This window comes from Labeo rohita, unplaced genomic scaffold, assembly GCF_022985175.1.
Source record: "Labeo rohita strain BAU-BD-2019 unplaced genomic scaffold, IGBB_LRoh.1.0 scaffold_121, whole genome shotgun sequence".
Classification (NCBI taxonomy): Eukaryota; Metazoa; Chordata; class Actinopteri; order Cypriniformes; family Cyprinidae; genus Labeo; species Labeo rohita.
This window is the reverse complement of record NW_026127351.1, coordinates 4,594-76,682: the sequence shown is the minus strand read 5'-3', so window position 1 is coordinate 76,682 and position 72,089 is coordinate 4,594. Positions and strand designations below refer to the sequence as shown.

The 72,089-nt window shown below is 40.3% G+C and overlaps 1 protein-coding gene across 1 annotated transcript; it reads left to right on the top strand.

Annotated features, from left to right (window-relative positions):
- The first annotated feature begins 24,592 nt into the window (after window positions 1–24,592).
- Window positions 24,593–62,770, top strand: LOC127157821 (GTPase IMAP family member 8). Its single transcript, XM_051101033.1, has 3 exons — window positions 24,593–24,625; window positions 30,841–31,422; window positions 60,685–62,770. The coding sequence occupies exons 2-3, from the start codon at window positions 30,861–30,863 to the stop codon at window positions 61,782–61,784; spliced, it is 1,662 nt and encodes a 553-aa protein (XP_050956990.1). The 5' UTR covers window positions 24,593–24,625; window positions 30,841–30,860; the 3' UTR covers window positions 61,785–62,770.
- Window positions 62,771–72,089: the final 9,319 nt, after the last annotated feature.

The window sequence follows — 72,089 nt, the reverse complement described above, 5'->3', positions numbered from 1 at the left end:
AAGAGCGCTGGGACAGTGGCTGTTCCCCCGAGGGGGGGGAAGGACACTACTGACCTAATGTAACGAGGGACGCTGAGGCAGAGGTAGAATCCAAAAGCATTTGTTTATTACAGGAAGCAGATTACAAAAAGCAGGCTGAGGGTCAATACCGGAAGACAGTCCAATAGCATACACAACATGAAACGTAATCCAAGCAGCAGAGAGTATGAACAGGCAGTGGGTCAGATACCGAGCAGACAGTCCAATAAAGCTACCGTAACAACAGGGGTGATCCAGAGAGCGATAGTCAAATGGCAGATAGGGGTCAAACCTTGAAAACAGTCCACACAGGCAAACAATCCAACAGGGATAATCCATAAATACGATAATCCAGAGACAGAGCAAGACAGTAACAGGTGATCAAACAGAGTAATAGTAAACGCTCAATAAGGCAGGTGAAACTGGCAATACTTCGCAAAGTATTGAGCACATGGTCAGTCCTTAAATAGTCCCAAACAGGAAGTGACAGTAGAAGCAGCAGAGGGAGCGTGCAGGCAGTACTAGGGTGAGGGCTCCCTCTGCTGGCTTGGTGTTACACCTAAGGATTCACAGAGGGAATTTAGGGTATCAGAGTGAATCAGACAAATTGAAGATTCAATCAGAACATTGTTAAATCCAAAGAGCCAAATTCCACAAAGAGGCCCAGGCTAACTAGATAACGTCATAAATCCGTCAATGATACCCTGGCGCCAGCCAGCCTGAAGTAAGCCTAACCAACCAGCTCTTCACAGCTTTGAACAACTGTTAATAAAACATTCAAGTCTCCCAGTCATTGACTTTTACTAAAATTGTATGATTTACAATCCCCTAGTGTTAAAAACTGTTTAGCTAAAACCAGATCAAAAAACGGGTCAAATTTACCTACTATATAATGCCTGTATTTTCGCGCTGTCATTTTCGCGCCGCCTGTGTTTTAACATTGCACGTAACTAGGCAACGTCTTTCACTCACTGGATTAGCCGTTATCAGTCTCCGTCACAATCACAATCACAATGAATAAAAGGCAGCGATTCATGGGTGCCGAAGAGGTATTACAAGCGCTAAATGACATGAGTGATGGAGAGTCTGATGGTGGGGAGATCAGTGATGCGTCCTGGGTCGGCTCAGCTGATGACTCGTCTGACAGCGATCCAGAGCCTCCGAGAAAAATGAGATTGACTGAGTCTATTCTTCAGGACAGGACTACAGAGGGTGAGCATCAATAAACTTTGGACGTAAATTTATTATTTTGTCATTAGTCATCTCCCACATTATTATTGCGGAGAGGCAGAGGCTATTTACACTAATTAGTAAAAGAAGAAAAAAAAATCATACAGTGGATAAGATGTGTAGGATGAACATCTGTCCACTTTGCGTTGCACCCGCATTTTCATTGGTTTGTTGTTGTTTTTCATTCATGATGGAAATGGTCGAGGGCACACGGAAAATCACGATATTTTCTATTCATTTTAACCAATTTAAAAAAATCAATGCAGCTTTCAGATCGGAATTTCTTCTTATTTTATTAGTTGGTTTGAGGTGGTTTCTATGGCGTTATTGTAATGACAAATATCTAGAGCGTATTATTGTAATGCGTGGGCATCAAAACGCGCAAACACAAATCTCTTTTCTCGCAAATCACTTTTTCTTCACTCAAAAGGACGCGCTTTCTCTCGCCTGCATGTGTGCGCTCCGAACAGTTCGTTTGACAACGGATGTATTCAGTATTTGCATAGCATAACAGTAGAAAATGTATCTATCTCACACGTGTCCTGCAAAATCACATGTCCCCCATACTGTTTTAAAATGTTCTCCACTATCTAACACTATTTCCACTATATAAATAGCATCCTACTGCAATTTAGATGCAAAATTATTTTTATAAAATATAAATAGAATCTATGGATATTTTCACTTAGTGTACTGTAAATAGTATTTTGCTAAAATACTCCTATTTCACTTAGTGCAAATAGCCACTGCTTTGTTTTATGCCTTTTGGCCTGTAACTTTTCTGACTACCACAGGTGGTCTCATAGTTTCATAACAGCTATGAACAGCTTTTTTGTGCCTGTGTGATAGAGTGATGTTGCAGCACATCCAAGAGTCCACAGTGGCTGAAGCCCGCAGAGCCACTGATGACACAGCCTGGGATATGTCACTTGCTGAGCTGAAGGCATTCATTGCACTTTATGTCAGGGGTGCATACTGTGGGAAAAACTTTGACATTGGAAGTTTCTGGTCTGAGGAATGGGGCAACACGTTCTTCATTTCCACAATGTCAAAGAACCGGTTTAGGGAAATTATGCGCTTCCTGCTCTTTGATAGGAAGGAAACCCGGCGCTGCCGTTTGACCACTGACAAATTCGCGCTCATGGCTGAGGTGTGGCAGAGATTCACACAGAATTGCACTGCATGCTACCGACCAGGGCCAGCCATCACTGTAGATGAGCAACTGTTCCCCACAAAGGCAAGATGCAGATTCACGCAGTACATGCCCAACAAGCCAGATAAGTTCGGGATCAAATTTTGGCTGGCAGCAGATGTCAACACCAAATACATGTTAAATGGCTTTCCTTTCTTGGGCAAAGATGACAGCAGACCAGCTACACAATGCCTTGGCGAGAGTGTGGTGCTGAAGCTGGTGGAGCCATTCATTGGTAAGGGAAGGAATGTCACCACTGATAATTTCTTCACCTCCATCCCACTAGCCAACAAGCTTCTCCACAAAAATACAAGCATGGTGGGGACCATTAACAAGAATAAGAGGGGGCTCCCACCTTCTGTGCAAGGGAGAGGGGAGCTGTTCAGTACCAAGGTACTGAAAAGTGATAAAATCACACTGACTGTCTATCAGTGCAAGCTTCGAAGAAATGTCACCATCTTGAGCACTCAACACCAGCATGTAGCCATCTCCACAGACAACAAGAGGAAACCAGAAACGGTGACCTACTACAATAGAACGAAACCTGGTGTTGATGTACTCGACCAGATGGCTCGTCAATACTCAGTCAAAGGTTATTATTATTATTATTATTATTATTATTATTATTATTTCATTTGCCATACATTGATTTATGATATAACATCAAAACTGACCGTGCCAAAAGGTGTTGACTTTGTTGAATAAACATCTTCTTCAGAAAATCTTCGATGGCATTTCATTTTATTCCTACGTATAATGCCCGATAAAGTAGAATTTGTGAGTGCAGCGCTGCCTTGATTACAGCCGTTACCAGGAAACCGCTATAATGCCACAATGTTCTCTTCGTTCCTCTCTGTCACTTTCTTTGTCTGTCTCAAGGTGGCACCCGTAGGTGGCCCGTTGCGGTATTTTACAACTTGCTGGATCTTGCTGCTATCAATGCCTGTGTGCTTTACCGGAGCTGAGAACAGCATCCCCAGAAGGGACTTCATGCTTCAGCTGGCCCAGGAGCTGCGCGCTGAGTGGATGGCATCCAAAGTGGCACTACGCGTGGATGTGCCACTGGACGGTGCAGATTAGCCGAGGAGAATGACGTGCATGGTGAAGGCACAATGCAAACAGAATAAAACGTTTGTCAAGTGTCTGAAGTGTCGGAATGCTGTCTGTGGGAAATGCACAGTCAAAGTGATGAATGTTTGCCCAAATTGCATTTGAGCAATGTGTAGAACTAGGCGACTGTAAGTAGTCACACAACACACATTCATATTTAGACGATATAGACTAACCATAAATGTTCAAACTTTGGATTAATTAATTATTATTTATTTATTTATTTGTTTGTTTGTTTGTTTGTTTGTTTGTTTGTTCAATTTTAATTTAATTGTTTTGCCATTTTGTCGTTTATTGGTCGCTACTGTGTGGCTTTTTATTCTAGCCTGCCGTTTCCAGAAAAGAAAAATAATACTAAAATCTGATCTACGATGTAATGAATAAAGGTGAGTAATTTTTCGATTACCTCAAGTTTCTTGGTGTTGTTCTCTTATTCAAATTATAAATGATAGAACTAAGCAAATTAATAATTAATTAGTTAAGGCTGTGCGCTTGAATTTGTTATCGCGTCATACATGCACTGTGGCAAATCATTATTGCTCGATGTCTATAGGCTATTGTAGTAATTTAAATAGCATAGTAATATTGATTAATGACATTAAACTATAATATTGGCCCACCCAATATATATTTAATTCCTTTTAATTCTAGTTGTCAGTGCAGGCTTGTTTATCTTAAATTGCACGTTTTGAAAACAAAGAAAGGGGGGAAAAAAACGGACAAAAATATAGCTGATAACTATAAAGTCATGACTATTTCATTACTCTAGACAATTCTTTGTGACGACAGTGGCATAATACAGTGAAATAAAATGCTCTTTAGCCATATTATAAGACTATTCATGTGCGTGGGTAAAATTTACCCGCATGGCGGTTTTAGGTATAGAGCGACCCCCGGCGGTTCTAGTGTTAACTGTGATAATGTAATGAAAAATGGAAAGATAGACATTATTTTTATTATTATTATACTATAGTATAACCTATATATTTTAATTCATTGTAAAATAAATACCTTTCATTTATGCAAAAGAAAAAGTAACTTCTGTAATTAAAGATGTCATCAAATCACAAGTCTGTTTCAGCATTTCGACATCAAAAACAAGATACACTTCAATAATGTAATTGAAGTTATTTAGAAAAATTACTTTGTTTTTTAGTTAGTGCATTTAAGACTGTTATGCAGCGCAAAAATATAAGTGTAATAGCCAATGAAATGAGCTTGTGATCGAGTGACGTCACTTAAGCCGGCTTCACACTACAGGATTTTTAAAATCCTAACTGATTATGAAATCTGGTTGCAGCGCACACATAAGGAGAATCGTTGCAGATTATCTTCCCTGAAATCTTAAACATGCACACACTACAAGATTTGAAAATTGTGGCACATCACACATTACAAGATATTATTAAGATTATCATGACGGAGGGAGCGCCTCATGTGATCTTGCGCAACAGATTGCCATTTCTGCAACTAATGTTTACAAATGTGTTTATTTATTTATTTATTTTTTTATTTTTAAATGTTAGTTAACTGTTATAAGCTTTAACTGTTTTATATCTTTTTTATATATATATATATATATATATATATATATATATAGATATAAATATATATAGATATATATAAATATATATATATATAGATATATATATATATATATAGATTTTGCTTTAGGCAGGTTGTGATTTGAGAAGGCAAAACTGATTAAACATATGAAGTCACTGTCTGCAGCTTACCGCTTGGTCGTTAATTAATATATATATATATATATATTTAACGAAGAAAAATGCTCTAAATGTTTTCTAAATTAACTTAATAAAAAAACGAAGCGAAATATAATCGCTTTGCCATTACATACAAAACTGAACTATTTTAATTGCTAAAACAGTAGTATAAGCTGTTTTAAGAGAAGGGGGAAAAAGATGGGCTCGGATCAGACTCGGGCCGCATGGAGCATTGCTTTCCTTGGTCCATGCGGTTGTGGTATGTTTTCAACATATTATAAAGACAGTGTTACTACAAAAATATGAGAGGCCCTTTAAGACATTATTCAAACTATATTCGCCCACACACTATCAAACTCTCTCTCATACACTACTATAACTTCTCTCACACACTATCAAAGCTTTCATGCACACTATTAAACTCTCTTCCATATACTACTATACTGTCTCTCACACACAAGCAACGCTTTCATGCAAACTATCAAACTCTCTCTCACACACTATCAAACTCTCTCGCGTGCACTAACAAACTCGGTCCGTGTACGTTTTGATCCTTTTTTTTTTTTCAATCTGAAATGAAATAAGCAGAAACGTGAAAACGGCTCCTTTATTGATTTTTTCGTTTAAATTCAGAAAAATTAGATTTCGGCTCAAATTTTTGTTTTTTGTTTCACTGGTAGAAAACGGATAAACGACTTCAAAATTCGTTTTCCACATGTGGGCGGTCACGAGACGCCCCTTTCCGCCAAATGGTCAAGCGAATCTGAACTAGTGACGTCATACGTTGTTTCTCTGTTCCGTTCAACAAAATAAAAGTCTTTTATTTATTTCATTCTTTTTTAATTGCACTCTTTAGAACAACGAACAAGGACAATAACATAAATCACAATAAAATATAGACTAATAAACAAAGACAAAAAATAAAAATAAAAAATAAAAGGATTTTTTCCTCTGACTGGGCTTTTTTGTGTGCAACCTAACGCATTTCATATAATTATTAATATCAGAAATATTAATATGCACGGTTTTATTTTGCTGTATGGATTTAAATCCTAATGGTAAAGCTGCGCTACCCACTAGACAGCGCAAATAAAAACAGATCCATAGTCAATTATAGATACACAGTCATAATTTTAGACGTTATGCTCAGTTTTGGACAAACGATAGTCAGTGCAAATACTGTAATTCAAATTGGCTGAAGGTACCGAGGATGGAGAATTAAATTTTTACTGTACTGTATATCATAGCAACGGGAACGTTTCATTTTGGCAGAATTTAAGTTATATGTGTGCACAGCCACTTAAGTAAAATGTTGATAAATAACTAGATAACGCTTAGGCTTGTGAAAAAAATCGATATCAATGTAGTTCATCTGGACAGCAGACAATCGTCCGCATCATACAGCAGGAGCAACAGCGGACGAGTCATCTGTCTTAATCATTTTGTTGAAAAACGTTTGTTTAAAATAAGCGAGTTTTTTGTGCTATTTTTTTTTTTATTGTTGTTGTGTTTTCATTAAATTAATAATGATCCAAAAACTAAGTAGGCCTATTCGTTTGAAAGTAAAGGGGAAAATCAATGGTCTTTCATTTAGGCTATGTGTGTTACATGTCGTCATATTCGTTTAGTTAATATAAGTTTCGATCAAACAATGGGGGAAGATGTAAAGATTAAACATTATCAAAATAATGATGAAAATATTGCTAATACACAGTGTTTAAATATAATTCAATTTAACGCTAATATTTTTTTTCCCGGTCCACCCAGTATAACCAATCGGTGGATGGCCGAACACAGTAAAACCAGTATATTTTACAGTCTATGAGTAAAACACTGACTTTTCAAAAGCCTTGCGTTATAGCTATTTATCAACATTTTATATAAGTGTCTAGGTCTAGGCTGTGCACACTTATAACTTAAATCCTGGCAAAATGAAACGTTCCCATGGCTATGATACAGTACAGTAAAAATTTAATTCTTCATCCTTGGTACCTTCAGCCGATTTGCATTACAGTTTTTGCACTGACCATCGCTTGTCCAAAACTGAGCATATGGAAAGTTTTGCGATGTAGTGGGTAGCGCAGCTTCACCACATGAATTTAAATCCATACAGCAAAATAAAACTTTCTGAAATAAATATTTCTGTGAAATGCGTTAGGTTGCACAGAAGAAAGCCCAGTCAGAGGACTATCATTTTGTAGGGGAAAAAAATTAAAATAGGTATAGAAATAGGTCACTATCGTACGTTAAAAGAAACAAGAGATACCAACGCGACAAAAGCTGTAAAGCATTTTAAAGCCTTAGATCTATTGTTTGAATAATTGTAATTATTTGTACTTGTTATGGACATATGATTTTCTTGTGGCTTTTCCTATTTTATTATTATTTTACTAATAAAATAGGAAAATCATATACTATATATATTATTAACGGAGCCGTTTTCTCGTTTCTGCTTATATAATTTCAGATTGAAAAACAAATGATCAAAACGTACACGGACCGAGTTTGATAGTGTGCGCGAGAGAGTTTGATGGTGTGTGAGAGAGAGTTTGATAGTGTGCGCGAGAGAGTTTGATAGTGTGCGAGAGAGAGTTTGATAGTGTGCGCGAGACAGTTTGATAGTGTGTGAGAGAGAGTTTGATAGTGTGCGAGAGAGAGTTTGATAGTGTGCGAGAGAGAGTTTGATAGTGTGCGAGAGAGAGTTTGATAGTGTGCGCGAGACAGTTTGATAGTGTGTGAGAGAGAGTTTGATAGTGTGCGCGAGAGAGTTTGATAGTGTGCGAGAGAGAGTTTGATAGTGTGCGCGAGACAGTTTGATAGTGTGTGAGAGAGAGTTTGATAGTGTGCGAGAGAGAGTTTGATAGTGTGCGAGAGAGAGTTTGATAGTGTGCGAGAGAGAGTTTGATAGTGTGCGCGAGAGTTTGATAGTGTGTGAGAGAGAGTTTGATAGTGTGTGAGAGAGAGTTTGATAGTGTGTGAGAGAGAGTTTGATAGTGTGCGAGAGAGAGTTTGATAGTGTGCGCGAGACAGTTTGATAGTGTGTGAGAGAGAGTTTGATAGTGTGCGAGAGAGAGTTTGATAGTGTGCGAGAGAGTTTGATAGTGTGCGAGAGAGAGTTTGATAGTGTGCGAGAGAGAGTTTGATAGTGTGCGAGAGAGAGTTTGATAGTGTGCGAGAGAGAGTTTGATAGTGTGCGAGAGAGTTTGATTGTGATAGTGTGTGAGAGTTTGATAGTGTGCGCGAGACAGTTTGATAGTGTGTGAGAGAGAGTTTGATAGTGTGCGCGAGAGTTTGATAGTGTGTGAGAGAGTTTGATAGTGTGCGCGAGAGAGTTTGATAGTGCGCGCGAGAGTTTGATAGTGTGTGAGAGAGAGTTTGATAGTGTGCGCGAGACAGTTTGATAGTGTGTGAGAGAGAGTTTGATAGTGTGCGCGAGAGAGTTTGATAGTGTGCGCGAGTGAGTTTGATAGTTTGCGCGAGAGAGTTTGATAGTGTGCGTGAGGGAGTTTGATAGTTTGCGCGAGAGAGTTTGATAGTGTGCGTGAGTGAGTTTGATAGTTTGCGCGAGAGAGTTTGATAGTGTGCGTGAGGGAGTTTGATAGTTTGCGCGAGAGAGTTTGATAGTGTGCGTGAGGGAGTTTGATAGTTTGTGCGAGAGAGTTTGATAGTTTGCGCGAGAGAGTTTGATAGCGCGTGTGAAAGATTTGCTAGTGTGTGAGAGACAGTATAGTAGTGTATGGAAGAGAGTTTAATAGTGTGCATGAAAGCTTTGATAGTGTGAGAGACGTTATAGTAGTGTATGAGAGAGTTCAGTAGTGTGTGCGCGAATATAGTTTGAATAATGTCTTAAAGGGCCTCTCATACAAAAACATAAGAAGCAGTTTCCTCCATCTCCACTATCCAATGGACCATACAGCAGCTGTTTTGCGGTTGCGCATTGGCTGTTGTGAAAGTACTGACGTAATATCATAGCCGTGATCATCCCAATTTAAAATCCTGAATATCAAACATATTTGATATGATCGGGGCAGCCCCGATTTGTGTGAGAGCAGATTGGGAGGTATAAGATTCGATCTGCGAACATCTCACATTACCAGATAATCCGTGCCGAACATTGGGACCGATCGAGGTGCTCGACAAGATATTTGCTCCGATTCTCGGCAGGGGAAAATCGGGGCAAAATCGGGCTAAAAATCCTGTAGTGTGAGGCCGGCTTTAGGGTATGAGCATGTATCCATGGCAATGCTGAGCTGCTGAGTGACAGTTAACGGTCACGGTGATTTCCTCAGACACGGCCTTGAGTTTTCGCTTTTGTCCGGTCGAAATAGTATTTATACTTTTATACTTGTAGACATCAGGTACCGTAACAACTGTGTATCTCGTAATACTTACATTTTATAAAAAGTTTACCTTTTAGAACATTTGCTGAGGCTGTCCGTCGTGTAAGGCTGCTGGCCGTTAGCCTAAACACTTTCGATGCTAACGTTAGCATGTAAAGCTGAAACGATTAAACGTATAGAATATTGACAGATATTCAACTTGAATATTGAACAAACAGCGATATGCTGGCACTTTTGTGTAAGGTGCATTTTTGATAAACGCACATAGAAAATGAACAATGGCCTAAAAATCATAAGAGGTTGGCTATCAATCGGAAATTCTACGCAGGTGTCATTCGCACAGATAATGAGTAGTCAGTTGATTCAGTTTGATAGAATATTATGTCATTATGTGAAAATGAAGTCAAGGTTTAAAACCATTGCTGATTTTTGTTAATTTATATTGTTTTAGGTTTCGAACATAAGGGTGGAATCAGACCTGGATAACGCCCAACATCTGGAACACAAGACAGACGACAGACAGACACGCACACACAAACCAAAAAACAAAAAAAAAAAAAACATATTTTAACAAATAAAAAAAGTATTGTTAACATACTACTGCTTGTGTGTTTATTCCTTGGGTAATTCAGTTATGTCTGATCTGACTAATGGCATGTTTACATATTAAAATGACCTGTAGCGAAAGTTCGCTATAGGTCCCCACAATGTTTCATGAATGTCCCGCGAACGTCCCCGGTACGTTCCACGAACTAACTCGCGACGTCCTCATGACGTCTAAAGAACCCAACACGATGACGTCCAGGGGACGTTCACAGATGCCATTCAGGGGACGTTGTGGCGACCTTTTTTTGTTAGCTGGGTTGTCCATTTTGGGGCAAGAAACCCAAGATTAATGGTCATAGATACTGCACATCAGGACCATCACATGAGGAAACTTTGTTGGGTGGTGCTCCCCCACCCAAGACAAAAACCAGACTGAAATTCCTTCATAATTTTTTCGTTTCTCAGAACAAGCCCTTAGTTCACAGAATGACAGAGAGACTGTCCTTTTTACCCAAATATGCACCAAAATGTTGCTTAAAAGGACTTGATGAATGAACATCAGACCATTGCATAACTCCCTACTATGTATGTTACCCACACATTTGTCTATTATGTTCAAATCACTCGTTGTGTGTCCTTTCAATAACTATCGAATAGCTTAAGGGTTTATATTTGTATTTGGTATGTATGAGTTTGAAAATTCATGTTTTGAACGTTTCCACCGATCAATTCTCTGTCAAATGCATTATACTCATGTTATAGAAATCATGGCCAAATTATATTCTGCAAGAGCGGGAAAATTCTGACCATGTGACTGATGAGATAACGTGCTGATTAATGTTTTGGGAGGAGAAACATAGCAATATCCCGAGTTAAGACAACATCTAATTGGTCAAGCTGCTGCTCTTTGCGTTCTTTAAAAGCTTCCTGGCTTGCACGCCAGACACTCCTCTAAAACGAAAACAAGAGGAGATCGTCACATTTCTTTCTTTTACTTTAATCTATTTCTTTCCGTTGAGAGAGTTTTGTGTTCTAAGTTAAGTTTTGCCGCTAAGCCATGTCTCAGAATTCGTGCCCACCTCAAAACTTCAACCAGCGTACACGACTCCACAGAGATGGGCATAAATACATAGAACTGTATTTAAAATAAAAATACAAAAAAACTGAGTGGAAATATATTTAAATACAAATACAAAACACTGTGTAAAAATGTATTTAAATACAAATACAGTATTTTGTATTTTTAAAATACACAAAATACATGTGAAATTGGCCATCAAGTGCAGTAATCTCTATTAGGCTGAAATATATCTGGACATATTCTGAATGCAAAACAAAAACATTTAGATGTGTACTACTGATTAGAAATGATCTTACCTTCCCCTGCCCTGTGGGAAAAACAAGACTAATTTTTTTTTTCCCCAAACACTGCAAGGATTTATTTGCTCTAAATGACCTAGGCCTATGTAAATGATTTTGAAAAGTTTAATCGATTCACAATTTATATCATCGCTGCCTAAGATATATAAAGTTCTGTCATATCACCCAGCCCTAACATGCAGTAATGTTTTAAACACATTTGACTAGCTAGTTGATAGTTTAAAAAAAAAAAACTATCAAAACTGATTGGCTAACAGGCAGCTAACGCTATTTTTCTCCTACACGTGTCGGTGCTTTTTTATTCTTTCATGTTTACTGAAGGCAAATCTGAATGATGCACCATTTTAACTTTAATCAACAAGGAATTGATCATGATGACACCCTTACCTCAATGCAGAAAACTGAGAAAAGTCGCTGATCCAATGCTGACTCTGCTGCAGGCAGCTCACGTGCATGAGTGTTAAGGTTGGGGGAGGGGTGTGTCTGAACTAAATCAGCACCCTGATAAAGAGGTTGATTGGCACAAAGTATTTTATGTATTTTGAAAATACAAAATACTCATCTTAAATGTATTTAAATACAAATTACATTAGATTTTTCCCAAAGGCTTTACAATACAAAATACAAAATAGTATTTTGTATTTCAAATACGTATTTTAAATACATTTATCTAAAATACTGCCCATCCCTGCGACTCCATCCTCCAGCTGATGCCCAAGACATCATTTCGAAGGACCACTAACTTCCAGCCAATCAGCAACCTTGGGGAACCCCTTTCTGCAACTACATCATCAAAGGAAACCCCTTAACATAAAGGCAACTCAAGTACATCCTCCAGATTCTAGCTGAACTGGTGCATTTGATATAAAGTTTAATAACCTCATTGAGAAACACAACGCGAGGGTTAATTAAATGATTGATGGTTGTTCAGGTCTAAGCAATTGCATATACATATGCTATAAACTTGGGATTTCATATTTTCACTCTTCTAAACTCATTCTTCCCTCACCTACTCTCTTTCTGCAACTTGTATGAATGTGTGAATGCGCGTCTATGTGTTAGATTAGTTTATATGTCTTAGGTTTTCCAATAAATTCCTATTCATATTGAAAAGAGAAGTATCTTGTGTTTTGTGCTTATAAATTAATGTCTTAAACAGCTAACCCTGTTACCGTGCTAATAAATAGTGTTTTCACTATATTTTGGATATTAGTATCCATTGCGGAGTTGGTGTTATATGGCTCGCTTAATGAATCGCTGGCCGATTCATTGATCCGCCATAAAAAGGAGATTCTGTTCAAATTCCCTATAAAATCTTAAATGATTCCTTTTCAGCTGAATTGACCTGTGTTTAATCCCTTACAGAATACTACATAGGGAGGATTCCGAGGTGGGCTCCATGTAAGGAGAGACTACCGGAACTCAGGACCTAGAGAAAGAGCCAACTTTATATATGTCACATATATTAAAAACCTATACTTATCTGTGTTCGACTTGAAGCACGGCTACAGATGGCAATCAACAAGATTAGCCAAGAGCAGTCGGGGGCAGAGTTGAAAACGGAGACGCCAAGTCGGACACTTTCTGCTCTTGTTAGTGAAGCTATCGCAGTGTTCGCATGCTCTATCACTGATGAAGTGAATTAAATGCAATATTTGTCAAATAGACGTTTCAAGCATTTTCATGAGCAACAGAAACATGTTTCATATACTGCTTAATACAGCACCATCTGAACAAGAATAATGTTCAACATAAACATATACTATTTAAATACTAATAAAGTGGGGTTATATATGCTTTAATCAATGTTTTATGATAAATGTGACTCATCATAACATTGCGACCACAGTAAAAAAGCTTTTACTGTTCTAAAAACACAGATTTATTTGCAATATCGGACTTGAGGATGTTAGAATAATTGCGATACACACATGATCATTGTCATGCAGTGAATCTGGCCAATCGTGAAACAGCCGTGTCGTCATCAGAGCTCCTGCAGCCGCTCACAAGGCATCGTCTCAAGTTGGACAAAATTTCTAACTGGCATTCACTGCTTCAGTCAGAATTTGATCAAGCTGCGCAGCGCTGCGTTAAGTCATACACACCTAATGTCTCTCGTTAATTATGTCATTTGGTTCAGGTGTGTCTTGTTAACAATCCTCATTTGAATGTATTTAAGTTGTGTTCAGACCTGTGTACCCTCGGACCTAGAAATTTAAAGTGCATGGCGTGTTCCCGCGTTTTGTTTTTTTATTTTTGCCAGTTTTTCTTTTGAGTCTTTATGTTTGACCCAGAGCACAGCCAGCCAACAGGGTAATCCACAGGGTTGGATTTCACAATGTACTCACAGCTAGATATATATCACTTAAAAGAGAAGTCTATTTCCAGAACAAAAATTTACAGATAATGTACTCACTAAGGATGCACTGATACCGATACTGGTATGTGGTCTGTACGAGCTTGACGAGTTAATATTACAGACATTACTCGGAAGTTTGTAGTTCATTCGGATATGTCAAAAACAAGTAAGTAAAACAATGCACAAGTTATCTAACAGTAGGGAGAAAGGGGGAGGGGGTGCAATTCTGTTGCGTAATCTTTATTGATGTTCGCACACTTAGCACATGCATCATTTGGATTAAAATTAATTTGTAAATATAAAACAAAATTTATAGGGGCATTCACTAAAAACATCATTTATTTTTCAGCCTTAAGCATACACGACTTTATGGCAAAAGTGAAACTAGCAGCCTTTGTGAAATGGGCTAGGCTAGCCTATTGTACTTCTCCCTCTAATTCTGCACCAATTCAAATACGTGCACGTGTTGCGCATGTTTTGCTTGCTTCATGAGTGTTTCTGCATTATATGAGTCTCTTTGGATTATAGCAATCGCAACATGTTTCAGATGAAAAAACATTGACTTACATGTCTGAAAATATCACTGTTAGGAGATTTATAATGAGTAGTTACCTGCATTACTACAACAAAACGTGCGATTACAGTAGCTGCTGCAATGGAGCAGCTCTAATGCTAACAAATTAAAGATAATGCACAAAAAATGAACAGGGAAGTAACAAAAACTTAAGTGCAAGTGTTAAAATTAAGTGTAGAAATAACTGAAGGATATACAGTAAAACCAGAAATTATTCAGACACCAGATATAATTTTTTATTTCTTTTTATTAATGGGTGCAGGAGACTATAGTTTATTTATGTAAGTCAAACCCAGCAAACCCAGGAGACTAAAGGTTGTCATTGAGGCTAAGGGTGGTCTGACAAAGTGTTGATTGCTGTGTAAATCTTGTCATACTAACAATTGCATTAATAATTTATGGCTGTCTCGCTGTCTTTCTCTGTCTCTCCTGCCTAGCGGCCAGGAAGCGTGGCCTTCTGCGGCCTACTCAGAGCTTGAGGACGTGCTTTCATGAGCCACAGAGAAGCTTTCTATTGACTGGCCCGATGAGCCCTGCAAATCTCAGTCGTCTAAGCTCGACGAGCAGTTTTTGAGTGGCCCAGATTCAAGGCCTGCGTGGAGAAAGCTGCCGTTTTTCAGCGATCTGCATCATGAGATCTCCAGATCCTGGAAGCAGCCTTTCTCTGCCCACCTTACCAATGCGGCAGCCACTGACTTCACCACCATTCCGGCAATTGAGGACACGCTGGCCACTCACCTCTCGCTATCTTTGGCTCCTTCCTGGAAGTCCCGCCCCCTCCTTCCAACTAAGCCATGTAGGACCACTTCCGCTCTTACTGGTAAGTCCTACATGGCAGCTGGTCAGGCAGGCATGGCCCTTCATACTATGGCCATCCTCCAAGACTACCAGGCTGATGTCCTAAAGGAGATGGGCGAAGGCGGTGGTCTGACCCCAGAGGCTGTCAAGGAGCGCTGCAGAGCCACGGACTTGGCCCTGAGAGCCACTAAGCGTACCGCATGTACTATAGGGCACTCTATGGCGGGCTCGGTGGCTGCAGAGCACCACCTATGGCTTAATCTCATGGAAATTTGTGAGAAGGAGAAAGTTTTTCTCCTTGATGCCCCCAGCTCTGAGTCTGGGTTGTTTGGGGAGGCAGTCAACTCTGTGGCTGAGAAGTTTCGATCCGCCAAGTCGCAGTCAGCTGCCCTTAGGCAGTTTATGCCTAGGAGGATGCGGGATTCTTCCAACCCCTCCTCATCCTCTCTGTCCAGAGAGCGCTCCCTGCCCAGGAAGAAGATCGCCAGTAGGAGCAGCGTCCCAGTTCTTTTCCCACCTACCACTGTCTGGGGAGCCCGGGTTCGGCCATTGCCCCAGCACCGACCTCGCAGGCAGATTGAGCTGAAGTGGTCCGACAAGTCCAATGCTTCAGCTCCATCGAGGCGCTCCTGACTCTCATGTCAAGAAGAGGGGAGCTTCCCCCACCTCACAAGGCAGGGCCAGACCACATTCAGGTTGTTCGGCTGCACAGGAAGTTCTTGCGGTTCACCTTTGGGGGACAGGCTTAACAGTTTAAGGTTCTTCCTTTTGGCCTGGCTTTGGCTCCAAGGATGTTTACAAAGTGCATGGATGCTGCTCTGGCCCCACTGAGGCTCCAGGGCATCCGTGTACTTAATTACCTGGACAATTGGCTCATTTTGGCTCACTCCATGGAGTTAGTGAGCCACCACAGGGATGTCCTCCTCCACCACATTCAGTCTCTTGGCCTCAGACTGAACACCAAGAAGAGTGTTCTCACCCCCTCTCAACAAACTGTCTTCCTGGAGGTTCACTTGGATTCCATTCAGATGCAGGCCTGCTTGGCTCCTGCTCGGATTTCCAGTCTCAATGCCTGTTTGGCCCGCTTCAAGCTAGGCCATCATGTCTCTGTGGGCACTTGTCGCAGACTCTTAGGCCTCATGGCCGCAGCCTCCCCTGAGCTTCCCCTGGGGCTGCTTCATATGAGGCTGTTCCTTTGGTGGATGAAGCTCCCAGGCATCTGCTCTGTGGGACCAGCCTCTCGCCTAGTAAGGGTGACGCGCAGTTGCTTTCACAACCTTTCAATTTGGTGGGACCCCCTCTTTCTCAACAGAGGAGTCAGAATGGGCGCTGTTCACCGTCACCAGATGGTCACGACAGAGGCATCTCTGATGGGCTGGGGTGCAGTCTTCGAGGGCAGACCGGCGTGCAGAGTTTGGACATAAACAGCCTGGAGCTGAGAGCTGTCTTCCTGGCACTGATTCACTTTCTCTCCTTACTTAGGGGGTGTCATTTGATTGTCAGGACAGACAACATGGCCATAGTATCCGATATAAATCGCCAAGGCGGTTCATAATCATGCACCCTAGACAGGCATGCACGCCGTCTTCTCCTTTGGTCTCAAGGCAGGCTCCACCAATGAAAGGGTTAACAACTTTACAGCACTTACTATGAATTTCACTGACATTGTAGTATAGGGTCACTTTGTGAAAACATCTAAATGGTTAATTATAGATATAGTAAGACAGAAACTCACCTGTTCCCCACTCATGGTGGTCTGCTGTATTCCTTGAATAGGTAAACAGGTGTTTCGGGTCTCAGTAGAGTAGTGTAGACAGTGCCATTTGCTGTTTTTTGGAAAAAGAAGTTGCTTCAAGTTGGCTTGATCCTTGCAGCTGATTTCCTGTCGAGACAGAAGCTCAGATCAGGAGAGTGGATGTTAAACCGCCAAACAATAGCCCAGATTTGGGACTTGTTTGGCAGGGCAGAGGTGGATCTCTTTGCATCGCAGGAATCATCCCAATGCCCACTTTGGTTCTCCCTGAGTTCCCCAGCACCTCTGGAGATTTATGGGTTCGCTCACCCGTGGCCGGACCTGAGACTGTATACGTTTATATACCACCCATCAAGTTGATTCCAGCAGTACTGTGCAGGGTGGGTCCATCTCCTGCTCATAGCCCCTTTCTGGCCATCCCAGACGTGGTTCTCGGAGCTAATTCCTCTTCTGTATCGGCCTCTGTGGGAGATTCCGATCAGAAAAGATCTGCTGTCTCAGCTTCAAGGCAGGATCTGGCACCCTCAACCCGAGATTTGAAAGCTGTGGGTATGGCCCATCAAGGGCCACCAGCTTTGATTTCTAGTCTTTCTGCCGATGATCAGGCGACTATCGTTAGTGCCAGAGCCTTTTCCACGAGGAGGTTGTACTCCTCCAAGTGTAAGGTTTTGAGTCTTGGTGTTTAGCCCATGCAGTGGATCCAGTCAACTACCCTATAGGTCCAGTGCTGGAGTTCCTGCAAGAGAAACTTGCGGCAGGTGCGGCCGCTACTACCTTGAGAGTTTATGTTGCAGCCATAGCAGCTCGTAGAGAGCTGGATGAAGTCCCACTGGGGAGGCATCGGTTGGTTTCCGAGTTTATGTGTGGAGTTCAGCGTCTGAGACCAGCACGCCCCCTTGGAGCTCCTTCTTGGGACTTATCAGTTGTCCTGGGGGGGCTTATCGGAAGCTACTTTTGAACCCTTGGAGTCAGCTTCAGAGCGGACTTGCCGCTTCGAAGCACATAATTTCCCTCTGGTCGAGGGGCGCTATTTCGCTGGCATATGAGGTGCGCATCTCAGCATTCGGGCGCATTCCACCAGGAGTGTGGCTTCCTCTCAAGCTCTTTTTAGAGGAGTCCCCTTAGAGGATATTTGTGTGGCAGCAGGATGGTCCTCTCCGCACACATTTATTAGGTTCTATAATTTGGATCTCGACATGGCTCCTGGTTCCCGGGTCCTGTCCGCTTGTACCAACCATGTACATTATCTGGTTCTTATCGGGCCAGATGCGGCAGCACTTTAGCTTGGCATGTTTGGTATATAGTTCCCATTGTGCCATAAGCTACGCAGTGTCGAGTGAACCTATGAAAGAGAACGTCTCGGGTTACTTGCGTAACCCATGTTATCTGAATAGGGAACGAGATGCTGCGTCTGCTGCCAAGCTCCTTATGCTGCCGACAAGAGGCCTTTTTCGGCAGAGAAATCTGAGGAACAGATGGCGCATTCGTCAGTATAAGGATGCGACGTAAGAACATCGGTGCGGCGCCCACGCCATCAGCCAATGGATTGGCTTGATTCTATACGGGCTTCAGACAATCGGCACACCCAGAGGGCATTCCCATTGCGTCATAAGCTACGCAGCGTCTCGTTCCCTATTCAGAGAGCATGGGTTACGCAAGTAACCCGAGACGTTTTCAACATTGATAATCAGAAATATTTCTTGAGTTGTGAGCTTTTTTGACAGTGAAACACACTGAACAATTGCAACCAACAATAAAAAATATCAAATGCAAACAATGACCTAATAAATATAATAACAATAAACATAATAAATAAATGATACAGTGTTTCTTAACTGTACCCCACTGACCACCCCAAATATTTCTCTAGATTTTGCAGTGACCTTGCACACCAAGTCATGCAATATGTCAGTTTTTAAGATTAACCCTTTAACTTTCACGTCCCCTCTGTGGGACACCTAAGTTTACTTCACCATATTATAAATACATCCTAATCTAATCATGACAAACTATACATTGTTGGAAAGGTCTAAGATTCCTACATAGATATTTTACCATATTTTTGTATTACAAATTATGTAGGAAAAGTAATGGATTAATATTTTTCAAGAGTGCAATTTAAAAATAATCTACATCATAACATGAGTTCTGACCTTTGTCACAATAGACGTTCTTTGTTGCCTTTTTCCCTATCACACTTTAGAAATCATAAGAAATGATTTATCAGTTCAAAATGTAACATCTCAAAATTCATCCTTTGAAAGGCAATCTGAAAGTCCACTCCAAAAGCAGATATTTAGTTTTTAAAAAATCCCCTTTAAAGAACTACAGTGAATGGCTCCTTTGGACTAATGACCGCGATCATATCCAATGGCCGTGACGGAGCAACGCCGTAGACGTGTGCAGTATAGGGGGTTGAAACATGCAGAGGTGCAGCTGATGTAAACACAAGCATTGACTAGTGTGGCTGCGATCATCTCCATCTGAGCATGTCTGAGCCGCGCCACAGATGTGTGCAGTGTGTGGTAAGGGATTGATTCATTGCACAGTGTAGCTTCACTTATAAGGCGAGTGTTTTTTAAAATCAATAAAGGGATCAATAAAAACCTCCTGTAGCTAATAGATGCATTTTTTAAAGAAAAATATCCATATTTAAAATGTAAGAATCACTTTAATCTAGCTTGCTCTAACAGTTGGAGCTTGGAACATATGGAGCTGCTTTGGCTAGGGGCGTGGCAATACTGAAACACCATCTAAGCTGTTAGCCAATCACAACACAGTGGAATGGCTAAGCAATCACAACACATTTCGTTTTTCAGAAGGGGGCCTTCATCAAACCTGGAACTAATCAAGACATTTGTGCCAGGCTGGGGAGAAAGGTATTGTAATAATGTAAATTATGTAAAAAAGAATATATTTTTCGAACCACCAAGCATGAGAGCATGTTCTACTACAACCCCAAAATAAAATCAAGACTTTGTAAAAGACCATAATAGGACCCCTTTAAATGAAGAAGGTTTTATCAAAAACAAATATTCTGTGATAAAGTAATTCATACGAAACCAATGGGATGTTCAGTCTTTCCTTAGGGACTTCATTATCTTTAATTTGATCACACCCACTAGCTACTTTAACGTTTGATATTATAATCTTCCACGTGACACGCATGACATGTAAATGCCTACATCACTGTGTAGCATCTGGACCAATCAGACATACAGTTATTTGTTACATTTAACAAATAGTGAATAAACGCAACAAGCCAGCTACATGCTGGAGCTCTGGAGACAACCCTCAAAGCAACTAACACCCTAAAAGGGCTCAGTTGCCAGGACGACTATCTGATAAGAGGTTTTATTGCCCAGAGGAATGCACATTTGCCCATGCTACATTTGCCCATAGGAAAGACACAATGCCTATAGAAATAGACTCTTTCCTATTCATTTACAGACAAACCTTTCTTTGACCTTCCTATCACACATAGCCCAGGTCATTGTGTACAGTATTACTGCATTGTATTTTAATTTTGTCTGTTGTATTGTATTTGTCTTTCGACTGTTTTATGCATGTATTATGATAGATGACTAGTCTATCTTTGTCTGCTCACAGACAAAGAGTCATAAACTTTCCCTCCAAAGGAGAAAGTTACCATTGGTTCGTGGACCTCCTGGAGGCGCAGCCTCCAGAGAGCTTAAAGGCATCAATCGATTGACCGCCTCCCTCTCTTCACTCTTTTCGCTCTCTTCTTCCGATTGCTGCCAGTGTGGAGGAACCCAGGGGGAGCCTGAGCCGGCACAGGGCGTGCCCGGCGGGCCCGACAGGCCCCAACATCTAGAGCTGTGGCTCTCGACCACAAAGAGCCAGACGCTTTCACTCAACCCTGGAATCCATCCTCATGAAATGTCCTCGAACAGACATTTCTCTCTTCCGCGATTTTTAGCTTTCTTCACTTGTCTCACATGAGTTCTTTCAGAACCTAAGAAAATGAGGAGAATGAGCTAGAACTCGCCGGGACTTTAAGCAGCGCCAGGCCTTGCGGCCTTGTCTTTCCATTCCCCAAAGACCACAGGACTTATATTTACCTCAGAGGAATAACACGATGTGACGCACAGCATGATCCAGCGAAGGAGATCATTTACATGAGTAAGTCTTTCTTTTATTAGCCTACTTGCGTTAGTTGTTATTGTGTTACTGTGACATAACTTGTACACATTTTACAAGTTAGACTTTTTCCAAACTATGGATGGACTATGTAATTCCTGACTACACCAAGTAAAACATTATGCAGTATGTTTCATTTCATCGCATCTAAATGTCTCAACGTCCTGGCCATCCTGGATGTTCTATAAAATAGAAAACCATGCGGTATAAAAGTAATAGTGTGTTTACTCTGTAACATTTAATGATAAAGTCTAGTTTAGACAAAACAGTACTATGAAATACTCTGTTGACGAATATATTGTGCCAAATTGCAATCTCCTCCTCATTGGAAAGGGATAAAGGTACCCTTCCAAAAGACACCCCTTGTTCTGAGTCTCAAGGAAAGGACTGTAACAGAACAACAGCGTTCTGAGTCTGAGTCCCATAGGGGAAAGACACAACAGAAACACCCCATTCTGAGTCTCCGGCACGTCCAGGGGAAGTTAACAGATACACTGTTCTGAGTCTGCAGCCTGTCAAACAAAGGACTCCAACAGGACAACCTTCGTTCTGAGTCTCTGGCCGACAAAGGTGAGACAATAACAGCTACACCATTCTGATTCTGAGACCCACAAGGGTGAGACCACAACAGATACCAAGTCCGAGTCTTCAGCTTTGGAGGCAGCAACAGATATGACCACGTTCTGAGCCTCCAGCCTTTGAGGAAAAAGATAATCTACGTTCAGAGTCCTAGTCCAGCGAGACAACAACAGATGCAGCATCCTGAGACTCCATCCTAGAGAGACAAAGCGGATTGACCAAGTTCTGAGTCTCTAGCCCAGAGAGGCAGAAGACACACAGACATTTGCAACAAGGTTAAGCTCTGGCGAGCAAACCTTCACTTTAGATACTTTTGCTTGCGTGTTCCAAGCTAAGGACCTTCAGCACCTACTCCAGGGCCACATCTGCGTGTTCCAGATCTTAGGACCCTTTGGTGCTTCAGGAGATCAGCATCCTACAACGCTTTATCTTCAAGGCTGTCAAAACGGATTCCTGCTCCTTTCCCCACTGTACTGCAACCAGTGGAAGAAGTCACCACCACTGGACTGCTCACTCAACCACAGAGAGCGTAAATATCACTTCCAAACCTCTTCCAGAGACCTTGGCACTGTTGTATATTATCAGTATATGATTTTCTAATTTACATTAGATATTATATAGCTGATTGCAGTTGATAACAAATCTTACATGTATTTGTTTGATGCATAATAAGGTTCTTCACCTTATTTGTTTAGGAGTAGCAACAGTTTATCTTTCCAGATAACGTAGCTCTGACATAGCAACTCCCAACATTATCACTTGCATTTTATGCATCTTATGCACGTTATTCCTTTTTCATTCATGGTATTGATTTCGTAGTTGTTGATTATTCTTGTCTATCTTTTGTTAATAAAATCAATTTTATTACAACTTGTGTCTTCCTTGTGTTGATAATACAGTAAGAGGTTCTTCAAGTCAGAGATCCCACCAATCTTTCTTATGTGATGTACTCATAACCACACATTAATTGACACGTGATCCAAGAATCATAATGTCAGCTGACATGAGTACCTATCACTACCCTATTTCACTTCCCTAGGTTGGCAAAAGCAAAATTCACCACAATATGTAGAATGTTTATGACATGCTTAACAATAATAAATTAGTTTCACAGACATAAAATGTTTTTTATTGTATAATACATACAAAGCATGCTTGTGTTTATGACTATAGTCATATTTTTTTTTTATTCATTTATTTAGCATATAACGATAGTAAAAGTAGTATGAGTGTTTACACTGAGTGCATGTTTAGACCATGTTTATTAGTAATACTCCGTTCTCGAATAGACGTTAAAAGGTATTAAAATCACCCTGCATCCTCTGCAAATCTCAATCAGAAATGAGTAATTTTCATGTCAAGTAAAACAAAGTACATCTGAAAAATACAAGTGTCATTGTAATTAATCACTTTGTCAGTTCTCTGTTTTGTCTTTTCATAATAGTTGCAGGATCAGCTCAAATGCCACCAAACAAAGCCACAGTGTTGTTTGTGTGTGATTATATGGAAATAAGAAAGCAATCATCAGTCCAAATGTTCCTTTAGTAAGTTGCTGTTCCTGTTTCAAAGTTTTAGAGAAATTAGATAAATATGGACATTTGAGAAGCTGCAAAATAAAAGACATGTGAATGATAACAAAATAATAGCTAATTATTAGCTAATTATTTACAATTCCATCTTAATCCGTTGTGATCTTCCCACACAAATGTTTATCATACCGTTCTAAAAATTGTAATCATACAATCCAAAAGGCAGGATCGTGTTTTACCAGTTTAATCTGGCATTTTGTGAATGCTTTAAAGACGTCCTATTGTTATCTATACTACAGTAGAGAACATGAACTGTATTGTTATTGTAGCTACTGTGTGAATAATTCTAGATATCTTATTGTCCGACTGGTTAGATTTTTTTTTAATAACATTTCCTTATTTTTTTAAATCAACCAATTTTAAATGGTTAAAAATGGTGAAATAGTTTGCTTAAAAAGGAAATTTAATTTATTTGTTTGTTGAAAGGTAAATACACAGAGTAAGTGTCACAAGTCACCAGTCTATTTCATAGATGATCTCAAGCCCTTTATAAGAATAGTTACTCTCCACATGGTCTCATCTCTTAATACACACAAACTTACCTGGTCATTTGCTCAAGCTAAATGCTATCTATCATGCCATCTTACTATGCTTCTTTTCTGAAGTACTTGTGAATAAAGACTTTGTTGTTGACATTACCTCTGAGTCTTCTCCTTCAGCCTCCTGTGACATTAAGACAATTTGGTAAAACTTTAGAACAGGGTTATTATAGTAACCATTAACTTACTATAAAAAAAAAAAATAAAAATAAAAATTCAGCTAGTTGTCAAAGCAACATTTGTTTTTTAATTAGTATAACTTGACAACTAAATCTAAAACAAAACAAAACAAAACAAAAAATAAATAAATAAAATATATACAGACATATTTATATGTTTATATGTTGGGTTAGGTGAAAATCTGCTTAGGAACCCCAAAATGCTAGGGTCAGCCCTGGTGTGTGCAGAAGGGATGGTGTGGAAAAAGTATATATTTTTCATCCTATACATTAGTTGTATATGGCAAGAAATTCTGATTTTAAAATCATTGAAATATATTTTAATTAAAGTAATTGAAAGCAGACCAATAAAATTCAACAAATAAACTGAAATTCTATATTATTACCAGTAAGTTAGTCTAGGTAAAAAAATATATTACTTTCTGGTATGTCATGTGATTTCACCAACTACAGTATGTTAAAGTGTCTATTTAAAGACCAGCAGAGCTTTCATTTCTTATTTGGACTTCAGAAGGTTGACAGATTGACATACAGAGAGAGACATCCGCTCTCAGGTTTGACTTCATTGCTTTATTTGTTGAATTCTATTGGTCTACTTTCAATTACTTAGTGTAATAAAATATATTTTAATAACTTAAAATCTGAATTTCTTGCCATGCCACATCTTTTGTCTGTGAAATTCAGAATTAAATGATCAATTTGAAATGATTCAACAACTGAGACATAAATGAAACGTTTTACAGACATTTGACAAACATAGTACCCTGAAAAAGGGATGTTTTTCTTTCTTTTTCCTTTCCTTTCTTCTTCTTTTTTTTTTTTTTTTTTTTTTTTTTTTTTTTGATTAAAATTGAATTATTTATAAAACATTTCACAGGCTGCTGATGAAACAATCTGAAATGCTGGTATGGAGGTACATGATCTAAATTATGTATCTGGTGATTCTAGTAAACATACTGTCATTTAGTGCTGCCAGAATGTCACATTTATATCAAGTCTACTGTTTAACACCCCTGTGGTATTGGCTAATATTTATGTGCCTAACTTTGATGACAGTATTTTTTTTTTTTACTAAGTTTCTTTCTGTTCTACCAAATTAACATTCAAGCTATTCAAGCTAATATATTGTCTTAAAAGCTGATTTGACACCCTTTCTACTGTTGCTACTGAGGAGATGTTGATTTAATCAAGACATGCTTATTATGAGTATGGAGAGAAGGCTGACAGACTCTCAGCCCATCAGCTCAGACAATCCTCTACTTCCAATATTATTCCAGCTATTAAAACACATGAAACTCTATTGTCAGATCATCACAAAATCAATAATTCATTTTTTGAATTTTATCGGTTATTGTATTCTTCTGAACAAAACTTTGATTATGAGGACTAACTTAACTTTTTCAAAGATCTCTCACTACCTTACATAAATACTGATGCTGTGCAATTTTTGGATGGCCTTATTTTTTTAGATGAGGTTCGCGTTCGCGAACTTTGCGAGAAGCTTCAATTTCCTTAATTTTGAAAAAGAACAAAGATCCCCATAGGTGTAGTTCATATCGCCCAATATCTCTTTTATATGTTGATGTTAGCCAAAATTCTTGCTTCACGATTAGAAACCGTTCTTCCTAGTATTATCTCCACTGACCAAACTGGCTTCATTAAAAACAAATTCTCATTCTTCAATGTCAGATGATTATTTAACATCCTCTACCATCCCATGTCTTCGTCAATGCCTGAAGTTTTGATCTCACTCGATGCAGAAAAGGCATTTGACAGGTTGGAGTGGGATTACTTATTCCACACTCTTCAGATGTTTGTTTTTGGAACGAGTTTTATATCTTGGGTCAAGCTATTATACAAAGCCCTACTTGCCTCTGTTCGTACCAACAATATTTCTTCCACATATTTTTAGATTAATCGTGGAACAAGACAGGGTTGCCCCATTACCTCTTTTGTTCACAGCTGCAATAGAGCCATTGGCTATTGCACTGTGACAAAATTCAAAAATAGCTGGTATAATCAGAGGAGGACAAAAGCATAAAGTTTCTCTGTACACGGACGACTTGATTTTATATATTTCTGACCCATCTAAATCCTTGCCTCACGTCCTCAAAATTTTTGACATGTTTGGAAGGCTCTCTGGCTATAAATTGAATTTACACAAAAGTGAAATGTTTCCTATCAAAAATGCTGCCCAAGAGCTCTCTACCTCTTCTTTTCCATTTAAAGTCGAATAAATTCTATTAACCCTTTAACATGTACGATCACACCAGTGTGATCATTCTTGGCTGGTCCCTGAAGCATATGATCACACCTGTGTGATTCGAACGTTCAGTGCATCACGTGATCAGCTGCTGAATTCAAATCTGCTTTGGCTGGTGCAGAGCCAGATCGGACACGCTGAGCGCTTGTCATATTATCACAACTATTTAGTATTTTCAACCATATAATACCAATTTTAGGTTCCAGACATCAAAATACACATAAGTACTAGTAAAACTATGCATTTATAGTTTACAAAATACACGGCAATAATGGAAGCGGCAATAATGATCCTTACAAATGTAATCTGACGACATGTTTTATTGATATCATATACACATTAAGTAGGTAACTATAAAGTTTATTCTGCTCTTCTCCCATCTCACCAGAGACTTAACTTAAATGTTTTTTGGGAGGAGAGGATGAATTTGCGTCTTGTAAATCCCACAGCTTGGATTCAGCACGAACTAACACAGTGGCGCCCATTACTCGGCATAGATCAACACTCTCATTATAAAAGTGTTTAATCTTCCAAACACATTTACTTTCACATATTTCAGAATTGGAAAATGAGATTTTTCATAATACATTAAGCACATTTGTGAATATTAATAATAAAAAAGAAAAACTATATAAAAGTGATACATATGTCATACAGCGCTATTGTGGCTTCATTGTGTCACGTGACAAACACAACACACCGCTATGGAAACAATAAGGCGACACATTCTAAAATAACGGTCGCCTAAAAAAACTCACCCTGGGGGCTCAGCTAGAATATTTTAAACTCACGTGTGAAAGGGTTAAAGGTCGAATAAATGAATGTGCTGCCTAAGTTCACTGCATCTGTTTCAGTGCATCCCAGTGTTTATTCCCAATTTATATTTTTGTAAGTTGGATAGCATTCTCAGCTCATTTATATAAAATGGAAAACCTGCTAGAGTGAGTAAAAGTGTTCTGCAGTGTGCTAGGTCACTGGGTGGAATGTCTTTGCCTAATTTTAAATGTTATTATTGGGCGACATGTTTTATTCGCCCTATACTGCACTGGCTATATAAAGATCCAGATCCTGTGGCTGATGCCCTATCATGGATAGCCACTGAATCTGTTTCATGCTTGCCTTCTTCCCAAACAGCTTTAGTTTACACTCCTCTTTCCTTTCTCTGCGACAAATTTACTTGTAAAACCCACTTGTAAAATCTACACTTAAAATCTGGAAACAGATGAGACATCATTTTGGATAGCAAACTATGTCCCCTAAATTGTCTCAGGTTACGTATGTAACCCAGGTTCCCATGAGAAGGAAAATCAGATACTGTGTCCTCTAGGGGTCGCTATGGGGAACGCAATCTCCGTGACCTGTATCTGAAGCCTACATACAAAAACGACAGCAGTGTTGGCCGGCAACAGCCTATGACATCACTTCCGGTGCAACCCAGTAGAACATAACATTTGCTTCATTGTCTAAAGCTTACGTCCGAAGCAAGGCGATGAAACTAGAGGACGCAGTGTCTCGTTCCCTTCTCAGGGAACCAGGGTTACATACGTAATCTGAAATGTTCCCTTTCAAGGAACTCGAACTGCGTCCTCTAGGGGTCGCTATGGGGAACGGTTATACCCACGCTGCCATGCTGAGGGGAGAGCATTCCATCATAGTGGTGAGTACTAAATACCAACTCTCTCAAGCTTAAGGGAGTTGCCCCTGAGACGTAGTGACGGCTGTTAGTGACATTATGGCCGGAGTCTGAACCAACTCAAGAAGGTTATGGGCCATAAGTGCATGAATCCCTACCATACAGGATTTTAGAATGGACCCAAAACGTAGGTGCATTCCATACCACAATGTGGATTTTTAGAAAAGTGCCTAAAGGTTTGTGTGTGCACTTACCATATACATGGATTTAAGAAAGTGCCCAAAGGTTCGTGTGGGCACTTACCATAACATGGATTTCAGAAATACTGTTTAGAAACGGTGTGCTAGTATGCTAGTAGATGAGGAGAGCACTGCTAGGCATTCCGAGCAAGGCTCCAAGGGGAAGGCAGTAAGGGCAAACCTCAGTTGCCTGGTTGGGGCACTGCTCAGAGCCAACCCTCAAGGTGAGGGGAGCATCGCTACTAGACAATTAGCCGCAGCTAGCTGTCTGATAATACTGCCATGGAGCAGATACAATTGACCAATGTGAGAGGTCAGTGCGTCGGGACAGGCTTCTAACTCCGGAGAGACAGGAGGAACACCTGATCCGCCCAGGGGTGACAAGCTCTAAGAGACCCTTCCGCAGCAAGGGAAGCATCGTCATGCCCTGCCAAAGAGGCCTTGGATGCGATCTGATCACAGGCGAGACAGCGCTGTCGCCTGGATCAGAGTAAAACCTGAACATCTACTCGCTTTCCTCAGGAGGTTTTCCATCCACCCCTGTCTTCCCCTTCTCAATTCCCCCACAGCTACCATCATTTCCACCTGACACTCTATCTGCGTCCCGCCCTGAGGGGCTTCCTGTATCAGGGTATCCACCCATTCGTCATACAGACCTATCCTCATACCATCTTGGTGATCTAGTGAGTCGCCCCTCCGAGGAGTGGGCTTGACCACACTATTTTTCACCAACGTATGAGTGAGAGGTGTTTCTGCAGAAACCCTTCTGAGTGCTCTGAGGAGCATCTAGGCCCTTGTTCTTGAGGTTCTGCAGGCCTTGCTAGAATGGGGCCCATGCTTTCTATTGAGATAGTAAACACCGGTCTGCTTGGGTTGGTAGTGGCTTATGCTACCTCAAGAGAATACCCACAACACAGCCCGAGAGCTGGGTATGCTGCTGCTCTCTATGCAGCTGTACTGAGTTGATGGATTCGTCTCTGCTGATATATCTGATATCCTGTGATCAGATCGCATCCAAGGCCTCTTTGACAGGGCATGACGATGCTCCCCTCGCTGCAGGAGGGTCTCTTAGAGCTTGCCACCCCTTGGGCGGATCAGGTGTTCTTCCTGTCTCTCCGGAGTTAGAAGCCTGTCCCGACGCACTGATCTCTCACGTTGGTCAATTGTATCGGCTCCATGGCAGTATTATCAGACAGCTAGCTTATGAAAACTGACTGTAGCCTGCATAAAAATCTATGAACATAAAAAAAAATAGGGCAAAAATAAAAGTTAATGACTAGACATTAATTTTTATGACACAAGACACTTCTTTATCAAGACAGTGGCATAATATAGTAAAATAAAATAGTTCTTTAGTTATATAAAAACACTAGTTTGCGCATGGATGAAATTTACCCGCATGACAGTTTTAGGTATACAGCGACCTCTGTCGGTTCTAGTGTTAAACAACTTACTAGTGCCTGCCATGATGAAAAGAGAGAGAAAGAAAATCTTTCTTACTAGAATGCACGCTCCGGACAAAAAGGTCAGTGAAGATGAAGAAGAGAATGCTGTGTTCTACCGGCGTCCTTTTATACTGTGGTCGCACCGGTAGTGATGTGCTGACCGCGACAATTTGTGCTGGAAGTGACGTCATAGGCTGTCGCTGGCCAACACTGTTGTCGTTTTTGTATTTAGGCTTCAGACACAGGTCACGGAGATGGCGTTCCCCATAACGACTCCTAGAGGACGCAGTTTGAGTTCCTCGAAAGGGAACTCCTACTCATTCTAATCATGTCTTCAATCCAAAAAGTGTCATTGTCTTGACACTTTACTGTAAAATTTTGGCCCCGCTGTATGCATCCCTCTCTCAAATAAAGCTTTGTGGGAAGGTGACGTAGAAATGGCTATTTCTGATGAGGACTGGGAATTATATTAAGTGACTGCTGTAGGTGTACCCCAGCCTCTCATGCACATATGTTTTGGTCTCATATAAAGCTTAGGGGCTTCTGGTCCACTGTTTTTAAAATTGGCTCTGGTTTTTTAGATAAATCCATCCCCCCTTGCCCACTGGTAGCCATTTTTGGAATTACTCCTACATCATATAATCTCACAAAGATACAATCTGATTGTATAGCTTTTGTCATGCTGTTGGCCAAACGACTGATATTGCTGAAGTGGAAGGATCAGAGGCCTCCAACTCTGGAGGACTGATATCCTCTTTTTTTCTAAAGCTGGAGAAAATTAAACATTCTATAAGAGGCGCATCTAGCCAGTTTAATAAAGTTTGGGGCCCTTTCAAACAATATGTCAGTGAACATGTTTCATTTTTGCAAACAGGCTGTCTTATTTCTAGCATTTTTTTTGTTGTTTTTCTGTATGGTATGATACTGATTTTCATTGTATTTCTATTTACTTTTTTTAAAAAAAAAATTCTTCTTCTTTTTCTTCTTATTTATCTATTGTATTATTCAGTTATTAAATTGAGCTTGTCTTTTATTCTGCTTTGTTTTCTTCTTCTTCGTAACACTGTCCTAAAACTCATAAATAAAGTAAAAAATAAATAATAAGAAGAATGTCACATTTATTTGTTTGTTTATCCAGCGAATTGTGATTCGAAGTGTAAACGTCTGACATTAAGCTTTTACTATTTAGCTTTAGGTTGCATATCAACAATGGAATCAAAAGAACATTTGAACTTGATGATACTTGGGGAGGAAGGAGCTGAAAAGAGCACAGCAGCAGACACAATACTGGGAACACAAGCTTTCACATTAAAGGCAGGTTCCAGCTCTGTGACAGAAGATATTGCTATTAAATCTGGTAATGTTTGTGGAGTTCTAGTCACTGTTTACGACACATCAGGACTGTTTGACAGAGACATGAGCGAAGAAGAGATTCAGAAATTTAAACGTTTTCTTCAGAAATCTGATTTAGATCTCTCTGCATTTTTGCTGGTCATCAAAACTGACAGATTCACTGAAAAAAAAAGGAAAACTGTGGAGAAGATTGAGAAGCTGCTGGGAGAAAAATACTTGAAAAAGACCTGGATTCTCTTCAGTGGAGGAGACAAACTGGAGGATGAAAACAAGACAATAAAAGAATTCATCAATGAGACTGAAGCACTGAAGAAACTTGTTGAGAAATATGATCAGAAATACTATATGTTCAACAAGAGAGGGCCTAGTGACCAAGCTAGATTACTGCTGGTAAGAATTCTCCAGAGAAATTTTGAGGGTGAGTCCTATAAAATTACTATTATTAGGGCCCGAGCACTGCAGTGCGAGGACCCTATTGAAATTGCTCCGTTTATTAGGGCCCAAAGCCCTGAAAGGGCGAAGGCCCTATTGATCCCCTAAGGATTATTTTTTTATTTTTTATTTTTTTCCGACTATTTGGGGGTTTTGGGGGGCCTTAACATGCTCAAAAGCCCTGGGCATGGCACAGGGGCTCTATGGCGCCCCCTGGAAAATTGTTTGAAAACTTGAGGTATAGCTCACCCATACTTGCATGTATTTATATGAAACTCGGTATACATATAGATCTCATTGAGCCGAACAACTTTCGCACTCATGTCAAAGGCTCCACCCAACAGGAAGTGAGCTATTCAGGGCTGTGTAAAAAATGCATGCTCTGGAATTTGATATACTTCTCTGAGAGCGAACAGCCACCAAACTCGGTCACCATGACCTCAAGACATTGGGGATGTTAAATTGCAAAGGGTTTTTTGATATCTCGAACGGTTTGGCCATGCAGGAAGTTACTGTAACTCAGGCATGCAATGTTCAATCTGCCCCAAACTTAACATGTAACATGCTACAAACACAGTAAAGCATGGTAGCAACACTTAGCTAATTTGTTAAAGCATGCTAATAATACAATGAAACAGAACATTACTGTAACTCAGGCATGCAATCTCCAATCTGCCCCAAACTTAACACGTTTGATAAGAGTCCTGGCCTGCACACATTGACATGCCAATATTCAGTTATAGTCATAGTGCCACCTACTGTCAACCGAAGAAACATGCTAGCAACACTTACTAAGTGCTAAAGCATGTTGTTAAAGGCATGAAATAGGAAGTTGTTGTAATTAAAACAATGTCCAGTCTTCACATGCTTGATAAGAGTCCTGGCCTGAAGATATCTACATCCCCATATTCAGTTATAGTCATAGCGCCACCTGCTGGCAACCAGAAGTGTCATATTTAATACTCTGAATCACTATTAGCAATTAACACTATTAACACTGACATGGACTATTAAAAGCACAGCTAAATATGCCATTTTGTGCTAAACATACTAGAAACATGCTAGCAGCCCTTACTAAGTGCTAATGCATGCTGTTAATGCCATGAAAGAGGAATTTGTTGTAACTGATACATGCAGTGTCCAATCTGCCCCAAACTTTACTTGTTCGATAACAGTCCTGACCTGAACACATGTAACAGCCAAAATTCTGTTACAATCATAGTGCCACCTACTGGCAACAGGAAATTGCTTGTTTTACACTAACTTAAACATGCAATGTCTGATCTCCCTGGTAAAAAAAAAACCAGCATATGCTGGTAGCTATGTTTTTATGCTGGAATGCTGGTTTAAGCTGGTCCTTTGCTGGTTTAAGCTGGTCCTTTGCTGGTTTATGCTGGTCCTTAGTTGGTTCATGCTGGTCCTTGACCAGCAACATGACCAGCAAAAACCAGCAAAGGACCAGCTTAAACCAGCTAAAGACCAGCATAAACCAGTAAAGGACCAGCTTAAACCAGCATCAAAACCTACCTAACCAGCATTCCAGCATCAAAACATAGCTACCAGCATATGCTGGTTTTTTCACCAGGGCTGCCCCAACCCACTTGCAGGGCTCTCAAGTTTTAGAAAAAGTTTGGAGTGAGATTATATCTGTTAGGGGAGGAGCCATATTTGCAGCAGCGGCCCCTCGGCCCCTTCTCTAAAGTTTATCTATTGTTCATAATTGACCAGCACAAAATATAAACTATAACAACGGATAAATTTGATTTAAGTCAAATTCATGAAAATAAAATAAAATAAAATAAAATAAAATGTTTTAAAATACAAATGTATAAAAAATAAAAAGAACTTAAAAACTTAATAAAGTGACTAGTTACATATAATGGAATTACCTAATTTAATTACAAAATAATTGTAACTAATCTGTAAATAATAATACATCTGAATATTTTCACACGTACATATTTGATTGATTTCTCTCCCATATTACATTGACTGCTCTAAAATATGAGACCGCAATGTTTCAGAAGTTTAGGACACAAAATAGGACACATGCTTATTTAAGAACTGATTTATTTCCAATTTGGGTTCATGTATATGCTTTATTTTTTAAGATTTAACTGTTTTTTTTCCCCAAAAGCATTGTTAGATGCCAGTGTTTCTATATAAGGATTTGATTTAAAAATAGTGTCATAGCTATTAAACTATATCTTATGATTTTAAATCTGTATTTAACCTTAAAATGGTCTCAAAGTAAAAAGAGGTGCTAAAGTCTGATTTTGTGGTAGCTGTGCATTAACATTAAATTATTATAATCTTAATTCAAGTGATGAAGGATTTTAAAAGTCTGACTGTAATTAGTGTTGAGTGCTACTATAAGGTTAACCCTGCCTGCTTATCAAGGCACGTCTGAATCCAAATTCTACTTCACTTCCTGTCTCTGGAGGTACCTTCTTCTGATCCAATTTTGAGGGCAGCATAGATGTATTCTTCATCGCCATCGATTTCCCACAATCCTGTGCGTATGCGTCATATAGGCTATATAAATATGGATATTCTGGAGAAATTAAACTTGTTACTTTATATAATAGATGAGATCTTGTCATAATAAATAATATTGTTTGTATTAATAGTATTTTACAAAAATGTTAATAGGGTTCAAATGAGTAGTAAATAAGAATAATATTTACAATATACTACCAATAATAAGAAAACAGACACTAATAACAATGACCTGTTCTGCAATAATACTGTCTGCTTTTATTTTTTAAGCAAATGCCATTCCCTGCCGTCTTTTCTGAGGTCTTTATGTATTATTAAATCATTTATACATAACTGTTTAAGATAGTTTTTCTACAAAATGTACAACTTAACCATTAGGTAACCTAATGTAATGGTAACCATTAGGTTACCATTAGGTAACTTCACGTTACGCTGCCTCTGAAGTCTGTCCAAAACTGTTTCTAGAGTTGCCTTCGTCTTCGAAGGCACTGCCTGATAGGGCAGCAAGTTAGATGACTAGGCTTTCGGATGCACCCAACAAATTTTAATTTCTGATATTTGCATTCGACTCTCAAGATAGCCATGAACTCTGCAGAGAACTTTTCACTGCAAGCCTGCGCCTCGTCCATTAACATTATATAGGGGGACAAGTTATCCTTTACTTCTCAGCGTGAGAAATACAAGGTGTGGCGTAAGAGCATGTGAAACGGTTGAAATGCATGTGTCTCACAGTGAATGCGTGAGACTTGAGAGCCCTGCACTTGTTCGATAAGAGTCCTGACCTCAACACATGTAAAGGCCAATATTCAGTTATGATGACAGCACCATCTGTTGGCAACAGGAAATTAGTTGTTTTACACTAACTTAAACATGCAATGTCCGATCTGCCCCAAACTTCACGTTCTGGCCTAAACATATTTTAAGGCTAATATTCAGTTTCAATCATAGTGCCAACTGCTGGCAAAAGGATGTAACTTGTTCTACATTTAACATATTTTGCAGGTTTTACATTTACATTAATGACTGACATAATCTTCCTATATTTACTATATTAAAGGCATATTGCCCACCGTTTACTGTTTTCCTAAAACCACCGGTCGGCGGTGAGCACGGGTGCGATGGCCCTTTCATTGCTGCTTGCAGCTTTAATTATTATTGTTACTTTTAGATTAGCATAATCTTTATGTACAGATTATTTAATTATTTGTTTATTTCATGTGCTTTTGTGGTCCAGTTACAAGTTATTTGTAGTCATTGTTGTCACCACTGAATTACATTATCTGTAACATGGAGTAAACCGAGTTGTGATCCAAGTGCAGCTGGATTACTAGTGCTTAAAGAAAAGAGGTGGCAATCAATAACAGGCGTCAGGTATATCCAACCCTAACAGCACACATACGCTGGGCCGATGTCGGGCCAATTTACAAAATTCCATCAGCACGATGTCGCTTAGGGAGCGTTTGCTAATCAGGAAGATATTGCCGCAACATCGGCATTTGACCGCAAACAAAATCAACCATAATTTTACTACAATATCAATGGTTTAACTATGACTGTTGCAGTAAAACCATAGTAAGTACAAAAATTACCATTACTACAGTATTTGCAGTAAAACCATAGTAACCACAAATTTTACCATGATTTAAAAAAACTATGGTTATTATAGTCATGGTTACCACAGGTTTTACTGTAGTATTACTAAAATATAACTATAGTAGAACCATGGCATCAAAACCTTGGTATGAACCAAGCAAAAAAACAAACAAACAAAAAAAAAAAAAACAACTAACACTTATGGTTACTACACTTATGGTTGCTACAGTTTTACTATATTAAAACCATGGTTAACTGTTGTACAAGTATAAGCACCTTTCCAAATACTTATTTCAAAGTAGGTTTACAGAAAGTGCATTTTTTCAGGATTACAATCAAGAAAATATTTTTTAATCAGGTGACTGAGACTTACTGGGAAAGATCTTCTGGCAACAAAGTAATGTCCATATGACAGCAGCTCAAACATAAAATAAGTCGTCAAGGTCAAGGTCAAGGTAAACTTTATTGTCATTTCACCATATACAAGTATACAGGGAGACAAAACGGCGAGAGCTCTGGATCTACAGTGTAAGCATACAAATAATGCATTAGAAGAGCTAAAATTTTAAATAAAATAAGACAAGACAAAACATTGTGCAAGACAAAAACAGTGCAATCAGACAATATATAATAATAATATACATCTGTGGTATGTGCAAATGGGTAAGCTATATTAATATACTCTGCATGTACAGTAAAACAGAGATCATCATTTGGATGTAAGCTTGACACTATATTTAAATAGCAGCATGTTACGATTTAAAAAATATGTCGGAATGAATCAAAATGATTCATATTCATGTGTTCAGTACTAGTAATTATCTATTTTTATTGCCACACTAGAATCTAAGACTATCTTCATGGCAAAAACTGTTACAATAATACAAGAATGACAAACAAAATAAAAAAACAAGCAAACACTACAGCAGTTAAAATGTTCGAAATGATATGATACAAAAAATAAACAAGAATTTTAGAATTATTATTATCATTTTTTTAATATTACTAAAGTCTCCAGTCATGTGCTCACACACTATCCTTCAAGATTATTAAAGGGTAAGTTCAACAATTTTCAATCCAATTTGTATTGTTACAATGTTGGAAATACATGTAAAAGAACAATGTTTAATCTTTTTCAGAGATACCCGGTTTATTTGTCAGCAAAAAGCATTTTGTCATTTTGATGATCCAAAAAGTGCATTTTTGCCATTTTGTCATTTCTTTTTCATCATCCTGCAGAGTGTTGCTTACAAATAAAAGGGGATAGGTACACATAACTCAGAGAAAGATTAAATATTGTTCATTTACAGATATTAGAAACACTGCAATAATACAAAGCAGGTTGAAAATCGTCAAACTTACCTTTAAAGGCAATATAAGGATAATATTTGTCAGTTTTGTATGTCCAGTTGCCATCATCTGAAGTCTTGTTGAGTGTTGTCATCATCTGAAGTCTTCACAAGTGAGGCTGGATCCAATCTGGAACTGGCATAAACTCTAGTAACCTTGGGATGGCATCCAGAGATAGAAACAGTAAAGCAAAAGGAGAAAAAAAAATAGTATAGCAGCTGTTCATATTATTTCAGACAGATGTGATCCACTTCCAAAACAAAGATTCACATATAATGTACTCACCCATTGTCATCCAAGATGTTCATAATTAATGTTCATATGTAAATAAATTATGTTTTTTGAGGAAAACATTTCAGCATTTTTTTCATGTAATGGACTGATATGGTGCCCAGATTTTGAACTTCCAAAATGCAGTTTAAATGTGGCTTTAAACGATCCCAAATGCGGTTGTAAACGATCCCAGTCGAGGAACATAAGGTCTTAACTTGCAAAACAAAATTTCTATACAATTTAAATACCTTTTATTCTCAAACGCTTGTCTTGCCTTGCTGTCGTTGAACTCTGTGTTCCCCTTCAGTCGTTCTCTACGACGTTACGTCAATACTGATGTATTTGGGGTCTCCCTTGGGAGCCTATCACCTCCGATCGTTAGAAGAAAAGGCCAATGAGAATTGGCGAGTGGAATTTGCATGCCACACCACACCCCCCGTACATACGGGTATATAAGATGGCGGCGTGCATCCACTCACTCAGATTTCTGCTTAGGAGCCTCACTGTTCCTGAGCTAGAAGAAGAAAGAAGAAGCTGTCGCTCTTTTGCTGCAGGAGAAGATCATCGTCATCATCTTCTCTTTGCCTCTCCAGCAAGGTACCAGCCTTGAGTGAACGGTTGTGCCGCGGTTCTTCCCTGGGCAACCAGCTAAAAGAGCAAATTTCTCAGCTTACACGGTTGTGCTAAGCCGTTTCATTCAAAATGTCATTCCGACTGTGTACTTCTGGATGCGGTAGTTTCCTGACTCCCTCTGATGGACACGATCGCTGTCTCATGTGCCTGGTCTGTGAACACGCTGAGATGGCATTCGTTGGTGGTTCATGCCCTCATTGCGAGCGCATGTCCATGGCTGCGTTAAGGTTGCGCCTCTCGTGCTTGAGAAGGCTCCCTTCGGATCCTTCCCGGCCGGGTACATCGGGCTCTACAAGCTCGGTGGCGATGCTGGTGAGGAAGAAGGGTAACCTGACAGTTACAGTTCAGAACACTTCGACGGGCCAGTCCCCTTGGAAGTCCGACTCGTCCCACCGCTCCGTCGAGTTGCCGAAGGAAAGTGCCAGTTCGTCCCGCAGTGAGCCCTGCGTCTCCTTCGGTGTTCCGGAAGAAGATCAGATGTCTATCACGGTATCAGAGGAGGGGCTTACGTCAGATGAGGCAGAGGAATCCCGCAAGTCGGCGAAGCGACCCTGAGACGGGCGACCTGGAGATGGGAGAGACTGCTCTACGGGGGACTTCAACATCTGCGCCTCTGCCCCTGGGGGAGGGCCGGGGGCTAGTATCCTTGCTGCCGCCGCTGACCTCCGGGTCAGAGGTACCCACCCATTCAAGAGCAAATTTCTCTATCTCTGGGTCATTCTCCCCGGATTTGAGTTCTGAGCGACACTGCTTCCTCAGACTCGGGTTTTAAACTTAAAAAAACAAGAAAGTCTAGGTTGGAAGATGTATGCTGCCCCTTGCAGCCCGTCTCTTCGGTGGGACGTGACGCCTCCCTCATCGAGTCATCTTCCTGCCCATGGCTGCCCCACCGTCGGTGCATCTCTCCCTCCGTTGATCCCACTAGCATGCAGGTTGGAGGCGTGGCTATTTCTGCCCAACCCGTCACGTTGGTTGATCCGGACGGTCAGGGGCATCTTATTCACATCTGTCCATTCGGACATAGGTGCCTCTGTCCTGCGTGCAGAGATTGTGGTTCTTCTAGCGAAGGACGCAATCGAGCCTGTTCCTCCAGCCAAGATGAAATCGGGATTTTACAGTCCTTATTTCATCATACTGAAGAAGAACGGTGGATTACGACCTATCCTGGATCTTCGTGTTTTGAATCGATCTCTATGCAAGATGCCGTTCAAGATGTTAACCCCGAAATGCATTATTTCATGCATTCGGCACCAGGATTGGTTCACAGCCATCGACCTGAAGGACGCATACTTTCTTGTCTCAATTTGCCTTGACACAGACCATTTCTTCGGTTTGCCTTTGAGGGTCAGGCATATCAGTACAAAGTCCTCCCCTTATTTACCAAACTCACAGAGGGTGCCCTCGCCCTGCTCTGGGAGTGAGGCATCCAAATTCTCAACTGTCTCGACGACTGGCTGATTATAGCTCACTCGCGAGATCTGTTGCGCGAGCTCAGGGATCTGGTGCTTCAGCACCTCAGTCTTTTTGGAGCTTCGAGTCAACTGGGAGAAGAGCAAGCTCTCCCCCCGTGCAGAGCATCTCTTTTCTCGGGATGGTGCTGGATTCGGTCAGCATGATGGCGTGCCTCACGGAAGAGCGTGCGCAGTCGGTGCTCAGCTGTCTGAACTTATTCAGACACAGCACGGCGGTCCCTCTAAAGAGTTTTCAGAGGCTCCTGGGGCACATGGCAGCTGCAGCCATGGTCATGCCGCTCGGCTTGCTTCATATGAGGCAGAGACTGAACCGTGCAGCAGATGCACTCTCACGCCAGCATACTCTCCCTGGAGAATGGCGACTCCATCCCCAAGTGGTCCAGCATATTTGGAGCTGATTCGGGGAGGCTCAGATAGACCGGTTTTCTTATCCAGAATCCACCCACTGCCAGTTGTTTTACTCCCTGAACGAGGCTCTCCTCGGCACAGATGCCCTCGCACACAGCTGGTCTAACCAAGTACGCCTTTCCTCCAGTGGGCCTCCTTGCACAGACCTTGTGCAAGATCCTGGAGGATGAGAAGCAGGTCTTGCTGATTGCGCCTTATTGGCCCACCCGGACGTGGTTCCCAGAACTCCCCTGAGGAAGGACCTTCTTTCTCAGGGGATGGGCACTATTTGGCACCCACGCCCCCGATCTGTGGAATCTTCACATGTGACTTCTGGACGGGACACGGCAGACCTCTCCGGCCTTCCCCAGGGCGTGATAGATACTATCACTCAGGCTAGAGCCCTTTAGACGCTCTGAGCAGCTCTTTGTCTGCTTTGCGGGACAGCAGAAGGGGAATGCTGTCTCCAAACAGAGGTTTGCCCATTGGGTGGTTGATGCCATCACCCTTGCGTACCAGTGCCAGGGTGAGCCGTGCCCCCCTAGGAGTTCAAACCCACTCCACCCAGAGTGTTGCCTCCTCATATGCGTTGGCGCACAGCACCTCTCTAGCAGACATTTCACGAGTTCACGCTTACATATAATTAGCCGGAGTATGGTAATGCATATTTGCCATGCTGTCCGGGGAAGGGCTCACTCATGTGAGGAGTGAGGAGATGGGGGTGGAGTGGTGGTGGGGTTGGTGGTGGGATGCTGATAAGCCATCAAATGGATAGAGGCAAGTTCAGCTGTATTTAAATTGTTGATTAACTTGAGTGAGCTCCTCTTGTGATAATTAGGTTAGGTATCTGACACGCTCTTTTCGAACCTTGTTAATAAAACATCATTTGTAGGGCTGCGGGCTGGGCGACACCTAACACCTTTGTGAGATTTTACAACCTCTGTGTAGAGCCTGTCTCCTCCCGTGTTTTAAGGTAACTCAGGTATTCAGGAGGACGGTCGGTGTCGGCTTGCTGCGCCATTCCATTCGGATCAGTGTGCCTTCCCCTGTGGTTTCCCATGGTGAACCCTGGGTCCTCCGTGGCTGCCGGTTTGAACTAAGCGGAGTAGTTTGTTACTGTGCTGGTAGTGGGTTTCCTTCGCCCCCTTCCAGATATGGCTTAATTTTTTTAATTCCTCCAGGAGTTCAATCATGTTCCTCTAACCTGGCAAAGGATTTTATAACTCAACCTTACAGGACATGTATTTTGTCACTTTCTCCGCCCCCCAACGGGTGCTTCAATCTTGGCATCTCTGTGGGGCCCCCTCTGCTGGCTTCCAGGGCGTTGGGGAGGTTATGCATTGAGTAAATTTGTTTCGACATGCTTGCCTGTTGGCATTTGTCCTCAATGACGTAACACGGTTCAGGCTTGTGGCGTTTTCCATAGGGACCCCAAATACATCAGTATTGACCTAACGTCGTAGAGAACAACTGAAGGGGAACGCCTCAGTTACAACTGTAACCCTCGTTCCCTGAAGGAGGGAACGGAGACGTTACGTCCCTCTTGCCACAACCCCGGACTGCGCTGGAGGTGCCGATGTTTCGGCTCCTCAGCAAAAACCTGAGTGAGTGGATGCACGCCACCATCTTACATACCCATATGTATGGGGGTGTGGCGTGGCAAGCAAATTCCACTCGCCAATTCTCATTGGCCTTTTCTTCTAATGATCGGAGGTGATATGCTCCCAAGGGAGACCCCAAATACGTCAACATTGATGTAACGTCTCCGTTCCCTCCTTTAGGGAACGAAGGTTACAGCTGTAACCGAGACATTTTCTGGCTCAAGACAGTATGTCGAATAACTACCATATTTTCTCCCTCACCTTCAAAAATCATTTCAAGATCATCCTACATCACTGCAGAAGTACTGACACAGTCTTTGCAAAGTGGACATGCAAAGAAGATCGAACACCCTCAACAAAAAAGGTAAAACAGCGATATTTTGAAGTTATGGGAGAACATAACATGGGAGTTTTTCAACATACCCTAAATGTCACAAACCAGAAAAAAAACTGTCCAGGCAGAGTAAGACAAGACGAGCGTTTGGCATTAAAAAGTGTATGTTTTATTGTAATGAAAATAACCGATCATTGTGCTAGATAAGACCCTTTTATTTTTGGCTGGGATCATTTACAACTGCATTTGGGATCGTTTGAAGCCGCATTTAAACTGTATTTTGGAAGTTCAAAATCGGGGCACCATAGCAGTCCATTATATGAAGAAAAATGCTGAAATGTTTTCCTCAAAAACCATAATTTCCTTACAACTGAAGAAAGAAAGACATAAACATCTTGGATGACAATGGGGTGAGTACATTATATGTGAATCTTCGTTTTGGAAGTGGACTTCTCATTTAATCACATATAACTGTAATGCAGTGCTATGAGATGTGTTATGTTAATACTTGGCTAAAAATGTGTATTAAACTAAAAGATTGAATGTGCCTGAACATTATCAGGACGGCTATTTCAAAGTTAAGCAATAAAATACACACTACTTTCTTTAGTGGACTTTAATATATCCTTGCTATTATCAGTAGTCCAGAGTTTTGTGACCTCATTACATTACATAGCTACTGTTGCCCCTATTTTTGCTTATTTTGCTACTATCTGGTTTAATCACAATTAGAATTTTTATAGATCCCTTGGTAAATATATCATTTGCCCTCAGTATTCAGGGAACAGACACAGCCTCTAGAGAATGGACTACACATGTCACAGTATCATTTAAATTGTTAGTTCAGCCAAAAATGAAAATTCTGTCATTAATTACTCACCCTCATGTCGTTCTAAAACCATAAGACCTTTGTTCATCTTCAGAGCACAAATTAAGATATTTTTGATGAAATCCGAGAGCTTTCTGACCCTGCATAGACAGCAAGGGTCCTACCGTGGTCAAGACACAGAAAGGCAGTAAGGACATCTGTAAAATAGTCCATGTGACATTAGCGGTTCAACCGTACTTTTATGAACCTATAAGAATACTTTTGTGTGCAAAAATAACAACTATATTCAGCCAATTCTTTTTTTTTACTTCTGGTACAGTTTGCCGCCATTATGCAGAGTGTAGTGGACATGAAAGAGTTAATGTGTTTTTGTCTGTCATGTAAGTCACAGGGTTACGTAGGAATGAGAATAATTATCACCTGTTCAACTACAGGGGGTGAGCAGGGGCAATGTGTTCTTTGTTGATCAACATAATGCAATAAATCTTTATGCCATCAGTCTGTGCAATAAAGAAGAACAAAAAAAGAGATTTTTTACCTTACCAACATTGCATTTTTGTTGTGTCGCAAATGCAGTGAGTTCATGTTTTATGCCACATGGACTATTTTTAACAATGTCTTTACTACCTTTCTTTGTCTTTACTATCTTACCGTGGTGGTACCCTTGGTGTCTATGGAGGGTCAGAAAGCTTTCGAATTTCAAAATATCTTCAATTCTGTTCAGAAGATAAACAGAGGTCTTACGGGGTTTTTGAATGGCACGAGGGTGAGTAATTAATGACAGAATTTTCTTTTTTAGGTGACCTATCCCTTTAAGTGGGAGGAACATTCATTTGGAGGAACTGTAATTTTGCACTACCTTTCAAAAGTTTGTAAATTCATTAAAAAAAAAAAAATTGACATCTTTGAAAGAAGTCTCTTCTGCTCACCAAGGCTGCATTTATTTTGTCAACAGTAAATGTAAAAACAATAATATTGTGAAATATTATTACAATTTAACATCACAGTTTTCTATGCAAACATATTGTAAAATGTAATTTCTTTTATCAAAGCTGCATTTTCAGCATCATCACTTCAGTCTTCAGTGTCACATGATCCTTCAGAAATCATTAATATGCGGAGTTGCTGCTCAAGAAACATTTAATTATTATCAATATATTATCATTATCAAACGATAGCACAAATATTTCTGTTTCAAATAAATGCTTTATTTTTTTTTTATATTTTTTGAAAAATATGAAGCAGCAGAACTGTTTTCAACATTGATAATAATAAGAAATGTTTCTTGAGCAGCAAACCAGCATATTTGAATAGGTGTGTTCGACTTGAACCACGGCTACAAGTGGTGGACAACGAGATTAGCAGAGAGAAGTTGGGGACAGAGTTGAAAATGGACATTTCAAGTTGGAGACTTTCTGCTCTTGGTGACGGCACCGGCTGAGTCACCTGTCTGCTCTCAGAGCACTACTTCGTAGTTGTGGTACTTCGATGCAACACATGACAGAGACTTGGTGTCAGATTTTGCTGGATCTGTGCAGCGCCTCGTTAAGTCAAACACGCCTTATGATTTCTGACGGATCATGTGACCCTGAAGACTGGAGTAATGATGCTGAAAATGTAGCTTTGCAACTCAGGAATAAATTACTTCTCTAAATACAGTACAGACCAAAAGTTTGGACACACCTTCTCATTCAAAGAGTTTTCTTTATTTTCATGACTATGAAAATTGTAGATTCTCACTGAAGGCATCAAAACTATGAATTAACACATGTGGAATTATATACATAACAAAAAAGTGTTTCAAACAGTCTATTCAGTAGGACTATCAGCTGTGTATCCACCTGACTTCTGCACAACAAAACTGATGGTCCCAACCCCATTTATAAGGCAAGAAATCCCACTTATTAAACCTGACAGGACACACCTGTGAAGTGAAAACCATTTCAGGTGACTACCTCTTGAAGCTCATCAAGAGAATGCCAAGAGTGTGCAAAGCAGTAATCAAAGCAAAAGGTGGCTACTTTGAAGAACCTAGAATATGACATATTTTCAGTTGTTTCACACTTTTTTATGTATATAATTCCACATGTGTTAATTCATAGTTTTGATGCTTCATTGTGAATCTACAATTTTCATAGTCATGAAAATAAAGAAAACTCTTTGAATGAGAAGGTGTGTCCAAACTTTTGGTCTGTACTGTATATTAAAATATAAAATAGTAATTTTAAATTATATTAATTCCACAACTTTACCACATTACTCTTTAATATTATTAATCAAATACACAAAGTTGTGGCAGACAGAAAAGACCACATTAAAACTTATGAAACAGTAGTGTATGTTTGAGATTTTACTTACTAGTCCAATGGTTTTATAGCACTTTGGAGAAGGAGGTTCACTCTGAGTCTACTGATGTGCAGCAGGCCATCAGCATGCAAGAATCTAGGAACAAAACGAGCAATTTGTCACAGAGACAACAATATTTAGTATGCAGTTGCTGGTTTATTAGAAGGAAACAAGCTAAAGTACAGGTAAAATGCAGAAAATAGAAAGAATATACAGAATATATTATATACTACAACTAGATAACAGAATCTGTGTTTTTAGTATTAGGTAAAGTATCACTTACATTTGGATGTCAAAAGCTTCTTAAAATTACTGTAATAAATATATAATTTTGCAGAAAAAAAATAATGATGCATGGTGATATAGGTGAAATATATTTTGTCGAAAAAGCATGTTAAGTTATTTCATGAGCTTTTTCAGTTCACCTGTATTTCCTGCTGCTGTCAGCAGCTCACTTAAGAAATTTTGAAACCTTCCCATCTGTTGTGGAGGGTTTATTGCCGTTCTCCTGAAATCACAGAACAATTTTTAATCAATATTTGTTTACCTTAAAAGATCAAAACGCATTTGAATTTCTTTTCAGCCATTTAGGTTAAATAAAATTGCCTAATTCCAATAACTCATCGACAAATAGCCAGCAAAACCTTTACAACGTTTCATAAACAATAACTCAGTCTCTAGACTTAGCCTACCTCGTCTGTGAGATGCTAACAGACTTTTTCGAAGACATTAAAACATTTGTGTAAAGTAAATATTTAACAGAAACATGTCAATTATAAGTAAGAAAGGAGTCAGGAACAGTTTTATGTAACATTTGTATGATTTAAGGCACATAACTTACCTACAACAGCAGTGAGAGACAGAGTTTTCCTGTCAGGTGTCATGTTGCCACCCTGTTTCCATAACAGAACTCCTCAAAACGTCAAAGTTACGCAGTTTTTACGTAAGTAAACATCTAGAATTAAAACATTAGATTAATAATTCACAGTCTCATTCAATCATTATCCAATAACAAATTTAAAACTCATTTAGTTAAAAAAGGAACCACAACAATAGCAAACGAAACAAGGTTAGATGAGCCTAAGTCTCAAGCAGGGCTCGCTGCAAAGTCTTTTCCCCTGTACTACACCGAGCGCTAGTTACTAAGTGTCACATAACTGACAAAATAAGATTTTTTCCCCAATTTAACTCACGTGAAAACTTACCTGAAAGCCAAAGATGTCGGACGAGTCACCTTCTCTTTGGTGGGTTGCTAAGAGACGAATAACCATGCACACTGAAACAGAAAAGCGCGGCATCGGCCTCTGGTCGCGAGCCGACTCAGAGCTGACCTGTGATGAGCTGGCAAAACAGAGCACTGACCGAACTACACCAGCCTATGTCTGTCCGATCCCTATTAGATTATAGTTCATGAGGCCGACGTTCTGTTCATGGGCCGACGTCGGGCCAAACCTAAGTGTGCTGTCTGGGAAAGCAAGAGCAAGTAGTGTGGTCAAAAGACAGGTGGAAGGTCAGGGCAGAAAGCAAATAAGGCAGAGAGTTGCCAGTACATCGTTGCAGAATCACAAATGCAGGCAGAAGACGATCAAACAAAAATAAAAAGTCAGTACCAGACAGTGGAATGAAGCCTTTGATAAGTGATCTATCACTATAGCGATGTGTAAGCACGGAAGCTGGGGACTTGTTTATGGATGAAGCAGTCTAGCGGGTAGTTGCTGTGAGGATTTGGAGATGCTGCAAGTAGGGCAAATATGGATGAAGGCGATTGTCTCAGAGGTTAAAGTAAGATATCAGAAATGAATGAAGAGGAGTTGGATGGTGGCAGTGATACTTGGTGCCAAAACTGGTTGATGAATGGACCCATTGTGTGACCCTCTGACAAAGAGCGACTGGCACGTATGTTCAGTTTGGTAGGTATTCCGCTGGTGGTGAATCTGATGCATAAGCGTCTGCAATTTCTGTCCCACTGCACAGGTACCAGGATGAGAGTGGGCAAGATGATAGGTTTAGAGATAGGGGGCAGCAAGTAGGATTCATGTTGCCTAGAGAGTGCATCTGCCTTGGAAACAGGTTCATAAATCACTGTGAAATATAAATGAGTAAAGAACAATATGCATCTTGCCTGTCTTAGGTTGAGTCTTTTAGCCAAATGAAGATATTCCAAGTTTCAGTGGTCAGTTAGCACTACAGATGGATGTTGGGCCCCCTCCACTAGTGGCCCTACCCTTCAAAGCCTGTCTTTATGGACAGAACTTACTGCTTCCTGACATCATAATTCTGTACAGCTGGATTGACTTTGAGTGAAAAGATGGCAACAATAAAGAGCTTTGGGGGGTTTCCATGTTGCTAAGAGAGTACTGCTCCAGTGCACATACTCAAAGCCTCTATCTCCACAACGGATTCGGGGTCAGGGTGATGCAAAATGGGAGCAGTGTTCCTTTAGGTGCTAAAAGGCTGTCAGGGACCAGGATAATTGTTGCTTAAGCATGGAAGTGAGGGGTGCTGTGATAGTGCTAAAATTGTTAATAAAATGTATGTAGAAGTTAGCGAACCCCAGGAAGCACTGAAGTTCTTTGGGTTTTCTAAATAGAGGAGGCACACTAATTGTATTAGTTTGGGGATTCCTGCCGATTATTAGTATTTGCCTAACCACTTTAAAATGGCTTTTTGGCTGCTTTTAGTCAGAAAACATAAAGAAAGACACACATACAGCAAGATAATATAATTTTACTTACCTGGCCTATCACTTGAAGCAAACATCCATTCTTTCTTAAAAGTTTGTGTTAAATGAGAGCTGCCTGTTGTGCCAATTAAGCTGACTGCTAATAGCCTCGATCCAGCTTAGGCTTGTTCTCCCTTTATTTTTAATTTGTATATATATATTTGAATGACAGCTTGGTAAATCTATTGGCGATCAAATATTCTATATTGCTGCTCGTCATAAGTATTTGGTACATTATCAGCGTGGTAGGAGACGTTCAAACTAATATCACGTAATTTAAGTCTTTATGATGATTGGTTGATATACAGATCTGGCCACTGAGAATGCATGGATGGAGTAAAGGGATAACACGTGACCACGAAATATTACTGTAAGACGGAAAATACACACACAGTGTATTAAGATACAGACATTTTTTTCCACATCTCACTGAGAGAAGATGTGAGAAAAGTCCCTTTCCCCCTATTCCTTGCATTCACTTCCCCTCACACATCTCCTCTCACTCAGCTCACTTAGAATGGTCAATAGCATAATATAATATTCTATATGAATACACGTGATATCCATAGTCGTGTTTGGTATCATTTGAACTGTCACTGTGTGTCTGGTACAATGGTCTCATTCTCACAAGAAGTAGGGTGTACTATTTCCCTGTGTCTTTCATGCAAATTACCATCTGTCCCCAAAAGGTTCAAACGTAGTTCAATTGCAAGGTTCAATTGTAGTGTATACAGGTCAATTTAGCTCAAAGGGAATCATTTAAGATTAAACAGAATCTCCCTTTTACAGCGGATCAATGAATCGGCCAGTGATTCACTGAACGAGCCATACAACCTCAACTCTGCAATGGATATTACTATCCAAAATATAGTGAAAACACTATTTATTAGCACGGTAACAAGGTCGGCAGTTTAAGACATTAATTTATAAGCACAAAACACAAGATACTTCTCTTTTCAATATGAATAAGAATTTATTGGATAAACCTAAGACATATAAACTAATCTAACACATAGACGTGCATTCACACATTCATACAAGTTACAGAAAGAGAGAGAGATGAGGAAAGGATGAGTTCAGAAGAGTGAAAATATGAAATCCCAAGTTTATAGCATATGTATATGCAATTGCTTAGACCTAAACAACCATCAATCATTTAATTAACCCTCGCGTTGAGTTTCTCAATGAGGTTATTAAACTTTATATCAAATGCACCAGATCAGCTAGAATCTGGAGGTTGTACTTGCGTTGCCTTTGTGTTAAGGGGTTTTCTTTGACGTTGTTGCAGAAAGGGGTTCCCCAAGGTTGCTGATTGGTTGGAACTTTGTGGTCGTTGGAAGTGATGTCTTGGGCATTGGCTGAAGGATGGAGTCGTGTACGCTTGTTGAAGTCTTGAGGCGGGTGTGAGGTCTGAGAGGCAAGAGGCTGAGGCTTAGTGGCAAAACTTAACTTAGAACACGAAACTCTCAACGGAAAGAAAAAAAATTAAAGTAAAAGAAAGAAATGTGACGATCTCCTCATGGTTTCGTTTTAGAGGAGTGGCTGGCGTGCAAGCCAGGAAGCATTCAAAGAACGCAAAAATGATGGCTAAGAGCATGGCTAGGAGTGATGGCACAAAGCACAAACTAAAAGCAAAATTTCATGGTGTCCTGTGGTTTTAAACATCCCAAAATGGTGTCTTGACCAATTAGATATTGTCTTAACTCGGGATATTGCTATGTTTATCCTCCCAAAACATAAATCAGCATGTTATCTTATCAGTCACATGGTCAGAATTTTCCCGCTCTTGCAGAGTATAATTTGGCCATGATTTCTATAACGTGAATATAATACATTTTACAAAGGACTGATCGGTGGAAACGTTAAAAGCATGAATTTTCAAACTCATACATACCAAACATAAATATAAATCCTTAAGCTATTCAATAGTTATTAAAATGACATACACAACAAGTGATTAGAACATAATAGACAAATGTGTGGGTAACATACATAGTAAAGATGTATGCAATGGTCTGATGTTCATTTATAAGTCCTTATAAGCATCATTTTGGTGCGTATTTAGGTAAAAAGGGTCTCTCTGTCATTCTGTGAACTAAGGGCATGTTCTGAGGAACAAAATAATTCTGAAGGAATTTCAGTCTGGTTCTTGTCTTGGGTGGGGGAGCATCACCCAACAAAGTTTCCTCAAGTGATGGTCCTGATGTGCTGTATCTTTGACCATTGATCTTGGGTTTCTTGCCCCAAAATTGACAATCTCCTTCCTGAGTTGGGATTATCAATAACTGTGTTCTTTTGTGTTAATATTGCAAGATTTTCAAAGCTGTGAAAGTTGGTTGGTTAGTCTTATTTCAGGCTGGCTGGCACCAGAGTAGCATGGACAGATTTATGACGTGGTCTATTTAGTCAGGGCCTCTTTGTGGAATTTGGCTCTTTGGTTTCAACCAAATGGTTTGATCGGATCTTCAATTTGTCTGATTTGCTCTGATACCCTACACTATCATGTCTAGGACTTGATCAATGCAAATATAAATTGTTAGTTCATGTCTTCATTTTGGGGGAAGTCTGTCTGGGTCTGAAGTACTTAAAGAAGTGTAGAAAGAAGATCAGGGCGCTTTCTGTAGCCAGAAACAGAAACACATGTATTTTTCTTAAGTCAGATATGCATCTCACTCCTAGATTCATCTTGGAGATTTCTTGTATTGATTTGATATCTTTGAATTGGCTGTATAATTGGCATAATACATATTTACCTGACTGCTAATAAATTGTTACATTTGATTCTATTCTTATTTTCTCTGTAATTATTGATTCTAGTAGATTACGATGTATCCTTGTTACCGCATTTCCTGTCTCAGGTTAGTAACGGACTAAAATTCAGTTGAGATGGAGCATAGGGCACACCAACTGTATCTTCAGAGATTTGGTTAACACTTGGTATTAGTTCAAGTGTACTTAGACTGTAAGGGCTAAAAAGGAATTTCCATTTAGATCAACTGAAAGTTGTTCAACCAACCTAAATAGGGTCAGCCTAACCTCTGAATGTAATATTACTCTAGCTAAGTGTACATGGGAAACCATGGCATGACCAAACTAAAGGTACTATCGGAGAAGTAATGTTGGTCGGCTTATATCTATAGTAGTGGTCAAGACCTCTGACTAGAGGTAATGTTGCTTTATTCAAGTGTGTACAGATCTATGGGGACTAAATAAAAGTACTTATAGAATGAACAAGCATAGGGGAGGCCGTCTAAAGTATTAGTCAGTTACCTCTGTCTAATATCCAAGACTGATGAGAATGTGACCGTAAGGTACATTAAAGGCTGGAGCGATATCTTTGAGCGACATGAGCACCCGAATGAAAAAAGTACAATAATATTAAAGAGTAAATAGACATTACATTTCTAGATAAATTATCCTATGAAGGATCTATAATGATCGGCATTCTAACCTATATTCGAGGTTGAGATAAAATGGAGTCAGATTAGATAATAAAATGGAGTCAGATTTGAATTTAACCGAAATTAAATAACTTTGCACACTGAAAAGACCAAACATGCAAGAAACCTCCGGCCACCATTGGATACCTCCATTTGGCCAATTGCGTGGACCTTACAATTACGCAAGGTTTCAGGGGATGCTTTAACACAGGAAAGACTTAATCAGTAGGGTACAGTCATGTAACGTACTGAACTGAAGCGGCAAAGAACATTATTCATGGCGAGCTGTAGTCTATTGAAGTTTATTGCCTATACTATGCAAAGGACAATAAAATATTCCCGATTTTGCTATCAACAGTATTATCGCATGTCTCTCATGACAATTTGATCACGGAAAAATAATTTCAAAAGTAGGCTATTACTCTATATTACTCTTTTTTTTTATCATGCTTCGATATGTTGTGAATCATCTACAATCACAAACTAAAACATAGCTAAATGTGGTAAGAACTACGACCAGAAAACCAACCAACATACAGTATTTTTACTACACTCTTATGCACAATTTTCTACAAAAACAGACACACAAACAAATGAGACCATAAAAGCACTTCGGTGTAATTTTAAAGTGTAAATATCCCGTGTTGCTGGGGAAGGCCGTTTACACGAACAGAACAAAGAAATTAGGCTAACAAAACTTTTTTTTTATTCAATCGCGAGAGAGTGGCGTAGTAAATACAGGTTTTTGTTAATGCTTAAAGGCTATCCTTTAACATGAGTGATATAAATTTAAATCTGACAAAAAAACAAAAAACTAATTTATTCTTGCTACATGATGAAAAATCATAAAGACCTGGTCTGTGTTTTTTGTAAGAGCACAGTTTGCATTTTACAGTGAGTTTCAAACATTCATTTTAAAAGATGGAAACCTGTTAAATATGTTCATTTACTTCAGATAATTTTGCATGAACAGATAAAAAAAAAAAATCCTTAAAATACAAAAAATAAAGCAATTGTAGGCCTGTATGGATTCTTTTATTCCCTATATTTTAAAGAGTTAAGCATTATTTTACTGTTATGTAATAAAATACATAAAGATCATAAAAAAATAATAGAAAACAATAAAACAATAGAAATCAAAGTTAATATATGGGCAAATATAAAAAAAAAATATTTCACTTAAATCATTTACTGATTAGAAAAAAGCAAGAAAAAGAAAGACAAAAATGTGCTGACGTGCTCCAAAGTTTACAGAAAGGAAACATAGACTGCAGAAATTAAGTGGCATTCTGCTTGTTTTCTTTATTTTGCAAAAGATTTACAGCAGTTGTTTTCAAACCAATTCTGCGAGCACCCCCAACACTGCATGTTTTATAGATCTCTCATATCTGACACACCCATTTCAGGTCTTGCTGTCTCTAATAATGAGCTGATTAGTTGAATCAGGTGTGATAGGTGAGGGAGACACAGAAAATGTGTAGTGTTGGGGGTGCTTGCAGGACCGGTTTGAAAACCACTGCTTTACTTCTGTCTGTATGACCATAAATGAGAGAGTTCCTCAAAAGAGGAAAAAATGCCGTGATTGTGCCGGCGCCTCAAGCGCACACAACATATTCACAACTGCTCAATGTAAATGGCCAGTAATACGATCTGTTCAGCATGAACACCACCACACTGTGCTACTTATATTTTAGAAGGGAACTAGCCTATAGAAATTTTTTAAGTGTTTATAATTTTTGTAAACATTTCTGAATATATTAATAAAATGTGACATAAAGCCTACATGACTTTTTTTCTTATCAAAACAAAGTTTTATACGAATAGGACCATTTTTAACCACGCAGTAAACATTTCAATCTTGAAAAGAAAAAAAAACAACTTTATTTTGCATAAAGTTTTTCCTTTCATTTAATACATTTGGCCAAAATCTTGTTATAAAAAATTATGCTGTATTGGCCATATATGCAAGATACCAGACTAAGACTCTTCATTTTATTTATTTATTAATTAGTTTATTTATTTTTGATTCGTTTTTTAGTGAAGTACTTGTAGTATTATTATTATTAATTATTGTTATTAATTGTACTGTCATGCCACTGGGGTTGAAATATAAGGCCCATATTTAAGGCATCAAGAAGCGCCCCGTATGAAAGCTATAACACAGATTGTCCCGTATTTGCAGGCATACGCAGTGGCGTACGGGACACCCCCGGCCCTTTGGCAGGCCCCGTCACAGGACATTCTAAACGGCAGTGTTCTGAGACACTGAAAAGACACGAGCCGTGAGCGCAAAGGAAGTGCAGTGGAGTGGGCTTAATGTTTTAAAAAATAACAACCTTGGAAAATAACATTTTCTCACATTTTACTTGTCATAAACACTATAGGCCTACTTCTAAGACAACCGCACCGTAATCAAATTGGATAATTTTACACTTAAAGTGGTTTATGGATCCCCACACATGACAGGAAAAAAAAAATGTAAGCGTGCGCACAATATAATTCGCTCCCTCCTTTTACTAAATTGTGTTGTAACGGCCACCTAATGATTAATATTATATATGTTAAGGCTCGCTTTAAATATATTTTGTTCTAAGTTTGAATGCTGTTTTGTGATCGCGCATGCACAGAGATAGAGTCGAGAGTGAGGTAAGAGGTGGTCTCTCTGCTGCTGAGTACTACAATGCTCTAACATTCTTTCTGTTTGTGACGTTACCAGAGTGTTTTGTTTACTGTTTTGTACTCGCCTTCTCGCATGTGTGTAAGAGGAGTGTACTAGCGCGGACAACTACAAAGGCTCATCATACGACTAATTGCCTCGAGCTTTCTTTCCTTGTTTCTCGTTGTTCCATCCGGGTGGAGTCTCTGGCGGACATTACAAATTGGCGCCTGAACAACTGGATTCATACCGACCATCTTTCGTTTTCATCTACAGGGATATTCACTTTTCTTGCGCTATATTTGGAGGAGGATTTTCGTTGCTGCGTTGCGGTCACCAGGCCGTGCGGACATCATGCGGTCGGTGCGTGACGGATTTCCAGGTACTGTGGATGCGTTTCCATGACTGATTGCTTATATTTTCTTCATGAATTGGCCGCCTGTGGACTGTTTTGAGAGTTTATTTTGACTTTTGGGTGGTTTTTCCTACATTTTTGCCCTATGGATCACTGAACTGTCATTTTATTACTGAATTGCATTGTGCTGCGTCATAATATAACAGCAGACTGTTTTTTGCCAATCAGACATCTTTGCAAGGAGTGTCAGTGCGAACTGTTCATGTGTGGGGAACGTGAGAAGCAAAAGGCCCGTGGGACATTATTTTTTTCTTCTTTTTTGGAGCTTACATATTTTCATTTAAATCCAGTGCCAAAAAGGTATGCTGAACCGATTGGTGCAGAAGGAACGTACCATACCTGCTACTTCACAGCCAGCTCCCTTGGCCAACTCAACACCTTACAATGTGGCTCAAACTCCGTTGACAACTCCAAGGTCAGTGCCAGTTGGTGTCTCTTATAGCACTGCACCCATGTTTACTCAGCCTCTTGCTGGGAATACGACAGAGCATATCCTGAGGGGAATTTTGGACCGCATGCAAATGCCGGATGAGCCACTGCCTACTTTTGACGCTCACATGTTGGGTGAGTTTCGTGAGCTAAAGATCCCCCCACCCCAACAAGAGCAAAATAGACTTAATACGGAAACACGTGCTTGAGAAATACAGAGTCGCTCTTTATGGCACACCAATACCGTCAGTCATGGACCTTCTTTTGCAAGCTCACAAGCTTCATGCAGTCCTTGGTCCAAGTATTGGGTGTTCACCTCAGTTACAGGCTAGCAGTGTGCCCCCAAGGAATGTTCATTGCTTTAAATGCTCCTTGCCTGGTTTCACCACTTGTACTTGCCCAAACTGTAGTCAGAAAGTGAAGCCGCGTTTGCCTCCAACTGAGCCTCCAAACATGCCTAGCGATGACGTTAACAGGGAACCCAAAGCAGGAAGGATGGATGGCTCTGACCAGGCTATTGAGGATGGCGAAGTGGACTCTGGCTTTAACCAGAGGGGAAACTACAGGGGAGGGAGGATGTTCAGATGGGGAAATCCTCCCTCCAGAAGGTAATTGCGCCTCGTTTTCCTGATGCTTCCATAAATGATCAACCTACCTTGTGTCATGTGAAGGATGTTGTTTCCCTGTCTCACTGGAATACTCCGTTCAGAGTAAAGGTTAATCTTTATGGTAAAGCTTTTGACACCACACTTGACACTTGGGGCTTCCTTGTCTCCAGTGCAGTCAGTGGTTGTCCAGACTATTCCTGGGGGGGGCACACGATTAAAACCATGGTCCGCACCTCCTATTCAGCTTGCGCATCCTGTTGCCCACTAGGTGTCATCTGGTTGTCCTTGGGTTTCATGGGTCAATGCTTCTATCATTGTTTTGCTGTTCTTTAAAATCTTTCTTCTCCTATCATTCTTGGAATGGACTTTATGCTGAGATCTTCTGTCACACTTCATGTTCCATCCAGAACTGTGGTGCTTGGAGACGAGCAAATGCCCCTTGAGGAGTTTGAGGGTGCGGACAGAATGACAACTAATCCTGATTTGTTGTGCGTGGGAGTCAGTTCTTCTACCCTGTCCATGAAAGTCGAGGAAGCATCCCTGAATAACGAACAAAAATCCAAATTGACCGAGCTGTTAAAGTCCTTCAGTGGGTTGTTCAATGGACATTTTGGACACACCACCCTTGTAGAGCACGGAATCGCTACAGGCGATGCAGGGCCAGTTCACCTTCCCCTTCTAAAAAGGAGCTCATCGAGTCTCAAATCAAGAATATGTTGGAGGAAGGAATAATTGAACCTGCTTCGGGTCCTTGGGCTGCTCCAGTTGTAATTGTTCCGAAACAATCTGGGGAGCCAAGGTTCTGTGTGAATTATCGTGGTTTAAATAAGCTGACAGTCAAAGACTCCTATCCTCTCCCGAGGATTGATGAATCTCTCAACTTTCTGGCAAGAGGTACTTTCATTTCCACTATTGACCTGTCCAGAGGCTACTGGCAGGTGGCGATGGCGGAGAACTCGAAACAGAAGACTGCTTTCATCTCCCACTGTGGATTATTTCAGTTTTGGGTCTTACCTTTTGGATTGTGCAAAGCGCCCTCCACATTCCAAAGACTTATGAACACTGTCCTTGCGGGTCTCATCTACAAGTCGTGTGCCGTTTACTTAGACGATATTGTGGTGGCGTCACCTACTTTTGAACAGCACCTTGTTGATCTGAAAGAAGTTCTTGCCAGGCTGGAATCCGCCGGGTTGTCTGTTAAGCTTGAAAAATGCCAGTTCTGCAGGAGTGAGCTCACTTTTCTTGGCTACAGTGTCACCACGGATGGTGTCCGGCCGAATGAGGAAAAAGTTAAGGCAGTAATTGATTTAAAAAAAAAAAAAAAAAAGCAAGTCAGACAGTTTCTGGGACTGACAAGCTATTACAAACGCTTCATCCACGATTACGCGTGCCATGCAGAGTCCCTTTTTGCTCTTACCAGATCGGATGTTCCTTTCATGTGGTCAAGTGAATGTCAGGCTGCCATGGATTTTCTCAAGGACAAGCTGACTTCCGCACCTGTCTTGAAATTTCCAGACTTTTCGCTTCCTTTCTTTATCCATGCGGATCCATGCGATGTTGGCCGCTCTCAAACAGAGAGATAACAATGGCAGAGATGTTGTAGTAGCCTACGCGAGCCGCGCTCTTCATAAGGCTGAGAGACCGTATTCTACACCAGAAAAGGAGTGTTTGGCCGTCATCTGGGCCCTTGAACACTTCAGGCCGTATGTAGGACTTCATGTGACAATTTTTTCAGACCACAGCAGTTTAAGATGGCTGATGTCTCGCCCAAACCTCTCTGGCCAGCTGGCCAGGTGGTCTCTCCGCTTACAGGACTTTGACTTTGATATTGTTTGATATTGTTAGAAAATTTTTTTTTTTTTTTATGAAATTTTAAATTATAAAATTATTATTTTAAAATGAAATTATTTTGTTAATTTTATTAACATTAACTCATCCTCCCATTTTCACTCTTTTTTTGGGAAAGCTTTGCCTCCCCTGCCTCCCCCAATGCGCCACTGGATATCAGGCAGTGCAGCACAGCTCTTACAGCTCTTGAACATGATTGTCAAAGGAATTGGAATAAATGAGGATGTCATCAATGTAAACAATAACCCATCATTAGAGCACGTCACAAAAGACATCTTTGATGAAGGACTACTGACCAGCCCGAATAAAAAAATGGAGTTATCCGTATTTGTAAATGATCTCTTTATATATAAATAAACAAAAAACAGGAAAAATATATTAAGAGTTCAGATGCAAAACCAGCTAAATCCGTCTGACGTCTTTAAAAAAAAAATGAATTTTTATCGTTACGGAACTTCTGATTGGGCTAAGGCTGGTATTTTAGCAAGTTTGAAGAAAAAGTATTTGATGGACAGATAAAATGTGTCGAGAGCATTCACTCAGTATCATTATCTCATTTTTGACCAAGATGGCTTTTAGCTGGTTTTGCATCTGAACTTTTCATATATAGTATATAAGTTGAAAAAAATGAAAATAAAATAGAAAATAAAATAAATTGTATGTATAGGTGTGCTATAAATACAATAGAATAGGAATAGAATACAAAATAATATGTAGGGATGCACAGAGAGGCAGGGTGGTAACAAATAAATAAACGGTTATTGCATGTTTTTTATTGCACAATGGGGAGAACATTTAACTGTTCATGAGATAGCCTAGAGAAAGAAACTGTTCTTGTGCCTGGCTGTCCTGGTATTTGGTGGTCTGTAGCGTCGACCAGATGGCAAAAGTTTAAAAAGCAAATGGCTTGGATGTGAGGGATCCGGAGTGATTTTCCGGAGAGTCCTTTTTCTCACTCTGGATATATACAGTTCTTGGAGCGTGGGCGAAGGAGCACCAATAATCCTTTCAGCAGTCTGAACTGTCTTTTATAGTTTTCTGATGTCTGATTTTGTAGCTTAGCTAAACCAGTAATTGATGTGCACAGGACAGACTCAATGATGGCTGAATAGAACTGTGTGAGCAGCTCCTGTGGCAGGTTGAACTTTCTCAGCTGGCGAAGGACGTACGACCTTTGTTGGACCTTTTTTTGGAGTTAGTGCGAGTGTCCTACTTCAGGTCCTGAGAGATGGTGGTGCCCAGAAATCTAAATAACTCTGCATTCACAGTGCTGTCCAGGATTTGTCCTGAAGTCCACAATCATTTCCACTGTTTTGAGTGTGTTGAGCTCCAGGCTCAAGACTGCACCAGACAGCCAGCTGCTCAGCCTCTCTGTAAGCAGACTCATCACAGTCCTAAATGAGGCCAATGTAATTTGCAAACTTCCAAAGTTTGACGGAGTCAGTAGAGGTGCAGTCATTAGTGTACAGGGAGAGGACCAATGGGGAGATGGGCCTGTTTGCTCAGTAAGCGAACTGCAGGGGGTCCAGTAAGGGTCCATGACCACAGACGTTAGAGCCACAGGTCTGTAGTCATTAAGTCCTGTTATCTTTGGTTTCTTTGGGATGGGGATGATGTTGGAACGTTTGAAGCAAGCAAGGACTTCGCACAACTCCAGTAATCTGTTAAAGATCTGTTAACGGATGGAGGCCAGCTGGTCAGCACAGGATTTCATACAGGTGTCGGGGATTTCATACAGGTGTGGGGGAGAGGGGGGTTGCAGGAGGTGTTAATGGTAATGTTAATGTAGAGAGACGGTCAGAATGGGTGTGGGGTGTGAGACCACAATAAAACTCATTCAGGTCTTCACCAAGTTGTTAATTCGCCTTAGTGCTGGGGGATGGTGTCTTGTAGTTTGTAAAATGTCTTTCAGGGTGATATGCATCTAAGTCCCCTAGAATGATAATAAGAGCGTATGGGTGTTGTTGCTCTGGGTCTATGATCAGATCAGCTAGTTTTTGTACACTTGAGCTCATGTGTGCTTGAGGTGAAATGTAAACACTTACATGAATGAACGATTTCCCCTCTGATTCTGCGTCGCGATCCACTCTGAACAACTTAACAGGCTTAACATGCTTTCTGGAATGGTCTCATTCAGCAGTGTGCACCGTGCAGTGGTGGCGTCGTTCAGCTGTCTGACACAGGGAGTCTGAATGATTGCAGCATCTTCACCAAATCCTCAATAAGTAAAGTGAGGTGGTTGAGCTGTTGTTGGGGGGCTGCCAGAATAGTCGCTTTGCCAGATACTTCCGTAGTCAGTCTGTAAATTGTGGCTGGATCGGTGTCCGGCAAAGTCTTCTGTAATGAGGACTCAACCAATATGGGATCCATGCGCAGCTCTATTACTAGTACTCAAAACAAACAGGTGGTAATCAATTACAGGCATCAGGTGTGACAAGACAAGGCAGTGGTGTGGTAAGAAGACAGGCAGAGGTTTAGGCAGCAAATAAGGTAGAGAGTTACTAGTACAACGTTGCAGAATCACAAAGGCAGGCAGCAGAGGATCAAACAAAGCAAAACAGTCCACGATGATACACAGGGAGGCAATACACAGTAGTCAATGCTCAGAAATGTTAGCCATGGCATAACAAGACTTAAGCCAGGCTCACACTACAGGATTTTTAGACAGATTTCCCCCCGATTTTCCCATCCCGAGAATCGGAGCAAAAATCTTTTTGAGCACCTTGATCTGTCCCGATGTCTGGCACGGATTATCTGGTAATGTGAGACGTTTACTGATCGAATCTCACACCTCCCGATCTGTTCTCACAAATCGGGGCCGTCCCGATCATATCAAACACGTTTGATATTCAGGATTTTAAATCGGGATGATCACGGCTATGATTACGTCAGTACTTTCACAACAGCCAATGCGCGACAGCAAAACAGCTGCTGTACGGTCCATTGGATAGTGGAGATGGAGGAAACTGCTTTTTTTTTTTTTGTAGTAACACTGTCTGTATAATATGTTGAAAACATACCACAACCACAAAAATAAACATAAGATCACGTGAGGCGTTCCCTCCGTCATGATAATCTTAATAATAATCTTGTAGTGTGTGATGCGCCATAATTTTCAAATCTTATAATGTGTGCATGTTTAAGATTTCAGGGAAGATAATCTGCAACGATTCTCCTTATGTGTGCACTGCAACCAGATTTCATATTCGGTTAGGATTTTAAAAATCCTGTAGTGTGAGCCCGGCTTTAGCAGAGAGTGTAAGTGAGAGAGCTGTTTAAATAGTCCCAGGAATGAGATGCAGGTGTGTAGGTAATCAGTCCCTTGCAGAGGGAAATGGAGTCCGGAAAGGAGTCAATACTCGAAAGACAGAGCCCTCTGTTGGGGATCAGAGGGAGCCACAAAGTCCTGATTTGTGACTTTAACACAAATAATATTAATAAAAAAATGTTTTATGTTTATGTATAGTAAAAAAATATTATTTATGCTATATACATTTCTTATATGCTATATACATATACTTTTAATGTATTTTATTTACTTAAACAATTTAAATACATTCCAACAATATATTTAAATTGCAATGTTTTCATGAATTTATATTTTAGTTTTAGTAAATGAGCAAAAACACTTCAAACCTGATCTCAAGATTAATAGAACATGATTTTAGAAATGATCATTGTGATTATTTTGTGATTTAAAGCTTGCTGGTTTGTTCTCTGCATTTTACCAAGACATTTATCATATATTCTAACTAAGTAACTGTCCTGTAAATTACTTCTTCAATCTGTTTTTTCTCTTTTATACATCATCAGATGGAACAAGGCTGTTCAGACGAATTAGTTTCATCAGTCCAAACATTCATGATGAACCAGACACTCCTGCTTCCAGTCCGTCATCTAGAAGGATTGTTCTTTTGGGTAAAACTGGTGTTGGGAAAAGTGCATCTGGAAACACAATACTGGGACAGACAGTGTGTAAATCTGTGATGAGAATGGATTCAGTAACAACTGAATGTTCAGATGTTCACGCCACTGTTTCAGGCAGATTTGTGACTGTAGTTGATACTCCTGGATTCTTTGACACAAACATGAACGCTAACCAGTTAATGACAGAGATAGCAAGATGTGTTTATTTATCCAGTCCTGGACCTCATGCTTTTCTCATTGTGTTTCCTGTGAATATGAGATTCACTGAACATGAGCAGCAGATTTTTCAGCAAATTGAGATGATATTTGGTCAAAAGGTGTTAAAATATGGCATTGTTCTCTTCACTTATAAAGATCTACTGAAACAAGAAACCATAGAAAAGTTGATTAAGGACAGCAGTAGATTAAGAAATCTAGTTGATCAGTGTGGAGGCAGATTCCACATCTTCAATAATGAAGATCAGAATAACCGTGAGCAGGTGAATGATCTACTGCAGAAGATTGACACAATGATAGAGCAGAATGGAGGAGGATATTACAGTAATCGAATGTATGAAGATGCTCACAGATTCAGACAAGCGGAAGAAAAGAGAAAACATCAAGAGGAGAAACAAAGACAAGGCGAGATTGAGAGAATGAGAAACGAGACAGAGAAGAGAATCAGAGCAGAGATGGAAGCTACACATAAATCTGAGCTAGAAAAACTTAAGGCAGCGAGACACAAAGAGGAAGAGGAGAGAAAACAACAAGAATTTAAACAGTTTTATGAGAAGTATAAATCTAAGTTTTCCTATTCAGCTTTTGTACTTAAAGGCCTTCCTGGCATTGGAGCAATAATTGGTGGTGGTATTGGTGCAGCTGTTGGAATTATTGGTGGCCCTGCTGGTATAGCTGCTGGTGGAGCTTTTGGTGTTGCTGTTGGTACAGCTCTTGGTGCAATTATTATGGAAAATAAATCCACTGAAAACCAGAAAAAGTACTATTAATTTTCTGCCAACCCTGCTGAAAAAAACAGCATATGCTGGTTAGGTATGTTTTGAATCATGGTAGCTGGTTTAAGCCGGTCTTAAGATGGTCCTGAGTAAGACCTAGGGAGGGCATTATCTGTTTTCTGTAATTCTAAAACACAACACAATGCAAAATTAAAAAGAAAAAAAGAAAGAACAGGCAAGTGCCTGTGTAAAATAAGTAAAGAAAGTTAATTTACATTATCAGAACATTTTATAGACTTTTCTTTGTGTAGAGACATTTTAGCTAGTAATGTGTGCAAATTCACATGGCCAACTGGCCACTGCACTAGACAAAACCAGAGTCTGAAAAAAACAGATCAAGTGTCCAGATCAAGGAGTAAAATCACCTTGTTTATTGAGTGATTTAAGACCTATTCTCTCTCTCTTACACACACACACACAAACAATAAAATGAATATATTTTTAAAGATTTTAAGAAAATGCAGGATTATGGGAAATTATGATTTATAATGTACTAATAAGCAATATGATTTCAGTATTATTTTTTATTTTGTTGTATTATTCATACATTGTGTAGTTTCTTTTTGCTGCTCCACACACTTGAGGATATACAGTTCCATTCAGTTTCTCAGACAAGTGTGAACTGAGAATTGTGAATACTCCTCTATTATTAGAGTATTTAAAAAAGGTCATTAAATTTAACAATTGTGAAATGTCTCACATGTACAGTTATTTACTTTTTTCAGTATGGTTTATAATGTTTTATAGATTTTGTCTGAACAGTTTAATCCAGTCAGAGAAAAATATACAAAGTGGCATGTAACATTAGAAGCAATTAAACTAGTCATCTGCATTGATTTCACTTGTGCTCTTTTTATCTTGTGATGCATTAAAACAGGGTCTTTATGAGTTTTTGACATTTATTTAATAATGTACTGCATGCAACAGATGAAATAAACATGTATGTGGACTGATAATTAGACCTGTCAAACATACTTAAATTGGTGTATATAAACCCTGGTTTCTGCTTTTCTGGTTGTGAACTGTCTGCTTGTAATAATTCCACTGGAGGCGATTTTTACACAGTTTTATTTAACATAAACATGAACTAAATACAAACTAATTTATAACCTATTTTTTGTAGGCTGGTTATTTTTGTCAACAAGCTGGAGAAAAAAAAAAAAAAAAGCACAAAATTTTCCAAATTGTTTTGGGAAGTTGTTATATCCTGTTGTCATACCCTCATTTTGTGTTAATAGCTTTGTTTTCTCCCTTAAAATAACTTGTATAAAAGTTTGCAAAAAACTGCATGGCAGATGTTTTTTCCGTACATCCAGTGAAGAACCTGAAAGAACACTGCACATAAAAATAGTGAGGAAATATATATAAAATATAAAGGAATCATGTCCAAATTATTTTACCATTATAGTTTTATAGTTTTACCCTATATTTCACTGGGCAAGCACATCCTATGTTGTAGGGGCCACTGGTGAGGCCATAGTATGGAAAATGGATAAGCACATACTGTTATTATTAGGGGCCCACTAGTGAGGCCATGGTATAGAAAACCATCTTTGGTTACTCTGGGGAACCCCAATAACTCAGGCTGACATGTTTGCGTGAAGAAGACCAGTATAAAAAGTTGTCCCTGACCAAACAGGATCAGTTCTCTATAGAAAACTTGGCTTGATTGTTTCAGCAATAAAGCAATAATTTTCTGTTGGGTTGGTCTTGAGGTGAACAGTGAATTCAGATTTTGATATTTAAAGTAGAGTTAGATGATAAAAGTGTTAAAAGAGAAGCGCTGGTAAGTCCTATAGGCAAAAGTCCTACAAGAGGTAGGCACTAAGTCCTGCAAGGGTTGCCTTTCACTGTCATGGAAGCGTATCATTGAAGACAGAGAGCAAACTTGTAAGAGGTAAAGTAAACAAAAGGTAAGAGGTAAAGCAGATAAAGTAGAGGAAAGTCCTATGGACACCAATCTGTTGATGTTAGGAATTTACAGAAGGCTGCATGGGTAGGCAAAAACCCTGCAAAGTACTGCTTTTTTACTGTGTTGAGGAAAAGTTTCAGTAAAAGAGCGAGAAGAACTGACAGGTTACTCAGGAAGAGTGTAGTGAGTGTAATCTATGTAAATGTATGTGTCAATGTCTGTGTCTGTGTGAGTAATTGTAGTAGAAGGAGAAAATAAGCTCTGTATCTGGTGGAGCAGAGAAGCGTGCCCCTCCTGGACCATGACTTGAGTGTGGTCAGGTCGCAGAAACAGACGCAGCTAGGGTTACACTGGAGAGGAGTAAATGAGTGCAGAGCTCTAGATAATAAAGTGACTTATGTGAATTTTGTTATAAATGGATACAAGATATGGACTTTGAAGATTATTGTAGCAAGAGATCAATAAAAATAAGATATACATTTATTATTTAATGATTTCTCTTAATAAATGAATACTTAGGATTGCACATGCTTAAAACTTTATATATTATGTCTGAAGACATCTAAAACTTGTTATCCCTGGGAGACAGTATGAAAGTTAATCCATTACAGAGTTTCAGAGATTTGGGTTTGAACTAACTGAAAGATAATTTGTGGAGAGCAATGTTGAATGAGTGCAAGACTGGGTGACTAAATTAATAGAAATTTTGATACATAAGCCATAGACATTTCTCAATAGGAATGTAACTGTCATAAATCTGGTTGGTGACCTTCGGTCCGCTTACCTCCAGATGTCGCTCTCGCACTTGACTGTTGCACTACACCCCGGACTACATCTCCCATCACCCATCGCACTGATTGCGCCCGCACCTGTGGCCAATCAGACGCGCTATATAAGCCCCTGACTTTCCCCGTTACTCACAGAGTATTGCGGTTTTCTATTGCTGTTTCGCGTATCTTCTGTGTTCCCTAGTTCCCAATGTTTAGCTTTCTTGCCTGGCCATCTTGTTTCTTCTGTCTCGCCACCTGCCTTTTTGACTACTCGCTTGTTTCACGGACTATCCCTTCGCCTTTTCCCCCGGATTACGTTCGCTGATCATCAACCCACGCCTGCTACACAGACTATCTCCACGTCCTGCCTTCGTTATATCTGTCTGCTATTGTTTCGACCCTGCCTGTTTTCACCATGTTTCTGTCTCGTCTCAATAAAAGCTTGCGAATGGATCCGGTCACCTCTCGCCTCTCTCCCACATTACAGAATACTCAGTCACACAAGGATCAGGCAGCTTTAAACCCGAACATTACACATGTATGGACACAACAGGGACATTATTCAGACTCAAACAAGGCCTGTGATCACTGGAACAGCATGTGTGTGAATTTTTGGCTATAGCAAACTATTCTGATCTCCCGGACTATAATTTAACAAAAAAATTTTGTGATGGCGTGAACCAGCCTCTGAGTTCTAAACTCAGACGTGAGGGTCCGCGTTCTTCACTCGCCCATTTCAATGGAGCCCGTTCTCAAGATGGCGGACGCGCCAGAGCACGTTCATGCGGAGCCCGTTCACAAAATGGCGGTGAAAACAAAGCTCCGTCGTATCACTGCTGCCATACCACAGTCAAGTCAAGTTAAAGCTGCTCTTCTCGCGTCAAGTCAAGTTACAGCTGTTGTTCCCAAGTCCAGACAAGTTGTTTCCGACCCCAGTCAAGTTACAGCTGTGTTTCCCGAGTCAAGTCAAGCTACAGCTGTGTTTCCCGAGTCCAGTCAAGTTGTTTCCGAGTCCAGTTAAGTTTCCGAGTCAAGTCAAGTTACAGCTGTGTTTTCCAAGCCCAGTCAAGTTACAGCTGTTGTTCACAAGCCAGGTCAAGTCACTACTGATCCCCATGAGCCAAGTCAAGTCACTGCTGGTCTTCACGAGCCAAGTCAAGTCACTGCTGGCCTTCACGAGCCAAGTCAAGTCACAGCTGGCCTTCACGAGCCAAGTCACAGTTGATCTTCACGAACCAAGTCAAGTCACAGCTGTTCTTCACAAGCCAGGTCAAGTTATTGCTGTCTCGGCTGGTCACCCAGAATCAAGTCACGTCTCGGCTGGTCACCCAGAGCCTCGTCACGTCTCGTCTGACTGCCCAGAGCCTTGCCACGTCTCGTCTGATCGCCCAGAGCCTCGTCACGTCTCATCTGACACCCCAAGGTCACGACCTATCATGATGGCCAGCGTGCTGGACCCACCACTAGTGTCTGTGTGGGCTGCAAACGTATCAGTGGTGTCAGCGCCATTACATCCGACCATTAAAGAGGTCCTGCCATCTGCTGCTGCTCTTCCTTTAATGGTGATTACCATTTGGTGTGTGTGGGCTGCACACTGTGCTCCAGAGGTCTTGTCTGTCCACAAGTCTGCTCTAGATGTCTCGTCTGTTCACAAGTCTGCTCCAGAGGTCTTGTCTGACCACGAGTCTGCACCAGTGTCCCCGGAGGTGGTAGTTCTAGTTGCAGAGTCTCCCAAAGGGGCCGTGGATACCACCATCGAGGTGGCAGCGTCAACTGCGGCTTCCTTAACGGCTGAGGCTGCAGAACCTCATAAACCAGGGATGTCTGTCCTAGCTCCTTGCACGGTGGTAGCGCCCAATCACCCTCACCTAGCCAGTGTACTCATGCCTGGTCTTAAACCAGCCACGGAGGCCAACATAGAACTCTCTGCCCTTTCCGTCTCAGCCAAGACTCCCAACCATAAACCCTTTACCTGCTCACATCCCTCAGTGACTGCTCATAAGACCATTACATCTTCTCCCTCTCTCCTTGTTGCTCTGCCTACCTCTTCAGTCTCTGTTCTTCCCAGGTCCCAGTCTCTGCCGGGGGTCTCTGCACTGTCCGCTTGGTCCTGGTGGTCATTTGCTCCGCCCTGGAGGGCCCTTGCGCCTCCTGCTCTGCTCCGGAGGGCTCCTGCACCTCCTGCTCTGCTCCGGAGGGCTCCTGCACCTCCTGCTCTGCCCTGGAGGGCCCGTGCTCCACCTGCTCCGCCCCAGAGGGCCCGTGCTCACCTGCTCCAACCCGGAGGGCTCGTGCTCCGCCCTGGAGGGCTCCTACTTCGCCCTTGTGGGCTTCTGCTCCACTGGTCCTGCCTCAATCCCTAGGTCCTCCACAAGGACCTGGCCCTCCAACCCTCACCCTGTCTCGCCCCCACCCCGCTCTTTGGGCGGGGGTGAATCTGGCCGATGACCTTTGGTCCGCTCACCACCAGATGTCGCTCTCATAGTTTTACATCACACAGACTGATGCACTACACCCCGGACTACATCTCCCATCACCCATCGCGCTAATTGCGCTGGCACCTGTGGCCAATCATACGCGCTATATAAGCCCAGGACTTTCCCTGTTACTCACCAAGTATTGTGGTTTTCTATTGCTGTTTCGCGTATCCTCTGTGTTCCCTAGTTTCCGAGTTCCCAGTGTTTAGCTTTCTTGCCTGGCCATCTCGTTTCGTCTGTCTCGCCACCTGCCTTTTGAACTACTCGCTTGTTTCACGGACTACCCCTTCGCATTTCCCCCATGTATTACGTTCATCCATAATCGACCCACGCCTGCTACACGGACTATCCCCACCTTTCAACCCTGCCTTTTTTCACCATGTCTCTGTCTTGTCTCAATAAAAGCTTGTGAATGGATCCGCTTGCCTCTCTCCCCACATCACAGTAACTTTGGTGATTAAATATATGTAGGTAGGGAAAAATCATTTACCATTACTAGGTTATTCTGAACATCTATGTAAATTTAAAAGAAAATTATGATGGTTTATTTTACCATACGCATGTCATTCTGCTGAAAAAGGGTTATTTTGTTTAACTATAGTATTCAAAGACAAGGCTGCAGAGAGAAGAAGAGGGAGGAGCTGATAGACATTCCACCCTCTCCTGAAAGAGGAGTGCATACTTCTGCATGGAGAAAGGCTGACTTAAAGCAGGAAAAGGTGAATCTTTCACTTGAGACTTTTCCTGAGGATGAAGAGAACATCCTGAAATGCAAAACTGTGGCAGGAAAGCCAGACTGAGATGAGGCAGAGAAACAACAAAGACCATGCACCACATCAAGCCATCACAGACTGACGACCCAATGCAACAACCAAACAGCTTCAGCAGACTAATGGTCTGCACAGAAGAACTTCCAGAACTTCCTATTGCGTGCATAGGTGCTGCATATATAAGTATCACTATAGAGACTGCTTCAAGTTTGTTCGTTATATTAACTTAATATTGATTATTTACTAATCTCACAGCAGTTCTTTTGAATTCTGAACTAACATTCTTGATCTGCTTTTCAATAGGTACCAGTCCAGCTTTAGGTCTTAACCCTCCTGTTATTCTTGGGGACAGTTTGACCCCATGCGATGTTTAACGCCTGTAAAAATATGATTAACATTTTTTTTGCTTTAGATTAAATGACTTTTCCAAATTTAATGAGGACAACTCTGTAAACATAAAATTAACATCATGATATTTTTTCAATGTCCTCTACCCATTTTGTCACATTGGTTAGCCTTGGGGTCAATTTGACCCCAGGCTCTTTTCTCTGTATAAAACATAAGAAATCTCAAAATTTTACACACATTTTTTGGGTGATTTTGAGGTCACTATAAAATACTATAATTTTATAACATTTACTATAATTTTATATATTAAGTGTAATATTCAAAACAATTTTCATGGTTTACTGGGGAGGAGCAAACATATAAATGCTCACACAGAAGCCTTCTGAACCATTTTTCTTTGTGTTTTGTGGGCTCTCTCTTTATGCTTTCTCTCTATTGAAAATGGCCTCTAAGCAAAGGTTTTCTGTCAATAAGATTTTGTCTTTTTTTTTTTTTTTTTGACAGAGAAAGTGACAGAGTGACATGTCTCAGATAGACGATAATGCAGAGGAGGACCCTGATTATGAGGCATCCTCCTCACATGAGAATGAGACTCCTTCTGTTGTCTCTCAACCACAAGCAGACACATTACCTTACACAAATGGAAAGTTATTATGGTCCCGCTCCCCACTTGAATGACTGAGAAGACTTAGTGCTACTAATGTCATCAAAATGGTTCCAGGGCCCACCAGATATGCTGTCAGCCTTGTCCAATATCAGCATTTGAGTTTTTCATTACACCATCAATTGAAAAGGATATACTTGAAATGTATAAAAAGAGGGAAAGGTGTATGGCCGGGGGGTTTCAAATCTGTCCTGGAGACCCCCGACCCTGCATATTTTGTATGTCTCCCTCATCTAACACACCTAAATCAAACCATCAGCTCATTAGTAGAGACTGCCTTAGTAGAGAAGACCTGAAATGGGTGTATCACATAAGGGCGACATACAAAACATGCAGTGCTGGGGGCCTTTGATGTCATATAACAACACCTGGTTATTTTAGGCAAATTAGAAATCCTGTGCTTAACATGTCCCCAGGAAGTGGTACGTCTGGTCACCTTACTTTACAATCCACTCCCCCCTATCACTGTGGATGACTGTCTGGTTCCATTTCATGGCTCTTCAGACAATACATGCCAGTAGTCTTACAATACACTAAACGTAGGTTTTATGATTTATGATCTGATTTATGACCGGATTTATGAATCCTGTCATCGTTGATGGACAGGTAGACATATGTCCAACATGTATATGATTAGATTTATGGCTGAATTTATGTGTTTATGACCCCTCTGTCACTCTGACAGCCATGTCACCCGGGTCCTGTCACTCCTGAGTGACATGGCAGTGGTTGTGTAAATCAAAAGATCAAAACAGATGTTAGATTTGACTTTAATTGGATTTATGAGTGGATTTATGAGCGGATTTATGAGCGGATTTATGAGCGGTTTTATGATGTTTTATCTCACCCACTTCCCTGGTGTTTTATGGTGTTGCTTCTTCCACACCTTTTGGTAACAATCTGGAAGTTTTGGGTTTCGTCCTGATTGTGGAAAAATGGCTGAGCAAATGTGTGTGTGTATTGTCACCTCAAGAGGATCAGTTTGATGTTTGATCACTACGATATATGCTAATGCTTAGATACCAGCCTACTGGGCCCGTTTACATCTACCCCTGCGGGGCAAGGAGTTTATCTGAAAGTATGGCTTTCATCGATCAAACACCACCCCCTAACACAAACCCTAACACCATAAGCAGAGGCCAACGCAAAGATCCAAATGCATGATAAAAGAATTAAACAAAATAAACTTAAAAAAAAACTTTTATTAAACTGTCACCCATCTCCTCAGCGGGGTGCCTAAGTTTACTTCACCGTATTACAAATAGATCCTAAACTAATCATGACAAAACTGTATATCGTTGGAAAGGTCTAAGACTTCTAAATAGATATTTGGCCACTTTTTGTGCAACAAATTATGTAGGAAAAGTAACAGATTAACTTATGACAAGAGTGCACCTCAAAAATCTACATCATAACAGGAGTTCTGACCTTTTTCACAAAAAAACAAACAAACAAACAAACAAACAAAAAAACACCTTTCTTTGTTGCCTTTTTCTCTATCATGTTTTAGAAATCGTAAGAAATTATATATCAGTTGAAACTCAAAATGTATCCTTTGAAAACCATTTTCACGAGTTCACGCTTACATATAATTAGCCGGAGTATAGTAATGCATGTTTGGCGTGCTGTCCGGGGAAGGGCTCAGAGCTCGGGAATGGCCTGAACCCAGAGAACCCCCCTTAGGTGTAGTGAGAACTCGGAGTGAGGAGATGGGGTGGTGGAGGGATGCTGATAAACCGTCAAAAGGATAGAGGTAAGTCAGCTGTATTTGAATGCATAGCGTTGATTGACTTGAGTGGACTCCTGTTGTGTTAATTAGGCTAGGTATCTAACGCGCTCCTCCCGAACCTTGTTAATAAAACATCATTTAAAATCAGACATTGCATAACCATAGAAAATGTACATCAAAATCATATTACAAAATGTTTTTGTTCATGAATAATAAAAATTTAAGTTTGGATTGTTAACATTTAACATTTTCACGCCTATGTTCAAAATGGGAGTGTCAGTTAAAGGGTTAATAAATCTATGACATTTTTTAATTGATGAAAGTATTCTTCCTGTTTTAATATTAATACAAGTAGTTTTTTCATTTTAAAGATCATACCAGTTTCCTTTCAAACAAACTTCTCCTAAGCCACATGAAAATGTTTCTGTACTTTAGTTTGTTTTATCTAGTTATTCACACTTCATTAATTTAATTTATTTATTCACTCTTTGATTTTTGTCGGTCTTAGAACTTACTGCCTGTTATATCAGTTGAGAAGTGCTTATGTATGTACATGTAGGTAGTTAAATATCAAGGTGAATGCAAATGTTTTGTTCCACGCTACACAATAAAACAAGAGAGGATTTTTTTTCCCGTAAGACTTGCGGACTGGTAGTTAAAACACATGTTCAGGCGCATGTAGTTAATTGTCTAAATTTAACAACATCACACGAAATGTAAAAAGCTTGTATCACACAGTCTAATAAAGCAGAGAGGTTGGTGAGTGGGGTCTACGATCGTCAATGCATGTCTAATCAGATCAGCCAATGTTGTAAAACTCTAAAGATGGTTTCTGGGGGTTTGCGACTCATTTACAGTCTAATTGAGGGGATCTTGCATTTTTAACTTTTTGTGGGGGGGTGTGTCAGGTAAAGATATTTTTCTAAGATGTTCAGTGATCAAAAGGGTATCTATTAGGGATGTGCACAAGTATTCGATTAATCGATTACTCGAACGCATCAGCGATGATCGAGCATGAAAACGATGATCGATTGGCTCTAAAAATAATTTTTTTTTAAATTAAATTACTTTCATTCTTTCTGATTGGTTATGCTGGTATTTGGGCGGTAGTCTGATATTTGTTGGTTATGGCTGAGGGAGGTTGCGGTCTAGAGACAAGACAGGAGCGCAGATCGAGTATGGCTTCTAAAGCGCGCAGCGATGTCTGGCAACACTTTGAAAAAATTGACGAAAAAACAGTCAAGTGTAAGATGTGCAGCGCCACACTCGTCTACAACTCCACAATGAGTTTGATGCTTTACCATCTTGCACATAAACACAAAAAAAGGAGATGATGCCGGTGCCACAACCAGCAGTCAGACGAGCATAAGAGAATTTACCATCAGACAGAAATGTGACACAGGCAGGGCAGAGAAGATGACGCAGCTAATAGCAGAAATGACAGCAAAAGACTTGCTGCCTATTAGTTTTGTTGAAGGTGAAGGTTTCAAACGTTTAATGAGTTACGTTGAGCCCCACTATACTGTCCCATCGCGCAAAACAGTCACTGCAAGGATAGATGCTCTGTACGAAAAATGCGCTAGTGCACTAAAAGACAGTCTGTCGAAGCCAGCGCGGGTGGCTATACTG

What these genes read in the sequence shown, in the direction of transcription:
- LOC127157821 (XM_051101033.1), top strand. Translation starts at nt 30,861, where the DNA reads ATGGAATCAAAAGAACATTTGAACTTGATGATACTTGGGGAGGAAGGA. An exon ending in TCTCCAGAGAAATTTTGAGG is followed by an intron (nt 31,423 to 60,684) that starts GTGAGTCCTATA and finishes ATACATCATCAG; the next exon opens with ATGGAACAAGGCTGTTCAGA.